This window comes from Cupressus sempervirens, chromosome 3 (assembly GCF_028749045.1).
Source record: "Cupressus sempervirens isolate cs-2001-9-10 chromosome 3, ASM2874904v1, whole genome shotgun sequence".
NCBI lineage: Eukaryota > Viridiplantae > Streptophyta > Pinopsida > Cupressales > Cupressaceae > Cupressus > Cupressus sempervirens.
Genome location: NC_143120.1, coordinates 34,811,824 through 34,883,912, shown reverse-complemented (window position 1 = coordinate 34,883,912; position 72,089 = coordinate 34,811,824). Strand labels below are relative to the sequence as shown.

General features: G+C 34.3%; 1 protein-coding gene across 2 annotated transcripts; it reads left to right on the top strand.

The window, feature by feature from the left end:
• Positions 1 to 30,954: 30,954 nt before the first annotated feature.
• PAP15 (purple acid phosphatase 15) lies at positions 30,955 to 44,624 on the top strand. 2 transcript variants are annotated; one of them, XM_089818197.1, is made up of 9 exons: positions 30,955 to 31,519; positions 31,817 to 32,008; positions 39,342 to 39,675; positions 39,895 to 40,112; positions 40,304 to 40,494; positions 41,062 to 41,346; positions 41,503 to 41,619; positions 43,800 to 43,937; positions 44,028 to 44,624. In XM_089818197.1, the coding sequence occupies exons 1-9, from the start codon at positions 31,264 to 31,266 to the stop codon at positions 44,031 to 44,033; spliced, it is 1,737 nt and encodes a 578-aa protein (XP_089674323.1). In that variant the 5' UTR covers positions 30,955 to 31,263; the 3' UTR covers positions 44,034 to 44,624. The 2 variants fall into 2 exon arrangements, with proteins under 2 accessions (XP_089674323.1, XP_089674324.1); XM_089818198.1 differs by lacking the exons at positions 43,800 to 43,937; positions 44,028 to 44,624 and having other exon boundaries at positions 41,503 to 41,778.
• Positions 44,625 to 72,089: the final 27,465 nt, after the last annotated feature.

Here is a 72,089-nt window from a genome sequence, read left to right as displayed (position 1 = left end):
GGTTATCATCAGATAAGAATAAAAGAGGGAGATGAGTGGAAAACAACTTTTAAAACCACTAAAGGGCTCTATGAATGGCTAGTCATGCCATTTGGCCTCTCCAATGCTCCAAGTAAATTCATGAGGCTCATGAATGAGGTGTTGAAAGCCTTCATGGGTAAGTTTGTGGTAGTCTACTTAGATGATATATTAATTTTCAGCATGACTAAAGAGGAACAATTAGAGCATATTAAGATTGTATTATCTAAGTTAAAAGAGGAACACCTAACCATCAATCTAGACAAGTGCGATTTCATGAAGCAGGAACTAGTCTATTTAGGCTTTGTTCTATGTAAAGGAAATCTTAAAATGGATGAGGATAAAGTTGTAGCAATATTGAGTTGGCCAACTCCCAAGAATGCCAATGAAGTGAGGATTTTCCATGGCCTAGCTCAATACTATATAAAGTTCATTAGGAACTTCAGCAGGATATGTGCTTACATGATGGATACTATCAAGGGTGGAATAAACACAAAATTTGTGTGGACACCAACAAAAGGCAAGGGATTTGAGACATTAAAGAAAGAGATAGCTACTAAGCCTATCCTAAGGTTACCTACTTTTAATGAATCTTTTGTTTTAGAATGTAATGCTAGTAATATAGTGGTGCGAGGAGTTTTAAATCAAAGTAATAGACTAGCAGCTTTCTTTAGTGAAAAGATAAATGCAACAAAGAAAAAATACTCTTCTTATGATTTAGAACTTTATGCACTTGCTCAATCCCTTAGAAAATGGAGGCATTATCTTTTGCCTAAGGAGTTTGTAGTGTTCACTGATAATCAAGCTTTGAGTTTCCTCAACTCCCAAGACAAATTGATTGTTAGACATGTCAAGTGGGTGGAGTATTTGTATTCTAATACTTTCACCAAAAAGCACAAGAAGGGTCAACTCAATAAAGTAGTAGATGTCTTAATTAGAAGGCTACTCATTGTTCAAAAAATCCAAGTAAGGAGCATAAGATTGGATAACTTCAAGGAACTCTACCAAACTGATGGAGTCTTTGCAACAACATACAAGGTGTTTTAAGAGCATCTAAATCACTTTCATAGTGAGTTTGTAGAATATACATTGCAGAATGGGATACTCTTCAAAGGAGGGTAGTTGTGTGTACAAAAAAGATCCATGAGGGAGAACCTCATTCAAGAAAAACATAATGGGAGTTTGAGTAGCCATTTTGGCTTAAATAAGACCTTGGAATTGGTTCCAAGATACTACTGTTGGCCTAAAATGCAAAGAGATGTCAGAGATTATGTTGAGCAATGCATCATATGTCAAAGAGAAAAGGGCACTTATATAAGTGTAGGACTTTATCTACCTCTTCCAATACCAAAGAGGCCATGGGAATGTGTAAGTATGGATTTTGTGGTTGGTCTACCTAGAACAAAGAGTGGTTTTGATAGCATCTATGTGGTAGTGGATAGATTTAGTAAAATGAATTATTTCATTCCATGTAAGGTCACCCATGATGCAAGTCATATTGTTTATTTATTTTTCAAGAAAATTTTGAGGATTCGTGGTTTGGAAAACAACATTATATCTAACAAGGATAGAAAATTTATGGGACACTTTTGGAGGTCCTTATGGCAAAGACTAGGTACCAATCTAGCATTTAGTTTAGCCTACCATCCTCAAATTGATGTTCAAACTGAGGTGGTTAATAGGAAACTTGGAAATCTTTTGAGATGCATAACCAAAGAATATGGTTTGACATGGGATTTAGTCCTTCACCAAGCAAAGTTTCTGTATAATGATAACATTAATAGAAAGAACTATAGGCAAGACTCCCTTTGAAATTTGTATATGGGATACATCCTAGGGGTGTATGCAAATTGAGAAACCTAGATAGTCAAGTACCTAGTAGTGGTTATGCTAAATATTTTAGTCAATCTATGAAGGAAGTGCATGATCAAGTAAAATAGTCCCTCATTGACAACACCAAGAATATTAAGGACAAAATTGATCTAAAGAAATGAGAGGTATAGTTGTGTGACTTGGTAACACTAGCTAGGGGATATAAGTCTTTTAAGAGGAACCTTTGAATGAGTAAGGTACTCCTTCTCAATGAAATAGGATAGGTATCTAGCCTAGGGAAGGGTCTCTATAATTGAAAGGCTAAGAGATAGTCAATCTTGCAAGAAAAGATGTCAACTAGATGTAAACATCAATATTGCAAAAAGTTGCTATGCAAAAAAATTTGCAATTTTGCAAAATTATTGATCAACTTTGCAAAAACCCTTCCAAGAATGGTGGAGGCCAATGGAAGCCCTAACTATGAGTGGAAAATACCTAAGAGGTATTATATAAGCTTATAAAATCCTAATTTTTCTAGAAGTGTGTGTCAATGTATGGACTGCATACTGGAGTATTGATTTTTGAATGTAAAAAGACAAATCTGTGAGCAATGAAAGCTTTTGAGTGTTAACTTGATTACTATATCACCTTGGCATTATATATAGGCTTGTTTAGGATAGTTTTGTTTTAGTATATTAGGTGTGTTTATGTTTTCTTTCATTGCTTTGTAAATCATTTTGTCCTAGCCAATTTATTTTCCTAAACCAAGTAGCTGGCATTGGGTGAGATGTAACTCACTATCCCCTTGTAGAAATATTATGGCCTCTTGGGGATAGTGACTATACTCTATGTACTCCTTACTTGCAAAAGGAATGTCCCTCAAAATCTATGAAGCATTTTTGAGCTCTTTCGCTAGGTGAGCCAGTGCATGCCCGGCTAGGGAACACTGACATTACAGAGCTCCAAGACATTAGGGTTGTGGAGATCGTTAGAAAAGTAAATATGGAGAGTGAAGGGGAGTGAGTGAAGGCTCCATGGGAAGAAATAAAGGATGCTAGCAATTTTTTAAGGTACCTAACCAATCCAAATAGTAGACTGGTTGTGTAAAGGTCTAGAAACCCTTAAAACCCTCAAATTTTGTAGAGGTGTTGTATAGCCTTTTTGAGGCTCAAAACCTTGAAAATCTGAGAGTACTCATGGAATAAATGTGTTTAGAGATCTTTCACCATCTCCATAACCTTGCAAGTGGTGTGTAATAATTGACCAAGGAAGACCTAGTTTAGGTAGAAACCTAGAGTGTTCTCCACCTAGTATGAGACATATGATATCATAAAATGTGTCAAAAGGTGTCATAGGTTAGCCTATGACCCCTTTCGACCCATATAAATGATTATAATATTTCTCTAGGGTTCGTAGGACCCATAGAGACATATGTTGTAATGAAATGTGTTGAAAGGGCTTACAGGTTTTCTTATGACCCCTTTCAACCCATATAAATGATTATAATATGTCCTCAAGGGTCCTGAGACTCCTAGAAATATATTTTGTAATGAAATGTGTCAAAAGGGGTCATAGGCTATCCTATGACCCCTTTTTACCCTTATAAATGATTATAATGTGACCCTAGGAGTCTAAGGACCCCAAGAGACATATTTTATCATGAAACATGTCAAAAGGGATCATAAGGTTATCCTATAACTCCTTTTGATTGATTTAAATGATTATAATATGTCCCTAGGATTCCTGGGACCCATAGAGACATATGTTGTCATGAAATATGTCAAAAAGGGTAATAGGTTATCATATGACCCCTTTTGACCCATATAAATGATTATACTATGTCTCTAGGGGTCTTAGGAACCCTAAAGACATTTGTTCTAATGAAACATGTTGAAAGTGATCATAGGTTATCCTATGACCCCTTTTGACCCATTTAAACGATTATAATATGTCCCTAGGGGTCCTGGGACCCCTAGAGACATATGTTGTAATGAAATGTGTTGAAAGGGGTCATAGGTTATCCTATTACCCCTTTTGACCCATATAAACGATTATAATATGTCCCTAGGTGTCCTAGGAACCCTAGAGACATATGTTGCAATGAAATGTGTAAAAAGGGGTCATAGGTTATACTATGGCCCCTTTTGAGCCATATAAATGATTATAATATGTCCCTAGGGGTCGTAGGACCCTGAAAGACATATGTTGTCATTAAATATGTTGAAAGGGGTCATAGGGTACACTATGACCCCTTTCAACTCATTCATATACATAATATATTTTCCTAGTGGTCCTAGGACCCTTAGGAACATATGTTATCATTTAATGAGTCAAAATAGGTTATAGGTTATCATATGGCCCCTTTCAACCCATTTAAACACATGATTTATGTCCCTAGGGGTCCTAGGACCCCTAAGAACATATATTGTCATATAATGTATTGAAAGAGATCATAAGGTACTCAATGACCCCTTTCAATGCTTTGAACACATGATATATTTTCTTAGGTTTTCTAGGACCCCTATGAACATATGGTATCATTTAATGGGTTAAAAGTCGTTATAGGGAACCCTATGACCCCTTTCAACCCATTCAAACACATGATGTATGTTCTTAGGGGACCTAGGACCCCTACAGACATACATGATGTTTACTAATGGGTAAAAAGGGGTCATAGTGGATGCCATGACACATTTTGGCCTATTACATGACAAAATACATTCTTAGGGTTTGTAGGACACCTAGGGACATACATGTTGTGTTCCAATGGGTTGAAGTGGGTTACGGATACCCTATGACTCCTTTTGACCCTTTACACAACAAAATATGTTCTTGTGGGTCCTAAGACCTCTAGGGAGAAGCATGTTGTGTTGAAATGGGTTAAAAGAGGTCATAGGATAACCTATGACCCATTTCAATCAAATACATGACAATTTATGTTCCTAGGGATCTTAGGGCCCCTAGGGACATATATGTTGTGTTTCAATGGATAGAAAGGGGTCATAGGTTATCCTATGAACACTAGGGACATACCTCTTATATTCCAATGGGTAAAAAGTGGTTGTAGGGTATTCTATGACCCCTTTTGACACATTACACGAGAACATATGTTGCTATGGGTCCTAGGACCCTTATCATCATGTGTGTTGTGCTCCAATGGGTTGAATTTCAATCCATTACATGATAACATATGTTTGTAGGGGTCCTAATACCCTAGGACCATACATGTTGTGTTCTAATGGGTGAAAAGGGGTCATTAGATACCCTATGACCCCTTTCGACCCATTACATGACAACATATGTTCTTAGGGGTCATAGGACCCCTAAGAATGTATGTTTTCATGTAATGGGTCAAAAAGGGTCATAAGATACTCTATGAACCCTTTCAACCCATTGGAACATGACATATATGTTTGTAAGGGTCCTAGGACCCCTAGGAACATATGTTATCATGTATTAGGTTGAAAGGGGTCATAGGATACTCTATAACCCCTTTCTACCCATTGAAACACAAGATGTATGTCCCTAGTGAGACCTCTAGGAACATACATCATCATATAGTTTATTAACTTAGGTTACTAATATATATAATATATAATAATAATATATATGATATATAATTAGGGTATCCCATGACCCATTTGGACTCATTGGAACACATTTATGTCCCTAGGGGGACCCCCTAGGAACATACATCATCATATAGTTATTAACTTAGGTTAGTAATATATATAATATATAATAATAATATATATGATATATAATTATATAATAGTATATAATAAGTAATAACTATATATAAAATAATTATATAATAAATAGTATTTTTTATGAATAATAAGTAATAACTATAGACGAAATAATTATATAATAAGTTATTATTATTATTTAATACTATATAATAAATTTTAGTAATTATATATAATAATTGGTCCCCTCCAATTATGTTATAACTATATTATACTAGGACTTGATATAACTTAAAAATTGTTCCCCACTCCCTTTACATTTGAATTTGGCACCATGATTTGGGAACATAAATCAGAAACCCATTCTCAAATTGGATATCCATTCCCAAATTAGATACCTATTCTTAAATTAGATACTTGTTCTCAAATCGAATACCCATTCTCAAATTGAATATCCAATCAAGCAAGGTATTACATTTTTGGTTTGGTACCAAGATGGGTGGTAAAAAAGTCAAAGCACATTTTGAAATGTTTTAAAGCATTTTAAAACTACATATTTTTTACATCACCACTTTTTGGCACACCATGATCCTGCACATACCCTTGTTCATTATAAATATTGACAATAAAGAAATCTTTAAGCCAAAAGATATTTTAACTACTAACTACTTTAAATTAACAAATACATGTGGGTCTATAGTTGTAGGTTCATGTAGAGATACATGTAGAAAGAAAGAAACCAAAAGAAGAGCCCTACCATTCATGCCATTCAAAACAACAAGAGGTTTTGGCAAACAAATCAAGGATTATACAGAGCCTCCTCTTGGAAAACTTAGGAGGAAATTAATCACTCAACTAAGTTCACATCAAGGGGTTTGTGCATCTTTAGGATCAATTAACAACTTGCCTTAGATAGTTATCCAATTAACTCTCTTAACACCAATTCACAAACTAACATGCGACAGGAACTTCTTCAACCTCTTGTAGCAACATTAGATTTTTCTTGCATCGACTTAATGTAAACTGACCAGACTCTTCCCCCTTTTAATTGAAATACATAGACAATTCAGTCATCCTTTGAATTTGACACTGAGGACCCACACTGATCACATATGACCATTAAGCAATATTGATTTGATTCCTAACTTATATCACTTTACTACATGATTGATTCAAAAATCAAGCACAAGCCAATTGTCGATCATGACATTTTTTTATCATTAACAAATTTGTAACTTTATGGTTCAAACTGATTCTTCTCACTATCACATATCAATTATGTGATTTACACAAACCAGTGAATACATGAAGATATTCACCATTTTCAAGAGGTTCCTTCTAGGTGGGCACAAACATAAAGTAATGAAACAATAAAAATGAAAGGAAATAAAAAATTATTTACACAAGTCACTATGATCCTAGAAAATGGATTGTAGTGAGTCTAAAAGACTCCCATCTACTGTCGTGACCCTCAAAACAATAGGTATTTACATTCAACGACTCAAAAAATTGGATTTCACATGATAAATTACAAACCATAAAACCTTAATTTTGGATTTGAAAGAAGAAAAGTATTTTGTTAGCCTACTAATATACCATTGGCATAATCCCAGAATTCAATGTTTTGATTTAGAAAAGGAAATAAGGAAAAAAATCATAAATTCAAATCACAGACCCATGAAATTAGAAACAAAATTGAAATCTTTCTACTCTCTCTGATGTATCTAATCCTCTCCATTACACAAAAATTTGGCTTTTCAATAATTTCCCTTCTCTCTTATTAGGAAGATGAAACATTAGCCCAAAAGCAAGAAAAGAAAACTATTTTTGAATCATGAGGAATAAGGCATCAAAATTTGTTGCCAACTTTTCCAACTATTAAAAGTTTCCTATAGTTATAAATTGGCTAGTTGGCTTAATTATTCTAACACACACAAACACTCTTAAAGAAATCTAACTTAAATTGAAATGAAAATTCACCCTGTCCTAAGTGGCTATACTTGGATAGTTTATCAATTCACTACTCCATTTGTGCCACCACATCGTAGGAATTTATTACAAACATTAAAATTTAATACAAACTTAAAACATGACATTAAATTTCTTCATAGTTTCTACACTTCTTGTAGCATCTTTAACCATGTTAGTTCCTATAGCATAATATGTTTGGTCTACTCCTGCAACATACTCCCCTATAGAATGAATCTCAAGTCCACTTGAGCTGAGATGTTGTAGTGATGAACCATGCTTGTTGATTTGTTTCTCATCCATCCAAATAGCTTATGTTGCTAGTATGTTCTTCCATTTGACTAAATACTGAGTGTATTGTCTCCTTCGAGTCTTCTTTATCTTTGTATCAAGTATCTTCTCTAGTTGAAGTGGTGTTCGTTTGGGCACTTGCTGCAAATATGTTATTACTGAATCTTCATGTGTTGGTTGTGTTTATGAACCTTTGTATGGAGTGAGATCACAAACATTAAATATGGGTAAAATGCCAACTTATAGAGGTAACTAAATCTTGTATGCATTGTGTCCATACTTTTCTAAGATTTGACAAGAACCAACCTTCTTAGGTAATAATTTAGTATGCTTTGTTTGAGGTAGTCTCTCTTTCTTCAGATATGCCCACACTAAGTCACCAACCTTGAACTATACTTCTCTTGTTTTTTGATAAACAAATTCTTTTAATATTTCTAATTTGAATTATGTAGCTGCAACTTGACTTGATCTTGGACCTCTTTAATAGCTTCAACAAATTCTTCACCCTATGAACTACTAGGAAAAGTATTTGGAAGTTCTCTACGCTCAAGAATTCCTCTTGGATGTGTACCATACACAATCTAAAATGGAGATTTTCTTGTACTTCTATTCACTATGTCATTGTATGAGAATTCAGCTTGAGCAAGTATAGAATCCTATTTTTCTTCATGTTGTTTTGTAAGGCATCTTAACAAATTTCCCAAAGATCTATTGACAATTTCTGTTTGACCATCAATTTGTGGATGATATGCAAATAAAAAAGATAAGTTTGTGCCAAGTTATTTCCAAAGGGTCCTCCAAAAATGACCTATAAATCTACCATCTCTATCTGATACAATATTCAATGGTAATCCATGAATTTGAACTATCTCTTGAAAGAATAGATTTGTTATGTATGAAGCATTTTTAGTAGATTTGCATGGTAAGAAATGTGCCATTTTACTAAATCTATCTCAAACAAAAAAAAATTTCATACCCCTTTTGAGTTCTTAGTAATCCCATAACAAAATCCAACTGATACTTTCCCATGGTCTTGAAGGAATAGGTAGGGGCTGATATAATCCTATATTGGTACTTTTCCTTTGCTTTTCTAACAAATGGTGCACTCTTTCACAATTTTTCTCACATCTTTCTATAATTTTGACCAAAAGTAGTGTCTACAAACTAGCTCCAAGGTCTTATCTAGTCCAAAATCATCAAGTAATGCTCCACTATCTTTCTCTTGTATAATTTTATCTCTCATTGAGTATTTTTATATGCAAACTTGTTCTCCTTTGAATATTAACCCTTCTTGAATCAGAAAATCTACATACTCATGATTGTACCTATCGTCTAGATTAGTACATGCTTGATAAATCTTTTTGAAATCAACATCATTACCATACATATCTTTCAAATTTGAAACTCCTATAGTTTTTTTAAAATCATTTCTACCCCTCTTCCTAATTTCTCAATTATCTAGGGTGACAATCATGATCATGTTCATTTGACCCATTCATTTATTGCCATGCAAGCTAATAGGGATACAAAAACTTGGGTTTTCCTTTTTTATCCCAAAGTCTTATTAACCACTTATAGTTGTACATTATATCCTTGAGAAAATTCTAGTTGTGATGATGTGATTTCATCCTTGTTCATGTGATCGCACATTGTTGAAGCTTAACTATTAAAAGGGTCATGATGGTGTGACACAGTTATCTCAAACAGTCAGCGCAACTTCATAGGTTAGAAGGCTAGCACCCAATTTTAAGTTGCAACCATGCAAGGTTAATCACAATAATCAAGTCTATATGTTTTCACATCCTCACAAGGAGTCAAGCTTAACCATGAGTCAAGGTGGAGATGCTACAAAATAGTCTTGTTTGCATCTTCTCATGTAGCCAAGGGTGACTCAAGGTTAGAGTAGTAAGGTTGCGAAAAGATTTTTAATGTACATTCACAAGGTTAAAAGCTAAGATTAGAGTTAGGGTTGTCCACATGCGATGAACTGACACGTGTCATGGTGGGCTAGGTGCATATGCTCTCTTCATTGCATCATCACAAGGGCTGAGAATATCTCATCAGATGAGGATAGATCGATTCAATCAATGCTCTCAATAGAAAGGATTCAAACTTCAAGTCGCAATGTTGCAAAGTTAGAGTTAGCAGTCATCAAATAATGAGTGCAACATCACATGTTTCAAATAATCTTCATGGCTAGAGATTGCAAAGGAGAAATGCAGTTAAAGATATAATTTTTCACAACATCACAAGTAATGAAGATGTTGAGTCCTAGACTATTGCGAGGGTGTGAGAAGATAATTTCCTATTAGGTGCAAGGTCGCAATAGTTAGAGAGTCAAGGTGAAAGCAGGCTATGAAGCAATGATAACCATGAAATAAGAAAATAGGTCGCAAAGCTGCAAATCACATAAATGAGCACAAGTCAACATAAAAATTAAATCAGGGGAACCAGATGAACACTCCTACCAAGATTCAAGAGGGCATGGCCAGTCAGAAGGAAAATGATGCTGTAGAAACCCTGCAGGCCATGGACATGGATGGCCACTAGCCTATTCACCTGGCTTTTCTTTTTTGTCTCTGGCCTTTGCTCTTTGGCTTCGAGCCTTCTTTTGTCTCTGGCCTTTTGTGACAGTCTTTTGTTTGTTTAGTTTGTTTCATTTAGCTCTTTTTGCTGTAAAACTTTGGGTTTTAGGATCCCTATAAAACCTGTTTTACCTACTCAAAAACATAAAAATTGAATTTTGGCAAAGTGATAGAATGCTTCAATGATATTGGGCCACATGGAAAGTTTGACAATTTAATTGATGACATATCAGATCTGGCACATTGAAAAGACTATCAGAAGAAGTTATTTAATGGAAAACTAATTCCTTGATTGTCTGCAACTACTTTTTGATGATCTCCATGCTTGTTAATACAAACTACATTCCATCATCACTTTGAGTTAGCTATTTTATTTAACTATGTAATTCTGACCATTGTTTCTATCTCTTTGAGGTCAGAATCAGTATGAAAGGTATGATTTTCTACATATGGGCATTCACTCAATCAAATCTTCCTTGGATCAACAGTGATTGTTCTGGGGGAATTTAATGATAGTAGTTGAACTTTTTCTTAAGCCATAAGTTTCTCAGTTATGTTGGACCTATAAAAGCAAGTTTTGTAATCCCTCCAAGGGTCGATCTTTTCTCTAATTCTATAGTAGTTGTCTTCTATACTCTACTACTATAGTCCCTCTTTTTCTATAAATGAATATGATTCTTAGTTGTATCTCCTTCTCTCATTAATATATCATGCAACACCTTCTTTCCTTATATGATGTATTGCTTTTATTCTTCGGTTATATGATGTGTCCATTTATCTCTACATGATATAGAGTGAAGTTATTTCCTTATATCATTTTATTGGTTTTTGATTTGTGCATGATTGTTGAGTCAAACTAAGATATAATTTGCATATTTGAGGATCATATTGATAAGTTGCGCTTCCCTAGGTAGGGATAAGATTAAACAATAGTATTTGGTGTATCACTCCCTCTAGATTAGAATAGGTGATTTTTTTATGCATTCCTTCTCCCTTTTCCTTTCAAGAAATAGTTAGGTGCACCTTGATAGTAAGGAAGTTGGCCTTCTTAGGAGACTCAATCTCTAATTGCAAAGTCCCACACTTTCGAGATTGTTTCCATGTTATAGGAGGTTGCCTTTAGGTAAAAACTTTATGCGAGGGTGCAAACTTTCATGTCAATAGTTTCCAACTGAATTTGTGATGTAGTCAAAGTTCATCTACTTAAAGCATCAACAACTTTATTTGCAACTCCCTTTTTATGTTTTATAGAAAAAGTAAATGCTTGTAATATTTTCACCCATTTCATATGTCTATGATTGAGTTTCTCTTGACTGTTTATGAAACTAAGGGTCTGGTTGTTTGTGTATATAATGAATTCTTTGGGCAGCAAATAGTGTCTCCATTTCTTAAGGGATTGGACAAGAGCATACATTTCCAAATCATAGGAAGAATATTTATGTTTAGCTTCATTAAGTTTCTCACTAAAGAAGGCTATAGGTTTTCCCTCTTGACTAAACACACCTCCTATTGCTAGGTTGCTTGTATCACATTCTATTTGAAAGACTTTACTAAGATTAGGAAATGTGAACACTAGTTGTTGAGCTACTTTCTTCTTAAGAAGTTCAAAGGCTTCACTGGCTTCTACTATCCAAAAAAATTTACATTTCTATCCTCCTTTTATAGTATTCAAAATATGTGCACAAATCAAGCTGAAATTCCTAATAAACTATTTGTAGAAAGTGGCTAAACGATGAAAACTTCTAACTATTGCAATAGTCTTAGTAATTGGCCATTAAAGAATTGCACTTACCTTATCTTGATCCATCTTGAGTGTTCCTTTTGAGATTACAAATCCAAGGTATGTCAACTCTTCTTGCATGAAACTGCATTTCTCCAAATTAATCATCAACTTTTCTTCTTGTAGCTGCCTTAACACCAAGTCTAGATATTTCAAGTGTTCCTCTTTTGTGTTGCTGAAACTAAAATGTCATCTAGATATACTGTCACAAACTTTCCTACAAAATCTTTGAGAACTTCATTCATAAGTCTCATAAATGTACTAGGAGCATTAGACAATCCAAATGGCATTACCTTCCATTCATATAATCCCTCATTTGTTTTGAATTTTGTTTTGCATTCATCTCGTGGCCTAATTTTTATTTGATGGTACCCACTTTTTAAATCAATTTTTGAAAAGTACCTTGCTTTACCCAAACAATCAAGTAAATATTATATCCTAGGCATTGGAAATATTTATCTTATGGTGATTTTGTTCAGTGCTCTTGAATTTATGCAAAGCCTCCATGTTCCCTCTTTCTTAGGTGCTAGGACTATAGGTACTACATTGGCTTAGACTCTTTCCAATTAAACTAGCTTCAAGTAATTCTTCAATTTGCCTTGCCATTTCTTCATTCTATTGTGGTGTTAGCTTGTATGCATCCTTGTTGGGTCATGCTAAACCTGGTATTAGATCAATGCAATGATTGATTTCTCACATAGATGGGAGACTTCTTGGCATTCCATCAGCTATGATTTCCTTGTACTTTTCCATAATTGGTCTAACTTCTTCCACTATCTTTTGTGTCTTCTTTTCTACCACTTCCACTTTCAAGTTTGAATTTTCCATTTCTAATTTTTCTTCCTCAATCTGATTTTCAGCATCCTTCTATAATTTTTCTTTGAGTACTGGAATCAATGTTAAGAGTGGACATTTCTTTCCTTTAACTTCCTTTAGGAATTCTTTCTTATCCATTACCATGACCTTAGCTTCTATAGCTTTTGCCTCTTGTTGGCTTGGTTCGGTTAGAGGTATTACTTCAATCATCTTTCTATTCTTTGTAATGGTGTATGTGTTATTTACTCCATCATGTTGTGCCTTGAGATTGCATTTCCATGGCTTGCCAAAGAGTAAGTGACATGCATGATCCGTATTACCAATGTCAAACCACAATCTGCCTTTGTATGCTCCAATCTAAAATTCCACCCAAGCTTGTTCTTCCACTATAGTTTGATGTCCTTTATTCAGCCAAGATACTTTGTAAGGATATGGATGAGGTGTTCTTGGTAATTTTAATTCTCCACCATTTCAAGAGCTACAAAAAATTTTGTGGAACCAAAGTCTACCAATATCTTGCAAACTTTTCCTCCAGATATACAAGTAGTTATAAAAATAGATTTCTTTTGTGGTGGTTCTACTTTTATAGACATCATCAACAATGCTATTCTCATCATAAGGGCTTCTCCTCTCTTTGGATAACCATAAGTGTCTAAATCATTTTGTGAATCAACTTCTTGTGTGAGGTGTATTCTCCTTTCTCCATGAGTACTAGAGCTTGCCTTTGATGGACATTTATGTGCCATGTGACCTTCTTAGTCACAATTATAACATCTTATTATTCCATTCATTCTTCTTGGTGATCTTCCTCTGAAATTTGGTCTTCTACCTCTGAAACTCCCTCTAAAATTATCAAACCTGGTTGCTTCATTATATGTCTATGGTTGTGGCTGAAAATTTGGGCTTCTTCCTCTAAATGTGCCTCTTCCTTTGAATGACTATCTCCCTCTACTTCTATTTTTATTCTCTTATCTTCTCTTAATTTTCTCCTTCACTTTCAAAGCTAGTTGATAACACTTAACTACTATGTTAGGACTCAACAATTGCAACTCCTCTTGTATGTTCATTCTTAAACCATTTAGGTATCTTGCTACCTTGACACTCTTAGGTTCTACCAATTTTGATCTTAAACTCAACTTTTGGAATTTCTTTGTATAAGTGTAGATATCCATATCTCTTTGTCTAAGATTTTGCCTCTTCTAGTGTACCTATACTTCATAATATTTAGGGAGATAAGTCTCTTTCACCATAGACACCATCTTCTTCCATGAACAAATCTTCTTCTTTTCTTTCTTTACTCTTTCTTCTTGTAGAAAATTCCACAATGTAAGGGTTGATCCCTTCATCCTAGACTTAGCCATCTTGACTTTTTGTGATTCTAAAATCTTCTCACATTCAAAGTAATTTTCTAAAGCTTCAATCCATTCCAAAACTACTTCAATATCCATCTTTCCTGTAAGTATGGGTAACTCAGTGGATTTTCATCCCAAAGTTTTAAAAGATTTAATGGATGGCTTCTTTGTTTTAGATAACTCATCCTCATCATCATTTGAGATTTCTTCTTCCCCTTCTTCTTCTTTTCTTTCTTTCTTCTCAGCCACATTTTTCATGTCTTCCAACTTATTTGTTGATTTTGCCAATATCCCCTTCACTTCTCTATTCTTTTTCTGATAAAGCTCTTCTTGTTCCTCAACCTTCTTAGCTAATTTTTCATTGGTCTCCATCTTGCTTGACCCTATTGAGGACTCTTGATCAAGAATATACATGTAACTTTGCACAATTTGAAGACTCTTGCTTTGATACCTAGAATAATGAAGAGCCTTGTCTGGGAAAACTTAGGAGGAAATTAATAACTCAACTAAGTTTGCATAAAGGGGTTCATGCACCTTCAGGATCAATTAGCAACTTGCCTTAGATTGTTATCCAATTGAATCTCTTAATATCGATTCATAAACTAACATGGGATAGAAACTTCTTCAACCTCTTATACCAACATTAAATTTTTCCTGCACCAAAATAATGTAAACCGACTAGACTCTTCCCCCTTGCAATCAAAATATATAGACAGTTTAGTCACCCTTTGAATTTGAAACTAAGGACCCACACCGATCACATATGACCATAAAAAAATATTGATTTGATTCCCAACTTATATCACTTTACGACATGAGTGATTTAAACTTGAGCACAAGCCGACTATTGATCATTGACATTTTTGATAATTAACAAATCTGCAACTTTATGGTTAAAATTAATTCTTCTCACTATCACATATCAATTATGTGATTTACACATATCATTAAATATATGAAGACATTCACCGTTTTCAATTGGTTCCTTTTGCATAGGCACAGATAGAAAGGAATGAAACAATAAAAATGAAAGCAAATAAAAACATATTTATGCAACTCACTGCAATCCCAGAAAATAGATTGTAGTGAGTCTAAAAGATTCCCATCTGCTGTCACGACCCTCAAAATTGCAGGTATTTACATTCAATGACTCAAAAAATCAGATTTCACATGATAAATTACAAACCAAAAAACTTTAATTTGGGATTCAAAACTAGACAAGTGTTTTGTTAGCCTACCAATATACCATTGGCATAATCTTAGAATTATTTGTTGTATTTTTTGGGTGGATTGTGTTACAATTTCTTTGCATCAACATTTTAGATCACACTCTATGATCCATCATTAGGATGAGAAAGCTAAAGGAATAATTTGGTAAGATTGTAGACCTAGTGTGGATAAAAGGGGAAAGGAAGGGGGGGTGGGTGCACAATAGTTAAGAAGTGTTTGAGGTTTAGCAATAAGGTAAATAAGGGAAAGGAGAACAAGTAGAGGGAGAATATATATTAAAATGACATACATACATACATACATACATACATACATACATACATACATACATACATACATACATACATACATACATACATACATACATACATACATATATATATATATATATATATATATATATATATATATATATATATATATATATATATATATATATATATATATATATATATAATGTGGGTAATCTTAGAATTCAGTGTTTCAATTTAGAAAAGGAAATAAGGAAAAAACATACATTCAAATCACAGACCCACGAAATGAGAAACAAAACTGAAATCTTTCTATTCTCCTTTTGTTGTATATGATCCTCTCAATTACATTAAAAAATTCCTTTTCAATACTTTTCCATCTTTCTTATTGGGAAGATGAAATGTTAGGTCAAAAGTAAGAAAAGAAAATTGTTTTTGAATCATGAGGAATCAGGCATCAAATCTGCCGCCAACTTTTCCAACTCTTAAAAGTTTCCTATAGCTATTGATTGCTTAGTTGGCTTAATTATTCTAACACACACAAACACTCTTAAAGAATATTGACTTAAACTGAAATGAAAACTCACTTTGTTTAAAGTGGCTATACTTGGAGAGTTTATCGAATCACTACTCCATTTATGCCACCATGTCCTAGGACTTTATTACAAACATTAAAATTTAAAACACACTTAAACTAAGACATTAACTTTCTTCATAGTGCACTTCCTATAGCATCTTTAACCATGTTAGTTCTTGTAACATAATCTGCCTAGTTTGCTCTTGCAACAAAGGAAGCTATCAATAGAAATTGTGTATGTAAAGGAAGGAATGTGTTTCTAAGTCCCTAAATTTTAAAGGGACATTTGTAAACAATCTAAATAAACTAACAAATAATGAAAGATGTCTGCTAAAGAATAAACTAGAGTAAGCCTTTTAATCATGTAATATGTATAGGACTAAAAGTCCTGGACTAGACTAAAGGTTATCTACTCCCTTCTTTCCTAGTAGTGCTTGTTTGAACAAAGACTCGTCTAATTTTATTTTTTTGATATAATCAAACTACCTTAGGCCTTTTACCAATTTAAAAAAAAACCATAACCAGTGTATAATCTAAAGCCTACAAATATATTTCTAACTGTAAATAGTAAATCTAACTCTAATTTTGCATAAAACAAAAAGAAATCCATCTGTAACTCTAATGTTAATTCTATCCAAAAACCTATATTTCTAATGTTGTTAGTAAATAGTAATTGAGCTTCTAGCACCTTCCAAAATCTACTCCCATCTTTGATGAAAAACTAGAATCACTTGATAAATGAATCCTTAAACCTAACCCTAAAACTTATACTAGACAAAATTAAATGTTAATCTATATACAATCTCAACAAATTAATCTAATCCTATATTATATTATTAACTTTAAATATCATAATCCTAATGCTAATCTAATCTAATTTGAAAGATAACCCTAAATATAACTAAGCCTTATCTTAAAATCAAAACCTAATCTAAATATAATTAAACCATGATCATATTTCAATCCTAGGTAAAAATGTAACCTTGATGAAAATCTAATCTTGATTAAATACCGACATTCATACAATTAACTAATTGTAGCCCTAATTGAACTATAGTCTTAACCCTATCTAATTGAACTATAGTCTTTAACACTATGTAACTGATCTATGTTGCATTCACACATAATATTCCACATCAAACATATCACTCTTATCGACTTATCATTACATGCAAAAAATAACATGCAACTACTACTAGTAATTACCTATTTAGTTTGTCATATTAGACATAAGTACTATTATAATAAGTTTTAGTTTTTGATAGTTAAATAGTTATTTAAAATTTATATGAATCAATTATGAAAAAAAGTTTTTAAAATATTTTTTAAAAGTTTATTTTCTTATTCTATAGTCTCTTTGCTTGCTGTTTAAGTTTTTAAATTATAAAAAGTAGTTTTTAGTCAGTAGGCTATTTGTAGGAACTTTGTCCCCAAAAAATGATTTTTTACTAGAAAAATTGTAAGTTGGCTGGAAAAGTTGTCATTTTGGTTGAAAAATTGTAAATTCTTCCCATTAATAATTGATCAGTCATTTTTATCTAACTCCATCTTTAACTCTTGTTTTGATATTTATTAGTTGTTATCTCCACATTACCTCATGTTGTGATATTTATTTATTTAACTTTTGATTTTTAAAATTGATTTAAATTTATAATTTAAAATTATTATTTATATTTGTTTATTTTTTCTTTAAATATTATTTTTTAGTTTCTATAATTTATTTAATAAATATAATATACATTTGGTAGAGAAGTTACTATTTTTTCATATTATTCTTTTGTATTTCTCTTATTAATTTTTCATCATAGATTTTTTTATGGATTTTTTAAAAAATGATTAATTTTTTCATATTTGATAAATTGAATTTAAATAAATAATATTTATTTATTTATTTAAAAGATTTTAGTAAATATTATGTTATTTAAATTGAAAATTATTAATAATCTAATTTGTTTGCATAAGCTTATATTTAAATCTCCACTTTTAACTATTATTTTTCTTTTTCTATTTATTTAAAAAATAATTACGATTTCCACATTAGCTCATGTTGTGATATATATTTATTTAACTTTTGATTTCTAAAATTGATTTAGATTTTAGTTTTTAAATTTTAAATTTTTTTTTTTTAATATTAGTTTATTTTATATAAGTTATTTAATCAATAGAATATTTGTTAGAGATGATTTTTTAATGGAATTTTTTAAAATACTTTTTTTAATATTTGATAAATTAAATTTAAATAAATAATATTTATTAATCTATTTAAAAGATTTTAGTAAATATTATGTTATTTAAGTTAAAATGATTAATAATCTAATTTTTTCACATAAGGTTATATTTAACAATAATAATTTTATGATCAACACCTATCGGCTTATCATTGCAAGCACAAAAGCATGCAATTGCTAGTTATTTATTATGAGTGCTTAAGACATTTGACAAGTTTTATACCAATTTTTAACACACAAGAGCATGAATATATTCTTAGAATTTCTAATAAATTTTAAGAATTCAAAATTTTTATAGGTAATGGATACAAGCTAGATTAAATATTATTTGTTTGGATTAATTATTACTATTAGTTGCATGCTTTTGTGCATGCAACAATTAGCCAATAGGATGTTGATTTTTAACATAGCACCAATTTTTTAAGATACATTTGCAAGTTTTTTTGAGCAATGATCATTGTTTGTGGATCTTTGTTATATAATATTGTCAAAAAATTGTTCATCTACAAAGAACTTTGATTCGAACAAGATAGATATATAAATAAATGTGCCATTAATATAGTAGGTGTGCTCAGTTTATTATCAATTATCGTCCCGAAAGACAATATTACCATATGTGAACCATAATAATTTTGATATGATTTATGCTTTCAAAATCAGTACAAGGTTGTGACTTATTGGCTTGTTGAGTGAAAGATGGCATGCATGCAAAAATCTAATGTAAGGTTAGTAATCAAAGGGTTGTATAGTGGGAAAGAAAATAACAAACTTGAAAGAAAAGATTTTTATGACCAAAGAGAAATATAATGTTTCTATTTGATCTTTCTCTAAAATATTTATGACTCTTTATCCACCAATATCATTAATACATGAGATGTCTTAACATAATGATAAAGCACTCCAACAACAAATAGGAGATCATAAATTGAAATCCTACATAATCCGTTTCAAAATAAATAATAAATATCATTTCTTATCTTGTAAGAAATCATGAGAATGATTGTGGCAAAAAAAGGAGGTATAATAGAATGTTAATGAATTTGAAAATGAGATTCTAAGAAGCCACATGGATTGGAATACAAAATACCACTTGCATAAGAATACCATGAGTGTCTGGCTCATAAGAATAAATATTTCGCTCTTCAAACTATATATAACACATAATTGTAGACAAACAAAAGTATTGAAAGAACCACTTCCACAATAATGTTTCAATTCAAAAGAATTCAAAAATATCTCTAATCTAATAGAGAACAATTTTACAAAATATAAGTAAAACTACAATGTCTTATATTCTACTATTTACAAGTCTCACACTATTATTTAAATATTTGATGTGATTTTTAAATGACAACTTTTACTTATGTGAATTTTCATTTCTTTTTCAAATAAATCTTTAAAACTTTTGTGCCTTTCAAAATTTATTATTTTAAATTTGATTCTTTAAAAAAATATTATCTAGTAATATTGATCAAAAAATATAAATTAAAAATATTGTATTGTAATATACATATATATATATATATATATATATATATATACTAGAACCTTATCATAGGAAGATTGTCAATAATTAACTTGGTACAAAGTATTGATTATCTTCTTTAAATCTTGCAGATTATATATATATATATATATATATATATATATATATATATATATATATATATATATATATATATATATATATATATATATATATATATATATATATATATATATATATATATCCAAATGTAAACTATTTTTCTTGAAAATATTTACTATTAATACTAATGACAAAAATAAGAATTATTTTGGACATATTATATATAAACTTTATAAGATTTAATTATCATAAATTAACTTAAAAAATCAAAGAAAATTAAAACTACTAGTTGCATGCTTTTGTGCTTACAACGATAAGCAATAAGTGTTAGATAATAAAATTATTATTTTTAGATATAATTTTATGTGAACAAATTAGATTATTAGTAATTTTTAATTTAAATATCATAATATTTATTAGAATATTTTAAATAGATTAATAAATATTATTTATTTAAATTTAATTTAACAAATATGAAAAAAATTATTAAAAAACTCTATCAAAAAATCTATTATGAAAAATTAATATGAGAAATACAATAAAGAAAAGAAAAAATAACATCTCTAGCAAATATTCTATTGATTAAATAAATTATAGAAACTAAAAAATAATATTTAAAGAAAAAACTAACCTAATATTAAAATAAAATAAAAATAATTTAAAAACTAAAACCTAAATCAATTTTAAAAATCAAATGTTAAATAAATAGATATCACAACATGATCTTATGTGGAGATCACAAGTATATTTTTTTAAAAAATAAATAGGAAAAGAAAAATAATAATTAAAAGTGGAGATTTAAAATATAATCTTATGTAACAAATTAGATTATTAATAATTTTTAATTTAAATAACACAATATTTACTAAAATCTTTTAAATAGATTGATAAATATTATTTATTTAAATTCAATTTATCATATATGAAAAAAATAATCATTTAAAAAATCTATTATTAAAAATTAATAAGAGAAATACAAAAAAACATTATGAAAAAATAGCAATGTCTCTAACAAATATATATTCTATTGACTAAATAAATTATAGAAACTTGAAAAAAAAAATTAAACAAAAAACTAAACTAATAAAAATTATAATAATTTAAAAATTATAATCTAACAAGAAAAGCTCAAGCATTGGTTGCTCAATTAACACCATTTCGAAGCCACCAAGGATCTGGAAATACCATGAACTATGGCCGCATGTAAGATAGTCAACTGAGTGTCATGCCAAGACCTTCTCTGTTCTTGACTGTAAGCAATTTATGACTATGCATTTGTGAAGCTTAACATCAATATATTTTTTATAAACTTTTTATTTGTTTCTATACATGAATTCATCTAATATGAGAAATAATTATTTGTTAATTAGGGGTGTTGCTACTTGCTAAGTATTTAAGAAAATACTAAGTCATGAGGTTCGATATGCTCCAATCGAATAATCTATTTAAGAATTAATAAATTATTTGTTGATATTAATTTTAATTCAAGAACGATTTAAACAAAATTTTATGAACTATATAATATGAAGTGATCTATTTAAGAATATATAAATCATTCATTTCATTTTCTTAATTTCTAAGAGTAAAGTTTTAGGACAAAATATTTTGAAAAAGGGAAGTGCAAACTTTTTCTGGCGAACTGCGAGTTCCTTCTGCGTTCAGTATTATCTTTTCCCAGCTGCCTTGGCATCGTTAGTCCACTAGGTGGACACCTAGCGTCATCTGTGCATCCCATCGATTCGGGTGATCCCCCTCCCATAGATGGAATTAAAGACTGTAATATGACGGAGGCAAAGAGTAATGGCCAGAGCACCAAGTCTGTACCAAGTAAGTTTTCCTCGATTGCTGATAAAACTAACCAGAATGGCATTCCCTCCCCCAATGCTCGTAGCAGTGATCAACCTAGGTCTTTCTCTGAGGTGGTGGCTCGATCTCTGGGCATCAACGTGAGGGCTAGGTTTGATTGTGCGAGTGTTCATAATGTTGGGACATCCAAAGCAGGTAAGATCCCCGCTGCTCCGTTGAATCCTTTTACTGTTGCTCCCAATCAGGAAATGTTAGAGGAAATTGTGAAAGAGAAAGACATGCTTAGAGACACTGCAATTTTTTTCTCTGCTGTTGATTTAGAAAAATGTCCTCCAAGAAAGTTTATGGATGATTGGTTTCATAATTACTGGAATATTAAATTAGGGTTGCATATTTCCTTCTATAGGCAATTGCAAAAAGGTTTATATGTTATTTTCTTCATTAATCATGATGCCCAGCAAGAGGTTGTTAAGAAGCAATACTAGAATGTCGGGTCGACATCTTTTAGGGCCATTGTCTGGTCACCTAAGGCAGCCCATGAAGAAGTTCTCGCTCTCTTAGTGCCTAGGTGGGTGCTGGTTAAAAATGTTCCTCCCTTTCTGTGGTATTTTTTGCCACACTTGCTTGCTCCTATTGGGAAAATCATCCATATGGATGAAATTGTGAGGCTCGTCCCACATATGGACGCCAGAATTCTTATTTCCCTATCTCCTAGTAAGGACATCCCTGCTGATATTTCTATTAAAATTCATAGCGAAGTTTATTGTTGCCCTGTCAAAGTGTTAAGGGGATTGAATGCTTGTTTTCTCTGCCGTAAGGAAGGGCATCTACGCAGAGATTGTCCTATAATTAATAGGAAGCCCAATCCTTCCAATGCTTCCCCCAAGGTTGCTAGCAATCTCCCTATTGCTAATAGTAAGATGCAGACCAATGCTTCTGAAATCTCTACTCCTTTGGCCTCCTCTTCAAAGCCTCTCCTCGAAAACCCCCCCAAAGTTGTGAACCATTCCATTTCAAAACCCCTCTCAGCTATTATTATGCAACCTTCTGATAATGTTGGTCTTCAATCCTTCCTGGTTATTGATGCTGCTATAGATCTTAATAGTGATGATGGTTTCATGGTCGTCCCCCACAAAAAGAAGAGGAAGACAGGTATTAATCACTCTGTGCCTAAACCTTTCCACCCTGATAGTAGTAAGAACCAAATTTGTGTGGCCTCTGACCCGGTGTTGACTGTTTCACATAGATTAACCAAGGAAGGAGATGGCAGGAATAATCCCCCTGCTGCTGATTAGGTTCGGAAACTCCCCACAAAATTTTTTCAGGAGATTGGTGAGGAGTTTGATTTTGAGATCATTCCAGCCACCCCTGTTCCTTCCTGCTCTCAACTTGGTCCTTCCATGAATATGGATTCCTTTGTGGAGGCTGAGGAGGATTTGAGTTATGGCGTTTCTTCTGCTAGGAGGAGAGGTAGACCACCTGGCTCTAAAAATAAACCGCTAGTTGCTAAATAGGGGGAGACCTCCAACAACTTCTTAGCCTTAACTGAACATGAGTTTTTGGCAGATTCTTCCCTTAACATTGTTTTCCAATGAATTGCCTTTCTTGGAATGTTAGGGGTTTAGAGTCCCTCGATAGGAAAATTGTTATTAAGCATTTTTTGAATTCTCTGCATTCTCTAGATTTTTTTATGATGCAGGAAATTAAGGTTGTGGGATTCACTTTGGATTCCAATCTTAACTATATTTTGAAAGATGCTATTAAACTTTACACTAATCATGTGAGAGGTAGAGGTGGAATTGCCCTGCTTATTAACAATAAATGGGAGAAGTGCATTACCAATAGTGGTTGTTCTCCCTGTCATAGGGTTGTTTGGGTTACTTTGCATCATGATAACAATACCTTCGGAGTCTGTGCTATTTATACCTCTAATGACCCTAAAGAAAGGATTGAGCTCTGGAAATGGATTATTGATCTTCCTGACATCCCTTGGTTGTTTGGTGGTGAATTCAACATGGTTGAGTCCCATATGGACAAGTTGGGAGGTAATCCTTTTCATTGGAAGGACAATGAACGATCATTCTGGAATAAGCTATTAAGCTCTAAATGTCTTTTTGATCCTATTGCTGGAAGCAAGGATATTAATCCTGGTTTGTGGCACACTTGGTGCAATTTTCAATAGGGCAATGCTAGGATATACTCCAGGCTTGACCGATTTTATGCTAACAAGCTTTTCTTTTCTTTTCCTCCTGATAGTGTTGGCAATATTGTTCATGTCATTGATACTACTTTATCTGACCATCATCCTATTCTGACTAAGGTCAACTTCATTAGTAGTCCTATTCAGCATAAGCCTAAAAGCAATAAGGTCATTCTTAATTCCAGCCTCCTTTTGGATGAGGATGTCCTTGCTGTTGTTCAAATTATTAGAGGTTTAAATAATATCAATCTCCAGCACTTATCCCATACTGATAGATGGAATACTAACCTCTCAACATGGAGGACCTTTCTACAAACTATTGGGCAGAAAAAAGCTAAGGACTATAGGTTTTTCGAAAAGCAACTTTCTATTGATTTGCAAGTTGCTGAGGAGAGCATCCAATGTGACTCCTCTAGCATGGCGCTTTTGTCCAGGGTTATGGCTGCCAAGGAGGCTCTTAGAAAACATCAACAATTTAAAATTTGAGGAGCCAGGCTTAGGTCTAGATCCCATTGGCTCCAATATGGGAATAGAGGCTCGAAATTCTTTTTTAACCTGCTTAAGAATAAGCACATCAAAGAGTCTGTTGATAGACTTTCTATTGATAACCAGGACATTTCGGACATTGAGACTATTACTTAGGCCTTTGCTAACTACTATGAGACTCTCTTTGCTTTAGAGGACTCTCCTGAGGCGGAGCTGACCAGAACCAAATGTAAGAATCTTATCCCTAAGATATTAGGTCCGGATGATATTGCTGGTCTTGCTAAGAATATTTCTGTGGAGGAGATTGCAGGTGCTATAAAGGCTCTCAATAATGAGAAAGCCCTAGGCCCTGCTGGCTTCTCGGTTGAATTCTATAAGGCCAACATTGGTTGGATATGCAATGACCTCTTTGACCTTTATTCTGAGGTCTTTACCAATGGTACCTTGGGGCAGGATATTAACAGAGGGATTATTAAGCTTCTCCCCAAAGAGGGGGATAAGACTTTTATTAGGAATTGGAGGCCTATTACCCTTTTGAATGTCTCATACAAAATTCTGGCTAAAGTTATGGCTCTTAGATTGGTCAGTCTCCTTCCTAAATTTGTTAACTCTACCCAAAATGGGTTCATTAAGGGTAGATATATCCTTGAGAATCTCATAACTAGCTGGGAGGCTATGGACTGGTCTAGATATTCTCATCAGAACTCTGCCATGCTTCTCTTGGATTTTGAGAAGGCTTATGACAGGGTTGAATGGAAGTTTATTCTTATGATGTTGGAAGCTTTTGGTTTTCCTCCTTTCTTTAGAAATATTGTGGCTATGCATCTTAAAGACGCCTCTGCTCAGGTTGAGGTCAATGGTATGCTCTCTGCTCCCTTCTCTCTTGGGAGATCCATCAGGCAAGGGTTCCCTCTGGCTCCCGCTCTCTTTTTTATTGCTTCAGAGGCTATGTATTATATCCTTAGAGATAACTCCATATCTCAGGAAGTTAGAGGCATTTATTTTCCCAATAATGAGGAGCTCATCAATTGTCAATTTGCGGATGATACCATTTTATTCTTAGAGCTCTCAGAGATTAACTTTAAGAACATGCAAGAGAAGCTCAATCTATTTTTTTTTATATCTGGTGCTAAGATATCCCAAACCAAATCTATTTGTTTGGGATGGGATGAGCGGCCCCCGGATTGGTTTCTTCATTATAATTTTCAATGGGGAGGACCTAACAGGATTACTAGGTATCTTGGTATACCTTTCTCTATTGAGCCTGACTTGAAAGACATGTGGTCGTGGGTCAAAGAGAAGATTGTCAATAAGTTGAATAAATGGCATAACAGGGCACTTTCCTTGGCTGGCAGAATTCAGGTGTGCCAAAAATTTTTGTCTTCGTACACCATATACTATTCTTCTGCTTAGTGTTTTAATAATTATCAGATTGTTGAAATTTAGAAGGCCATTAGACAATTTCTTTGGTCTGATGGCAAGGGAAATGGTAAGATTCACTCTGTCAAGTGGCCTTGGTGCCATACTGACAAAACCCTTGGGGGACTTGGGCTTAAGGATTTAAAAACTCAAGGTATAGCCTTGTCTGCCAAATGGATTTTTCAGGCCATGGAGGGTGATGCTCCTTGGAAAGTGCTAGTTAGAAGTAATATTGAGAGGGGTGTTCCGAGGAAAGCTAAATCTTGGACTGGCCTCCCCTTTTGTGATCTCATTCTTGGTAACTTTAGTGTTTTGGTTCAAGGCTCTGCGGTCTTTAAATCTATTTGGAAGGCCTAGGACCATGTTAGAACATTTATCACTAACAAGGAGTTTCACTTTAATGTTCAAATCCATGGCGAAAGATCCATTTGGTGGAATCTTCACCTAAATGGTAAACCTTTGGCCCTTACCCAAGGGTGCTCTGCCAGATTATGGGCCAAGAACGACATAAATTTTTTTATGGACTTATTTGATTGTGATAGAATTATGACATGGGAGGAGCTGAAGGTTAAATTTGACATCCCTGACTCTCATACAAGAACCTATAACATGATTGTGCAATCTATTATTGGTATTCCTACTGTTTGTCATGCTGATTCTCACAGGTACCTTAAGTGTAAATGGCCTGATGGTATCATTACTACTCTTCTTAAGGCCAAGAATATTTATAAAATCATTAAGAATAATACTGATATTTTAGATCATATCAATGTTGTTTGGTATTCCTCTTTTGATGCTGATGTTTTAAAGAAGTATTTTGATATCTTATGGAAGAACCTTGTGGAACCCAAGATTAGATGCTTTAAATGGTTACTTTTGTTAGATAAGCTACCTATGAAAAAAGATTTTGCGAATTATGATACTTGTAATTTATGTAAAGTCCCTGAAACTAGAAGACACATATTTCTTGACTGTACTTTTTCCAAGGAGATATGGAACATGTTTGACATTGTTTATCCTATTAATGTCAATGTTTTTGATATTATTTCTGGTTATATTAATGGTCTTCCTAAAGACACCAATCTTTTTTGGAATATTTTGTCGTCTAACATTCTTTGGCAGCTCTGGAAGTGCAAGAACAAGGAAAGGTATCAAGGTAAGCATAGGGATCTTACTGAGTTTTTTTTCGAAAACTCACTTATTTTAAAATATCCTTGCAGGTGCAGGCTACTATGGTGATTGAGCAGGCTAAGATGCGAAGGTTCCTCCATGATGGGCATGCTACCTTTTACTACTATGAGCTCAAACATGGATACCAGTGGTGAAGAACGTTGGATGACTTTCGTATCTTTGAGCTTGTGTGTAACCAGCTGAACAAAGAAGTCAGAGAAAAGGGGAATGCCAGGAAAGAGGAGCTTGCTATGCTGATGCAGATACAAGAGCACAAAAGTATTGTTTGGATGGAAGGTCCATTAGGCTGGACGACCTGGGTCGACATTCACCATGATGTTCTCAGTTAGATAGTTCGGTCCTATCTTTCTTTTTTGCTGTACAACTGTTTCGGCTCCTTCGTTGTCAGGCTTGGCCTCTTTGTATGCTCTCGTGATGTAACTCTGGTGACCTTTGGTCTTTTTTTATTGTCTTATATCTAATAGAAAAAAAGTTTTAGATCTTGAATCTCAAATATATTGTTTCTTTGATGCTAAACTAATTTTAGCATGACTATATAATAATCAAATCTAAAAACTTGTGTCAATTAAAAACATTCTAATGATACTATTTAAAAATGTGTTATATGTCTAAAATCTTTCATTATAGATTACATAGGTCCTACACTTAAGATATTTATAGAAGAAATAGTTTGTCACTATTTATATCATTTATTTATACAATTCCAATGTTTGAATCATTATCATCTTAATAGTTTACAAAATTTCATATTCAAGAAATTATATATGATAACTTGTAGGGCTTCATGGAATTAATTTTACATAAAAGATTTTTTGATGAGGTTTTTACACACTAATAATTTTTCCATATTTGATTATTTGAATTTAACAAATAATATATATTTAACTATTTAAAAGATTTTACTAAATGTAATGTTATTTAAATTGATTTTTTTAATAATCTAATTTCTTCAAAAATATTATATTATAAATCTCTATTTTAAGTTATTATTTTATTTTTTGATTTATTTAAAAATAAGTACTTCTGATCTTAATTTATTTAACTTTTAATTTTAAAAATTCATTAAATATTGTTAATTACAAAACAATCCTATCACTATTTGTTGCATGTACTTAAATGCACAACTACTAGTCTAAATCAATTTTAAAAATCAAAAGTTAAATAAATGGATATCACAATGTGAGCTAATGTGGAGATCACAAGTAATTATTTTTAAATAAATAAAAATGAAAAATAATAGTTAAAAATGAAGATAACAACTCATAAATATCAAAACAAGAGTTAAAAGTGGAGTGAGATAAAAACTGGCTGGCAAATAATTAACGAGAAGGATTTACAATTTTTCAGTCAAACTAACAACTTTTCCAATCAACTGACAAAATTTTTGTCAAAAAATCAATTTTTGGGAACAAAGTTCCCACAAATAGCCTATCAGTTAAAAAATATTATTATATTTTTTAAAAATGAAAATTTGAAATAAAATAATTTTATATTAAATTTGTGTATAAAATTCATAAACTATACATTGAAGTAATATTTTTTTTATTACAATAACATTTAATCATAAACTCTAATTTATGGAAAATAAGAAATAAAATAAGATTTAAAAAAAAATGTAAATGTAAACTTTGGTTTATTTGGAAATGTAGAAATGAGGACAAATTTCAAGATGTTGGCAGATCCCTTACTTTGTATCATTTGAAACTCATCTATTTTAAGATTGTCTCACATATTTGCTACATTATGAAGCTCGAGATGGACAAGCTAAAAAGATTCCTCCATGATGGGCTCACTACAATGTTCATTTATGAGATGAAGCATGAGCTTGAATTGGCCAACATTCTTGATAACCATACTTCTTTTGGAAAAGCTCTTAAGGAGCTCAAGGAAATACATGAGGACAGAGGCCCCTTTTCTGATAGATTTGACTTCTTTGCTCAACTTCTTGAGCGAAAGAAAGTCGTGTGGATGGAAGGAGAGCTAGGATGGACAGCTTGGTTCGATGATGATGATGATGTTTTGGAATAGCTTATCTGTCTCCTCTTTTTGTAATCTTGTTAGAACTGCTACTTAATGTGTTAATTGGCTGATTGTTGGACTTTGAACTTGGTGGTTGAGGCTCGCATCGCCACCCCCCCCCCCCCCCGCTCTTTTGATACTGTACCTTTTTTGTTCTCTCGATTATTTAATTTTTTAAAAAAAATGTAAATGTAAAGTAGTTGGAGATTAAAAAAAATTATGGTGAGGCCTAACAATTTTCAAAATATTGTAAAATCTGGGAGCAAAGCTCTCACATATAAGCTTATGAGCTTAAATATTATTTATTTAAATTTAATTAATCAAATATGAAAAAAAATCTCTAAAAAATCATCAAAAAAATCTATTATTAAAAATTAATAAAAAAATATTCTTATAGAAACTAAAAAATAATATTAAAAAAAAAAACTAAACTAACATAAAATATAAATTAAAATAATATAAAGAATAAAATCTAAATCAATTTAAAAATTAAAAGTTCAATAAATAGAGATCACAACATGAGCTAATGTGGAGATCAAAAGTAATTATTTTTTAAATAAATAAGAAGAGAAAGAAAATAGTTAAAAGTGGAGATTTAAAATATAACAAATTAGATTATTTATAATTTATAATTTAAATAACAACCTTTTAAATAGTTTAAGAAATATTATTTATTTAAATTTAATTTATCGAATATGAAAAAATAATCATTAAAAAAAAATGATCAAAAAATCTATTATGAAAAATTAATAAGAAAAATTTAAAAAAATAGAAACATCTCTAACAAATATTCAATTGAGTAAATAAATTATAAAAACTAAAAAATGATCTTTAAAGAAAAAAACTAAACTAATATAAAAGATAAATTAAAATTAATTAAAAACTAAAATCTAAATCAATTTTAAAAATTAAAAGTTAAATCAATAGTGATCACAACATGAGTTAATTGAAAATCACAAGTAATTATTTTTTTAAATAAATAGGAAAAGAAAAACAATAGTCAAAAGTGGAGATAACACCTAATAAATATCAAAACAAGCTTTAAAAGTCGAGATTAAATAAAATTGGCCTATAAATAATTACAAGAATGATTAACTAACAACTTTTCCAACCAACTTTTCAAATCAAAATTCAATTTTTCCACAAATAGTTTATCGACTAAATTATATGTTAAGTTCAAATAGACTCAAACCCATTTTAAGAAATCAATTTTACTAATATTCTTTATATTTGTTTTTTTAACTTTATAAATATTTTAACTCAACATGTCCCTCCTTATATAACATCTCAAATCTTACATTCTACCTTATCAACCCTAAAAAGACTAATACCAACTAATAACAAATTACATGTTAAAATTCTTCCTTGAAAATGGAGATGCTTATCTCAAACATTGACTCTAATTTTTCTATTATTATTATTATTAAATGGCCGCCACAAATGGAGATGCTTATCTCAAACATTGATTATAATTGTTCTTATTATTTTTATCTTTATTAAGCGGCAGCCACATGCAACGACTTGCCTTGCCCGTGAACAGGAGACGACAAAAACAATAGTAAATTATTCCCTTGGATTGAAGGTCATAGTAGAGTAAAAGTCTGTCCAGTAAAGATTTGATTTAACGTTTGAACAAAATGTTCAAATTAGATGAGAAAAAATTGAAGCAATGTGCCAAGAGCGAGACTGAAAAGAAAAGCAAACCCAGGCTTTTTGCATGCCCTTTTTAAAGAATTCCCGGGCCACATTGAAGGTTGAGGGACTCCTGTACTGCATCTGAAGCAAGGTGTCCTTATCTGCTGGAGAATATTCCTAACGGAAAAGTAGAATACCTTCCACGGTACTCTATACGCAGCATATTCCAAACCATATTCCACCCCCCTTCTCACCTTATAAGCCACTGTTCACTCAATGACTGTCACTCCCCCTCTGTTTTTCTGTTAACATTACTAAATTCATGGCTGCCAATGTATTATTACTAGCACTACTCTTCCTCTTCCAATGTCTTGAAGCGACGCCCATTCAGACGACGCTGGACGGGCCTTTCAAGCCCGTCACTGTTTCCTTTCGTGAGGGTCACAGAGGAGCACAAGCTTCGAAGGATTTGCCGTCGGATGATCCCCGCGTGAGGAGGCGTGTGACGGGAATTTTCCCTGAGCAGATTTCTGTATCTCTGTCAACTCATGATTCCGCCTGGGTATCCTGGATCACAGGTAATTGTGTGAAGGCTTTTTCTTTCTAGTGTATGATGAAAGTATGTTGAATTACTTTGGAATCATTTGAAAGTTTGTTTTTAGGTTACTCTAAAATCACTTGAAAGGTTTTTCCCTTTTCTAAGCCCCTGTAAATATTATTTGTATTCATATTAAAATTTGGCTTTAAAGGCGTTAGATTCTGTGGCATTAGGAAAGGGAGGTTTAAGTTATGATTTTGCATCGAAGGTGTTATTGTTAGTAAATAAGAGGATCCTTTTGCTGTTAAATTTGATGGCATTTTGAAAAATTGGGCAGGAGAGTTCCAAATTGGTGATGATGTGAAGCCCCTGAATGCTTCCAGCGTGGACAGTGTGGTGAAATATGGCGATTCAGAGGACGATTTGGGTAATGAAGTATCTGGGTATTCATTGGTATACAACCAACTTTATCCCTTCGCTGGTTTGCAGAACTATACCTCTGGTATAATCCATCATGTTCGCCTTACAGGTAATTATACGTCATATGCATTCTGGGTCACCTGTTAAAAAACAGGAGTTATCATTGGCTTCTAAAGTTTATCATTCTTGAAATTTTCTCCAATGCTGTTATTCTTAGGACTCCGTTGTACACTGTAGTCTGACTTCTATCACGCCTCATGGAGATCCCCATTGAATTTTTAACTACGGTGTTTACTACCGTACTAGCTGAACATCTTCTAAACATTCCCACTTCAGCATCTTTAAGATTATCTTTTTCATTGACACCCTGTACTCGTTGGTACACCGGGGATATATATTTTGAATCTGTTTTTGTCATTTTGCAAAGGGTCTCTGTTTTTCAGTATAGAGGGCCATATATTTTGAATCTATTTTCGTCATTTTTATTAGGCCCTCCCAAAGATCTCCATGGATCTTGGTACACCGGGGATATATATTTTGAATCTGTGTTTGTCATTTTGCAAAGGGTCTCTGTTTTTTAGTATAGAGGGCCAAATATCTTGAATCTATTTTCGTCATTTTTACTAGGCCCTCCCAGAGATCTCCATGGATCTTACATGTAGCTTACCCGATGCTTTTAATACTCTCTCAGTGGGAGCATCTTTTACATTAGGGACCTTACATTAGTACCCATATACATACCAGTACGGAAATGACCATAAAGGCATTTTTTTTAAGACTTGCTCAATCTAAACGCTTGTCCTATGGAGTGCACATCCTTCGCTTGTTTTAGGCCACCTCCAAGAAGCGCATACATTGTACATTAAAAATCTGCCTGTTTGATTGCACACTGTTTGACCTTCTTATGACTGTTCGAGAGCGAGTGCTTCTAAAATTAATTCAAACCTGTAAGACTGCGTTTTTACAATAGCACATTTTGAAAAAGAGGGGTAAAAATTTATTCAATCAAAGATCAAGAACAAAACAAAGGCCTAAGGCCCAAAGGAGCTCTACAAACTCATGTCCTCCAGAAGCATCTGATCAATAATCTCACAGTACTTAACGGGTAACTCATCTCTACCATTAATATTCCACTCACCCACATTCTCTGAGGCCCACTTAGCCAGACAATCAGCCACTCTGTTCCACTCACGAGGAATATGACGGAAGGAAACAGAGTCCACCGACTTACAAAGACAAAGAATTTGTCCGGCTAAAGAAGCAAGTTGCCAACTAACATTATCCAACTTCTGGTTATTCAACATATCCACCACAATCTGTGAGTCAGACTCACATATGAAACTCCGCCACCCTAAAGCGCATCCTCGCTCAATAGCAACCTTAATGGCAAGGGCCTCCATCAGGTTATTAGAATGCATACCCTTGTAAACAAAGAGGAGAAACACTGCATCTCCAGCATCGCTTCTACCAATAGCCCCAATACCGGCATGCCTAGGATTCCCCCGAGAAGACCCATCCATATTGATCTTCAAGAACCCAGTCGGGGGAGAGGACCACCTCCCATCTCGACACACCCGCTGCTTCCTATGTCTCAGTCTGTTGCTGGGACTGCCTCCCCACCTACTGTCTTTCAAGTTCAAGTTATTCACAATAACTTGGTCCCGAGGATCAATATTAATAGACATATCACACTTTGCATATAACGTCTCCTGAATCCTATTAAGAATCACCTTCCACAATTGAGAGTTGCTAGATTTGGCATCACAAAAAATTCTGCAATTCCTTTCCAGCCAAAGATTCCAAAGAATGAATACTGGACCAACCCACCAAGCCACCTGTAAGAAAGAAGTCTTCACAGGAGGTCTGCCCAAGCTCTCCCAGAATTCGATAAGAGAATTAGCATGAACGCAACCATGACCCCAAGCCTCCCACCATCTATGCCATATCTCTCTTGAGAAGGGGCAGAGGAAAAACAAGTGTGAGACACACTCCTCATTATACCTGCAAAGAAAGCAAATCGAGGGGCCCTGAAAGCCTCGTTTGCAAAGGTTCTCCCAAGTAAGACATTTCTTTTGAGCCAACACCCATAAGAAAAAGTTACACTTGGGCCACGAAAAGTTGCTCCAAACTTTCTTCCACCAATGCACTTCAGCCTGCCCATGAAGATTCCTGTCAAGAATAGCATAGCCTTGAGCCACTGTAAATTTGCCTTTAGGACTTGGACTCCAAGCCAATTTGTCCCTCCCCTTTAGAGAGCTACACAACCTACCCTCCAGAACCCAAGAGAGGAGAGCCCGGTCCTCAACAAATCCACCCATTGGCCACTCTCGAGGATCCTTCCAGCAAGTTATCTCTACCTGACCTAGGCGCTTAACCGTCTTAAACTGCTCCACCTTAATCCACCTAACATTGGAAAAGCTTTGGGAGAGGGGAATAAGCTGGGGAAAACTAGAAAGAATAGGAGGATGGCCATCCCAAGAGTCTTGCCAAAACAGAGTATCTGAGCCTCTATTACAAATCCAGAAGAGCCCCTCCTTAACAATTTGTGCTCCCCTCTTGAGAGTATTCCAAATACAGGAGCCTTTACCTACCAAGGGAAGCCGTGGCACCTCAAAGCAATCTGCACCAGGAAGGTACTTATGAGTGATAATCTTGGCCCACTCTTGATCTTGACTGATACACCAACGCCAGTATAATTTGGCAGCCAACACAGTGACAACAAGATCCATCGAACGAAGCCCGAGGCCACCTGCATGCTTTGGCCTACACACAGTCTCCTACTTGACTAAACTCCATTTCGAGGAAAGAAGATTGCCAGACCAAAGGAATTGCTGAGATAAAGCATCAAACTCTCTCACAAAACTAGGAGGGATCAGGACCCCACACCTATAAATGGGCAGAGACTGCATCACAGTCTTAAGCAGAACCAATCTCCCAGCAGAAGAAAGCCATCTATAAGTCCAATGACTAACCTTACTTCTGAATTTATCCAAAATCCCCTGCCAATACTCTTTCCGCTGAGCAGCCAAGGACAGAGGGACCCCAAGATACATCAGGGGGAGCGATCCAATTTGGAACCTAAGAATTCCAGCAATCCTGTTCTGAATAAGCCTTGGAGTGTTAAAGAAAAAGATAGAAGACTTATCATCATTAATTTTTTGACTTGAGGCTTTCAAACAAATATCCAGGGCTTTCCTGATGTTAACTGCCTCGCTGATACTAGCCCTACCCAGAAGTCCAGTGTCATCCACAAATTGAAGATGAGAATACGAAGGAAGGTTATTGCTCCAACTCCACCCATGGATAAACCCCTGCTGAACCTGAGCTGATAAAAATCTGCCAAGCCCCTCAGCCATGATAATGAATAAATAGGGAGATAAAGGATCGCCTTGCCTAAGTCCTCGAGAGGCACCAAACAGCTCTGAAGATTCTCCATTAATGAGAATAGAGAAGGAGGAAGAGGACAGGCAGCTAAGAACCCATTCAACCCATTCCACTGCAAACCCAAAGTTCAAAAGGATTTTTTGTAAGAACTCCCAACTCACCCGATCATAAGCCTTGGCCATGTCGAGTTTTATAAACATAGCTTTCTCCTTAGAATTGGCCATAGAATGGACAGCCTCCGTTGCTATCACAACTCCATCCAAGATTTGTCTTCCATCCACAAAGCCACCTTGTTCTGTAGAGATTAAAGGACCAAGGAATGGTTTGAGCCTCTCAGCAATCAGCTTGGTGATGATCTTATAGACCACATTGCACAAAGCTATGGGCCTGAACTGATCCAATCTATCAACACCTTCCTTCTTAGGTATAAGGGCCAAGAAGGTCGAGTTCAAAGATTTCAACATCTGTTTATTCCTGTGTGATTCTTGGACCACATCTAGAAGATCATACTTTATTGCCTCCCAGAATTCTTGGAAAAATTCAATTGGAAACCCATCTGGACCAGGGGCCTTACCCTTCTTCATATCGAATACAATTTTCTCCAGTTCCGGAAGAAGGATAGGAGCTAGTAGGGCTTCATTCATGTCAGCAGAAACAAGATGAGGAATGCAAGCCAAAATGTCACGCTCCTCATGCCCACTTGTAGGCTCCCCCCTAGAAAAGATATCAGAGAAGTACTTGACTACTTCCCTAGAGATAGCTTCACGAGAATAAATCTGAGTTCCATCTGATGATACAAGAGAGGGAAGAGAATTCCCTTGCCGTCATGCCTTAACTGAGTTGTGGAAGAAGGCAGTGTTCCTATCCCCCTCCTGAAGCCAATCAATTCGAGATTTCTGCTTCCAGAAAATTTCCTCCCAAAGCTCCCATTCTTCTAGCTCTTTAAGGGCTAGAGTTTCAGCTTCACTCATCTCAGAGCTCAGCCCATGGTCTCGAATCTGTCGGGTAATGCTATCGAGTTTGATTTGAGCCGCAGTCTTTTGAACCTGTAGATAGCCGAAACACTGTTTATTCCATCTCTTAAGCCTGTACTTCACATGTTGGAGCCTCTTGCTGAAAGTATACATTGCTGTGCCATGATCTGGCTTCCCCTCATACCACTAGTCAACCATTAGATCAGGTAAAGATGAGTCGCGTAACCACATCAACTGGAATTTGAAAGAGGGATTCTTGGTAATCCTGTATGAAATGATGGAAAGTTTAACAGGCTAGTGATCCGATCCCCTCCAATCAAGAATTTCAGAACTGGTAACCCACCTGTTGTCCATCCAATAGCAAGAGACCAGAAATCTATCAAGCCTCTCTGAGATCGCCTCACCACCATATCTCCGATTATTCCATGTAAAGACTCCATTATTAGGCTTCACATCAATGAGGAATAATAAGCCAATCATATCTCTGAGCAGATTAGAAGAATGGTCCAGCTTTGCTAGCCCACCTCTTTTCTCCTCCAGGCTAATAACAGCATTGAAGTCCCCCGCCAGAATCCATGGAAGAAGAGGTTCCAAAGACCGAATGAATCTAATATGGGCCCATAATTGGACTTTACCTGCAAAGTCTGTAGGAGCATAAATATTGGATAAGAAGCACCTTTCACCATTCTCAAAACTAGTAGCTATCAAAGAGATGGATGACCGACTGGAGAACCACCATAAAGGGGAGACTTTCCTAGGATCCCAGAAGCAAGCCACCCCTCTAGCACTTTTCAGGGCCCCCACCCCCTGCCAGGAGCCGCGGGACCAAATATACGCAACACACTTAGCCAAACCATCCAAAGAAAGCTTAGTTTCCTGAATAAAAACCATATCAGGAGACTAGGATTCAATTAATCTACGAACAACCTTTTGTTTGGGGATGCTATTCAACCCCCTTACATTCCATGATAGCACAATCATTTATGAGGCTGAGAGAAATGAGAATCAATAGGGCGTGCCGACCCAGATTCCATCAAATTTTCCCCCATTAGCTTCACTTTCTCCTGATCAGTCTTCCTACCACTTTTTATTGGTTTATCTAAAGACCCCTTTTTGAAAGCCTTTTGTTGAATGCCTAAAGTGAGAGAAGCCTTATTACTCTTAATAGAATCAGATGCCCCTTTAGGCCTGTGGGATTCATTGGGAACCCCTGCCGGTCCCTGTGAACCCTGTGCTCCGCTAAGATCCCCCATATTCTGAACAAGAGGAGGCCCATCATTATCCCACTGCTTGCCCTGTAGGTCCCCTGCATCAAGAAGCTGACCCTCTCACTGCATATCTCCTTCATGAGTCTCCAGCTGAATGATGGCTTCCGGGGAGAGCTCAACTGGGAAACTTGCCTCTTGGTCCATGTTTTCAAGAGCATCAAACCTATTAAAGGTGTCTTCTATCCTCCTTTCTGTCTAGGCTCTTTTCTTTCCTTTTCCCTTATTGCGAGGTTTAACCTAAGTAAATCCCTCACTATCAACAAGTCCAGTAGAAGCTTTAGCCTTTCCTTTGTCCTCCCTATGGGGGGTCTGAGCATCCGCGGAGGGGTTCTTATATCTGGGACACTGGCGTAGTAGGTGACCATACTCATGGCAGATTCTGCATCTGAATGGGAGGGTCTCATAATCCAACTGCTGGATCCAGGAAACAAAGCCCATACAAATCTCCATAGAGTCTGGCAATGGGTTATTCAAATCAACTTCAACACAAATACGAGCAAAAGAGATTACCTTACGATCTTGCGTCTGTGTAGAAGATCCCACAGGTGTTCCAAGAAGCATTGAAATTGAGTGAAGAATATCCTCCCTCCAGAATTCCAAAGGAAGTCTTGGCAGGCGGACCCAGACCGGAACCCGAGAGGGAATCTCCTCAGCAGAATTAAAGCCCGTGTGCCAAGGCTTAATGAATAGCCCCACCTGGTTAAAGAAATAAGGGCCGCCTTCAAAAACCTTATTCCTGTCCGACATGCAGGAGAATATAACCATAAAGTAGTTATTAGCTGCTAACAGAATCTCTATATCTCCTTCTGGATTCCACACCCGACGGGCCCAAGAATCCAACACCGGCAATGGAAGGCGAAGGCTCAAAAATTTACATATAAGAGCATGTTTATTCCAATACTCAACATCTTCCGAAACCTGTTCAGGTTGAACTACCAAAATAGGACGAACCTCGGCTTTCTGAAGACACCCATTAATTTTTTGAAGTCGGAGTTTTCCATTTGAAGAGGACTCTCCTTCCTTTGACTGGAAGTTATCCTTCGTACCCTTGCTACTGTCATGCATCCCCAAAAACAACTCCCCCATCACCAAGTCTTCTCCTGGAGGCCTGGAAGGGGTGGCCCCTGGATCCCCCATTAAACCCGAGCTTGGGCTTGGTAATTCAGCAAGGCGCAAGAAAAGGGGGCACAAGCCCCTCCAACCCCCAACACCACGGCCACGTACACCCCATGCAGCAGGAGAGAGAGAAACCCTGGCCGCAGGCCCTATCCCGTGGCCAAAGAGACGACAAAACCCCACACCCCAGCAAGATCGCACACCGAACCGCCCACGAGCACGCAGCACGAGCACTCAGCTCACCCAGAGCCTAATAGGACGCGAGGAGTAGAGCAGGCTAGGGCATGCAGGCCCTAGCAGCGAAAAGTAATTCTCCCATCGCCGTCCGCGATCTTGTCTGCTACCCGTCCATCTTTACAAGGTCCTCTCCCAGAATCTTACATTAGCACATTTGATATACTAATGGTAATCTAATAATAGATTACAGATAAACATCACCTCTACATTGCAACCCATTTGTACCACCATCTTTGGGTGACCTATAAGACATTTATATATGCCATTGAATTATGTGTATTTCATCTGTGTATACGTATGAATTCACGCACGTGGGCTTCTGGTTAATAAAGCCTTCTACATTGTGCACTGTTGCTTGTATACTGTTGTTTAGTGGTTTGCAGTCATGAGTTTATTTTTGTATAGTGTTTTGGTACTGCTACACAATCACGGCGTTAATCTGGTGTATAGTGGACTTCTCCAGGGCTGAAGAGCAGTACAAAGTACTATTACAAATGCGGAGATCTCTCTCAAAATGCCATGAGCAAGGTTCTGAGCTTTAAGACCATGCCAGCCCCAGGACCCAGGAGGTTTCCTGATCGAATCGCCATTGTGGGTGACCTCGGCCTGACATACAATACTACATCAACCATTGATCACCTCAGCAGAAATAAGCCGGATTTAATTTTGCTTGTTGGGGATGTCACCTATGCAAATCTGTATCTGACCAATGGCACTGGTTCTGATTGTTACTCTTGTTCTTTTCCAGACAGTCCCATACATGAGACCTACCAACCTCGCTGGGATTACTGGGGAAGGTCGGTATACTCTGATTTCCTCACCATTTTTTCTTTCTTTATGATTAGTGAAATTGCGATGGATTTTTAAACTTTTCTCAATCCAAGAGAAAGGGTGGTCTTATAAGATGCGAAATACTATGTCTTTGATCAGTTCCATGTGCCCGTCTTACTCAATGACTGTTCAATATTCCTTGTTTTTAATGCTCTGTTCTGGTTCTGAATTTGGGATTTCAACAGGTTTATGGAGCCCCTGATTTCTCAAGTTCCTATTATGGTGGTGGAGGGTAATCATGAAATTGAAGAACAGGTGGAGCATAAAATGTTTACAGCTTATCAGTCCAGATTTGCATTTCCAAGTGAAGAGAGCGGATCTAGAAGCCCTTTCTATTATTCATTTGATGCTGGAGGCATCCATTTTGTCATGATTGGAGGATACATAGATTACAATAAGACAGGTAGGATAATTGTTTAAAATTAAAAGCTTTGTTTAGTTATTACATCATAAAAGAGGATAATGTCCTTTTGTGTAAAGGATGAACCGATTTGATATGCTGTGGTGATCATAAGCATATTATGCTTAATATCAAGGGTTTAGTGATACTCTATTATGTTTTATTAATTTAAGTGATTTATTTTTGGTTTACAGGGGAACAATACAGATGGTTGGAACATGATTTAGCTAATGTTGATAGGAGTGTAACTCCCTGGCTTGTTGCTACTTGGCATCCACCTTGGTACAGCAGTTACAAAGCTCATTATCGTGAAGCTGATTGCATGCGACAGGAAATGGAAGAGCTTCTTTACAAGTATGGAGTTGATGCCGTTTTCAATGGCCACGTAAGTGTTTTCTTTGACAAAAATGTCCTTAGACATCTTTATCATTAAACCCAATATTATTATTGAGCTAGTGGGCTGCTGTAGGCTATTTGATCTCGTGAGACTCGTTTGATCCTTATGAATGGAATGAAAACCAAAATGTTTTCAGAATTGATCTAAGGACCAACCTCCTTAAAATCATGTACTTACCATCAAGTAACTTGTCTTGTATATGAGTGTTGTTGCTTGATCAGATTCTCCTTTCTTGCACTTACTCAAAGGCAAATTGAATGCACACCTGTAAGTATTAAGATTGGATGATGGAAAAATGAACTAAGAATTACTAGAGACGGATCACCCTCTTACCAGAGGACTTTGCTATGAGCTACTTGTGCCTTATGTCACACATCTTTAGTTATCTCCTAGCCAAGACTGGCTTTGACACAATGTTATAAAAGCTGGAAAATTAAGGAATCATACCAAGGATCTGTCTTCAAACAGAAGTATAACTTTGGTTCGTTTCACTTTCATTTTGTATTATGTATGCATTACTTGTGCTGATTATGAAGTTCTTTATGTTGCTTGCAGGTTCATGCTTATGAGAGATCAAACCGAGTTTTCAACTATACATTGGATCCATGTGCACCTGTGTACATAACTGTTGGAGATGGTGGTAACAGGGAAAAAATAGCCATAAGTCATGCTGATGATCCAGGAAATTGCCCTGAACCTTCTTCCACACCAGACACCTTTATGGGAGGCCTGTGTGTCTATAATTTTACATCTGGTCCAGCAGCGGGGAACTTTTGTTGGGATAGGCAGCCCGACTTTAGCGCATACAGAGAGAGCAGTTTTGGGCATGGAATTCTTGAGGTACATATCCTTATAATTTGCAAGGATTTTTGTCTCATTGATATGAAAAATTAAATCAACTCAAATGTTGCCAAAGTTTAATATGTTTTATAAAGATTGACCACCATTGAATTTATAATTTTACCCTGAAATATATTGTATTGTTTTTATATCCAGGTGAAAAATGAAACTCATGCACTGTGGACTTGGCATCGAAATCAAGATGCTTACAACAGCAAGGGGGATCAGATATATATTGTGAGGCAGCCGGGTTTTTGTTCAAACCAACCCAAGGTGATGACAAACATTGCCATGTTGTGAGATTGGAATGTCCTGAACGATTTCCTATGTGTATCTTTGAAAGTGCAAAAAGGGTGATGTGAAACGCAACATGCTTGATTGCTTGACTACTTTGCGTGGATCTCTGTTAAGGAATCAATTTTGCCCTTTTAACTTTGGGTTTGTACATGAAGCGAGCCTTTTTGAATGTACTGTATTCTTGTTGGTCTTCCAACGAGGTACATCTCAATTGCCATGTGGCAATTTTCTGACTGTTTGCAGTCAAAATATACAAGTACACGGTGCAAGGCACCATTCTTCCTAGCAATTGCAAGGAATTTCTTATTAAATGGGAATCTATTGAATCTATTGAGATTGAAAACTGCTGCTTTCTATAACGATACATCTGAGGCAATTTAGTGATTTATAAATTCTTAGTGAAAAATTGTAAATGAATCGAAGTATACAAAGAAACCAGTGACCTGACAGGAAGTTGAACAAAAGCACTCATGGACAGAAAAAGAGATTTCTTCCATTAGCCTAAACATTAAATAGTCTATGGGGCTGAGTCAGCCTTCCAGTCTTTGACTTAAGCAGCTCGGTTCTTTTACTATACATGATGATGATGAGCTCCTCCAATTCTCAACAGTGGCCTTGCTGAAAAGGCTATACCATGAACCAGCTCTCAAGACATTAACATAATTGTTCTGATGTTGCTGTAATCATCACGTTCCAAAATGAAGTGTCTTTCAGATTGACCGTGTGGGAAGTGTAAAGAGAGCACATGCTTTCTTCCCAAGTTTCTTTCGGTTGTTTCCACTGCTCAGTTTCACATGAGAATTGATGTTTGGGAGTTTTTAATTGAGCAATAAGAATTTTGGGTATCCATGGGATAGAAGCTTTTATTTATGTATTTGAAAAATGAGGTATTGAACTCCTGTCATATATTTTTTCCTCTCAAGCCTTTGAACTGAGTATGCATGCTAAATGTATCTCTAACAAAAGCCTTATCTTGTTGTCTTCTAGAGGACATACATTCAAATATATGTTCCATTTACTTATCAATCTATTGTTTTGTCTGGTCCAAATCTTCTCTTTTTCTTGAACAGTCACTGGTGCATCATAGCAATTGCATCAATGGGGGTTACCCCGACTCCTCTCTGCAAAATCGTAATTAATTGAGGTTTTAATCTTTAACTTATTTTTTTCAATTAATTTTCACTTTGATATAGAAATGCTGCTAGACTACAACAAATTATGAATAAGCTGATATGAATTCAAGGAAGGTGTAATTTAATTTTGTTTTCTTCAAATTAGACTAGTGCTTTCCATTTGATGGAAATTATAAACAAAACCATTACTAATTCGTCTAACAATATTTGCTGTAGTAGTGAGAATATACTGTCCAGTGAAATACTATAGCTAGAAGCCAATATGGAGGAAGAGTGCATTAGTTGGACATGCTATTAGTTGGATCGTCAGTCCATACTTGGAGCCACAGGAACTAACAGAGTTTGTGTATTTGGGAGACTAGCATGCATTTATGTGATTGGAAAAGAGAATTTTTAGTCACAACATTTAAATGTTAAGATAATTGAGCTGATCTGTCCTTTAATCACTTAGTGATTTAAACAAAGTCCATGTTTAATGACATGACAGATTAGTTATTTCCAAGCAAATTGTTCTGAAAGCTACCGTGCACAAGGCTCAAAAAGTGGGTTACTGGGTATCTGTTAATCACATCTGTAAAATAATCAGTCAATCTTCTTGAAATTTATTGCTACATTTACTCGCATCTTTTTGGTTTTGCATAGGCCTTTTTTCTACCCCTTGTTTCTTCAAGAAAAGAAAATACAGAAGGATGATGGTAGGCAGGGTGGTGGCAAGAGCTGCAGTTGTAGTCCTGTTACCTACTCCTGTTAATTGAAAAATTATTTTAAAAATTCATTCAGAACATATTTTGAAAGCAAAGACATTTGAGCTTATCTGTGCCTAAAGACATTTGAGCTTATCTGTGCCTAAAATCATTTAAGTTGTCCGAAGAAAGTGCGTTTATGTTTAACGACATGAAATGTATTCACTATGTACAAGACTTTACCCTAGGGTATCTGTTAATTGCATCTGTAAGAAAATTAGTCAATGTTCTTTATATTGGTTAACTCCATGTACTCAGTCACCTTGCTGGTTTCGTATAGGCCTTTCAATCCACTCCTCCATTCATCAAGACAAGTAAACACTGGAGGATAGAAGAGGACACAATGGTGGCAAGGGCTGCAGTTGTAGTTTTGATGCTTACTCTTGTTCTAGGGCTGCTTGGTACTCGTCTTGCACAGGTACAAATTATATAATTCAGATTGGATTATTTTCTAGTGGAATAAAATAGTTGTTTTTGTTTGATAATGATGGAAACGATATGGGTGCAGAGATGATTTATTTATGATAGAAGATGGATCAACTTATGGTGATTCAAGCAGAGATGTAAGGAAGAACAGTTGGGGGAAGAGTGGCCCCAAGGAACAAGACCATTGATTTAATAGTATCAAGTGGGTTGAAGTAAGTTCTAGAGAAACATAGAGGAGAGATTCTGTTGCTATTATCTTCTTAGACGCACTCCTGGTTTCAGTCAAGGTTTGGTGCTTCCAAGGAGTCAAATCTTGCTGGGCTCTTTATATGCTAGAATTCTACAGGCTTTGTGTGTTGCCATTAAGTTTGACAGCACTGTTTCTGAGCTTTAAATTGGACCTATGGGTTTCCATCTGAAGCTTGTCTTCAATTTTGCTATTTAAAGCTGCCGTTTTCAGCTAGAACTGGTTGTGCATACACACAAGGCTTTGTGCCTATGTTTTATTGAAAATCAGCTTCTACCCAAGGTTCGCACTTTGCTGTAAAAAGTGTCTTCTGACCTTGAGTTCAACATTATAACACTTCTAAGATCCATATATAAAAGGAAAGTGGTAACAATTGTTACTTTTATGTAATGGGTCCAAGAATATAAGCATTGTTGTCGGTTACATTTATGATATTGGAGGTCTAGTATCTACCTGTATTCAAAGGATTAGGCTATTTGCTTAGTAGAAATTTGATGAGCAAATAGATTTTGCAAATATGCATGAAAACTGATCTCTGACACTAATGATAACTGGTACGCATTATGGAACTAAAGATGTCTTTATTTTTCTCTTTCTCTTTTTCTTTTTTCTTTTTCAATAGGTGTGTGGGAGGGGGATAAGGTGCAAGTCTTCAAATTCCATTGTTTATTAATTTAATTATTGAAACTAATCATGAGATTCCATATTAGTTACATAAATCTATCTAGAAATTTGAACATATACTAATGTTTGCAAAAGTTACATTAATTTGATTTTTTTTAAAATTGAAAAATATAATTTTTTTGAAAATTGTATTGGCTCGCGATAAAAAAAGGTACAAATATTTTCTAACAACTCTATTAATGAATGCATTAATTACAATTTTATCTTTTCCACATATGTGACAAGTGGATTAACTTTTAAAAAAAACAATTATTTTTATCTTCCACTTGTCTAATCAATATTAATTATCCCCATCTATTTTCCTTACCAAGTTCAAATATAGAGTTAAACGTTTTATATTTCTTATTTTAAATATATTTATTATTAGTTTTACATTGATGTTTATTTTGTAATTTGTAAAATGTTATTCTATTTTTGACAATGAAAAAATTCAATTTTCTCCAACAAAAATATAAATATTTTATAACAACTCTATCATGTATTAATGAATGCATTAATTGCAACTTTATATTTTCCACATTTGTGACAAGTGGATTAATTTTTTAAAAACAATCATTTTTATCTTCCACCTCACAAATGAATGTGTAATCAATATTAATTATCACTATCTATTTTCCTTACCAACTTCAAATATAGATATTTTAATCAAATATAGAGTTAAATGTTTTATATTTCTGATTTTAAATACATTTATTATTTAAGATAGTTTATGAAGAAGAAGTCATATGAATTTATAGAGTTAAATGTTTTATATTTCTTATTTTAAATATATTTATTATAAGTTTTACGTTGATGTTTATTTTTATAATATGTAAAATGTTATTTCTTTAAGTTTACACTATATTTTACTATCTATCTTACCAAATTCAAATATAGAGTTATATATATATATATATATATATATATATATATATATCTTATTAGTTTACATTGATGTTTATTTTTGACAATTGTAAAATGTTTTTTTTATAAACGTTTACATTATGTTTTACTAGCTACTATTTTACAATTTTGCTCTATTTTTTATACCATTAATACTACCCCTCAAACTTACTACATATTTTGGTACTTTGATTTAAGTAATCAACAAATTTTATTTTATTTTATTTTATTAGCTGAAAAAGTTTATCATGAACAGGTTCTTGCTAAAAAATGTAATTAATTTAATTTCCCCTTCATGCAATACTACTTTAGTCAACCACAAAAACATGAAGGCAGGAACTTTGGCGCATGTGCCCCTTGTTTTATAATAACAATTTTTGTTAGGTGCAATAGTCATACACTTAGGTAGGGGTGCCATGAGGGGGGCTTGGGCTATATTTTGAAAAAAATAGAGGTCTCATGATATTTTCCTATTTTTTAGTCCTCTTAACTTGAGCGGGTGAAAATGAGGTGGGGCTCGAATTAGCCACACCAGATTAGAAAATTTTTGTGCTACATGTCAACAAATAAAATAAAATTTGAAAACAAAGGAAAGTTTTTATTTTTTTATTTGATATTTCAAATTTAAAATCCTCCAAACTTTCTTAAATTTAAGAACTCATTCAAAATTTTAAGTTGTAATACATTTTATGATCCATGACATTCTACATTAAACATTCCTAAAAAATCTTAGTGACCGCTCTTATCATTAATTCAGGACACAAACCACTCATTGCATGGGTCAATGAGTTTAACTAATCACCTAAATTTAATAAGCGTTGAGTGTTTCATTAATGCCGACAAGCATTCTACAATGGCAGAATGGGTGGAGTGGGATGGTGTGAGTGTGTTAATGTTAACTTTTATTCTTCTAGATTAAATTTGACAACCATCTACACATCAAAAGTTTAAATCTTATTATACATAGAATATACTTTTAAAAATAATTTAATAAATAGAATATAAAATATCCGTTTAAAATAATAATTGGAGATATAAATCATCCATTTTTTTAGAAATTAAAATAAAAAGCTTAATTTAGTAAAAAATTAAATAAATGGGGATAAAAGAAATATAAATAATTTTAGATGTAGTAAATTAAATTATTATTATTTTGTAGTGGATATCTATTGACATTTCTTTGGATAGATTTATTCAAAAAAATCTATCTAAAGAAATGCCGATAGATATCCACTACAAAATAATTAATTTGATTTACTACATCTAAAATTATTTATATTTCCTTTATCTCCATTTATTTAGTTTTTACTAATTTAAATTTTTTATTTTAATTTATTAAAAATCGATGATTTATATCTACAAATATTATTTTAAATAGATATTTTATGTTCTATTTATTAAATTATTTTAAAAGTATATTCTATATATAATAAGATTTAAACTTTTGATGTGTACATGGTTGTCAAATTCAATCTAGAAGAATAAAAGTTAACATTAACACACTCACTCCATCCCACTACCTCATTCTGCCATTTTAGAATGCTTATTGGCATTAACTAGCATACTTAAAAATTTAATTCAATTTTTTTGTAAAATAAGTCAAGAAGTATCTAGTTTCAAAAGAATTAATATAAATTTAGTAAATATTGTATTTAAATGAACACAAAAATTTCATGAATAAACTATTGTATTTGTTTTTATATATATTATGCCTTGATATTAATAAAATAAGTTTTATGAGACTTGAAAATTCAGCAAATCAAATTTAGACAATGATTTATTTCACCATGTACAATTTTTTTTTTTTTTTAAAAAATATTCCATAAAAATCATAGCACTAAAAAAATGCATATTCTATTGAAAAAATCAAATTAAAAAAAATCATAGCAATAAAAATGGTTCGAGACTTGATCTGTCTCATTGAAAAAAATGATTCAAGACTCTTGATCTACCTCATTTTTACTTTCATTTCCTCTTGTAATTTTCACAATTTTAATTATATTTAGCCTACTTCTATTTTGATTTTTTGACATGTAAATGAACGTCAATTTTTTTTTTTTTTCAAAAATGGAAAATGCTTACATTGAAGATTGCTACCACTGTAGAAAGCCTCTCGACTTAATTATATTATTATGCCAAATTTGGAACTTTAATTAAAACTTTTAAATTTAATTCTTCTATTTAATCAATTTCTCAATTAATTAAATATAATTAAAACAATATATATATATATTTTTTGTTAAATTAAATCATTCTATAATATCTTAATTTGATTTAATTATAACTAAAAATCATAATAGACCCACAATTCTAAATAAGCAAACTCATTTTAAAGACAAAGTACTAAAAATAAAGCTCAAGGGTCAAAATCTTGAATTAACATCACTTGACAAATTCAAAATGGTAAATGACTGAGATACTTATCCTATTTTCTAAGATGATTGGCTTAGGGTTAGGATTTAGAGTCGAGAACCATCTCTCCTCTTTACCATTTGCGATAGTGTAATAGGACATGCTCATCCTAACAATTCAGGGAAGTCAATCCCTGGTACTTTCAATCTACATAAAAGCCAAACATGTACATATACATATATCTAACCTAAATAGGCAATAGCGGGGAGTGGTGCATCATGTAGATCTCGACTAGCAGGTGACTATGACTCCCTCCCTCAACCACATAAAAAATGTCAAACATAAAGTAAAACATACATATACACCATACACATGCAAGTATGGGGTAAATATCCATTTTAAAAATGCATATAAATCATCCATCTAACTATCATTGTAGTGCCTACCCCTAGATCGCATTTCTGTTATCATCGTCAAATTCTTTTAGGCTGATTTTATGCTTTGATTAGTTTTAGAGATACTAAATTTGCAACATTATGATATTATTTCATGTCTTAGATTACAAATATATTTGTTATAATTGTGTAGTTGATCTCATTTCACGTGTTGTTAATGATGTCTTGATTATTGCTAATTAGTAAATGTGGTTTCTTTCATAACAATGTTAACATGATGTCTTTAATGATTATTATGTTGTATTGATAGAGATGCATTATTATACCTGAGCATTTGATGTTAGATTGTGATTTTTATGATACTTACCCCATACTTGCATGTGTATGGTGCACGTGTTTGTTTTATCTTTCTGTTTGACATGTTTGATGTGGTTAAGGGAGGGAGTCATAGTCACCTGCTAGTCGGGATTTACACGATGAACCACTCCCTGCCATTGCCTGTTTAGTTTATATATATTATATACATGTACATGCTTGTCTTTTATGCAGGATTCAGGTACTGAGCATCGACTTCCTTGAATTGCCAGGATGAGCATGCCCAATTAAATATACTCAAATGGTGAGAATGGGAAGATAATGATCAGGTCCAATCCTAGCCATAGCCTATAATACTTGTCCTACAAGGAGGACTCGTAACAGACTGTCTACCCTTTTCAAAACCTATGAGTCTTTTGTGCGTATGTTGTTTTGTGAGTCTTTGATGAATTTTCTGTTAATAAAGTCTAATTAAAGGATTAAATTAATGATTTAATTTAATGAAAAATTAGTATGACATTTTGAATATTTAATTATATTTAATTAATTGAGAAATTAATTAAATAAAAAGAATGGAATTCGAAGATAAAAGTTTTAACAATAAATTTAGAACGTGATAATATTAATTTAATTTAATAATAATATATTTAGAGTTCATTTTTAAAATAAGTGCTAAATATTATTGTTATTTAAGTTAATAAATATTTATCAAATTAAATGTTCAAAAAGAAATTAAGAAGTGAAAAGATATTAATTTATGAAAATGTTTTAAGTTTGCATGTTGCGTGTATGAGATTAAAATATAAAAAATTAATTAAAAGATAAAATATGTGAACTTAATGAAGATATTTTAAAGTGCGCATGAGATTTAAAAAGTTAATAAATTAAATAAAGCGAAGTCAAGTGGAAAGTTAAATAAAGTAATTTAATAATTCACTTAACGTGCATGAAAGGAATAATAAAATAATATCTTAATTAAAAGCAAATTAATTGTGTGTTAAAGAATTAATTAAATAAAATAATTATAATTTTAGAAGTGGTGGTGACAGAAACCCTTAAAGGTAATTAGATTATATATTAGAGGGTTTTCGGGTCATTATTGCACACATAGGTTTCAAGGAACACACTTTTGGAAGGGGAAAAAAGAAATCTTTGGAAGCTTTGAAGGGTTTGGATTAGCAAGGGTTTCACCAGATTGTTAGCATCAAATCAAGGTAGGGTTTGTGAACCATTGTAGAAATACTTTTGGATCTTTGTCTTCTTCGTGCTTGTTGAAAATTGTTTCTCAAATTTTGTTGTATGATTCTTGCCACCCTTTGTTCTGGATCTTTTGTTGTTCGATTCCATCTATGAATCCAGATTGAAACAACCAGTTAGAAAACCTCATTCTACATTTAAAAGAAATTAGTATTAAATCGAGATTTGGGTTTGCATAAAAATGGAAGTGAGAAATTTAAATTTAAAAAGGGTTTGGTTTTGGAAATAAAAATCCTAGATTGAAAATCCAGTTGGTTCAACTTAATTTTCCTATTAGACAAAAATTTCAATCATATAAAAAAAAAATTAATAATAATAAAAAAAAAAAAAAAAAAAAAAAAAAAAAAAAAAAAATATATATATATATATATATATATATATATATATATATATATGTTGTTTAAGGTCTTATTTATTTAAAAATTATGTCAAATTTAAAATTATTTTAAATTTTTTTTATTATTATACATTGTTGAATAGTTGTTTTAAAAAAAAAAAAACATAATAAATAAGTTTCTTTTAAAAAAAAATTAAATTGAATTGGGAAGTGGGGGCCACGACCTCCCCCAACCCCCCCTAGCGTACAATCCGCCGGTAGTCTTGCTGACGCAGGCCCTACGTTAGTAGGTCTGCCGCACGGCAATAGAGCCTTTATTAGGCTTGTGCTTGCTTTATAAGCAATGTGCTTTTTGCATTTTAAAAACATTAAAAAATATTTTAATTGTTTTAAGTTTTTATTAAGTTTTAAATCAAATTAAATTTATATTGTTAATTATTGATAATTTTATATTATTAATTATTAAAATTTATTATTGAATTAATAATTATATAAATGATTAATAATTGAAATATGGTTTAATAAAATTAATAATTGACTTAATTAAATTTGATTTAATTAAGAATTATTAATAACAAGAGTTATTTTATGAATATGTAAACTTATCTATTGTTTTAATGATCATGATTCGATTAAAATTAGTAAACTGTTACTTGTATAACTTAAAGAAATAAATGGGTATACTCAAACTATTCTTTTAGGAAAAATGATCATAACTTTATATATTTGAGTCAAATAATCGAATGGGTTATTGGGTGAAAAAAAAACTGAGAATCTTATAACTTGAAACAAACGTTGAACTGAAACTATAACTTTACATTTAACTCAACTATATATTTTTGAAACAAACCAAACTATGAAACTGTGATGTTGCTTGTGCTATCTATGCTTTTGGATTTTGGAGTCGATTAGGTGTTGACTAGTCTAGGATGTACACTAGAGGTTTTGTGGAATTTCTTTGATACTATTTTGTGGTTGGATGCCATGATGTGTTTTGTGATTCAAATTGAGATTATGTTTATGAGGTTTACTTTGTGGAGCATTTATGTGTACTTGGATGGGAGAACCATCTTATTATCAAGTTCCCTGTTAAGGAACTAAGTTTGATTATTATGGGTGTTGTGGTATGAGACAAAACTGTGTTTTTTATGTTCTTAGGAGAGATTGTCTAGGTACATGTCTTTGGGAGTGGCTTGTAGTAGGGGTCCGGGACCCAAAGTGGTTGGTGCCAAGGTAACCTAATGCAAGTTATGTAATAAAGTGATAATCTAGTAATTAAAACTTTTGGGGGGAAAACACACTAAAAAAAGATAAGTTAGAGATATTTGACCTACCTATGCCTTGAGTGCTTGTATAGACTAAGGATGGGAATGGGATGATTGCCTCATCTTTTTGAGAGAGCTTTTGGTTTCAGCATGTGTCACGTTGAGGGTTCGGGGTTCAGAGTAACCAGTCTAGGGTAACTCAACGCTTGAGGGTCCGGGGTCCATTGAGAGACCAGTCCAGGGTAACTCAAGCATCCATGTGATGACACTCCCTAGTATGTAGCCCGAGTCTCCTTTGTAGAGTTTGTGTACCTCTGGTGGTGTACTTATTGTTAGATGTGTTTATTGTGGTTATTACTTTCATTGATGATGATTGGTGATTCATGGATGATGTACTCTTGATATGTGATTTTTGACTTGAGGTGATTATCTTTCATTGACTTTATTTTATGATCTTGGTATTTGGTTTATACTTGGTTAATGTATGATGGTTGGTTATGTGGTGTTGGTATTTGATTGAGTGTTCTTACTTTTGGATTATTTTATCTTCTTGAGTAGCATGTATTACCTTTGAGGTAGTTTTGGCTATTAGGGATTTCTTGCCTAGGAATGTTTTATGTTTGATTTTTCGTATGAGGATCATTCATTATCTTCCCTGCATGGTGGGAGTGGAAGCCTGACTAGGTAACCACGTGGTCGGGAGGTAGTGTCTTCTTACCATTTGGGTCCCTCACATTGCTAGTTGTTGGATGTTCATTGTAGAAGATGTACCTTTATCATTCTTATTTCTTATCTCAGAGACTTCTTTTCAGATGATGTATATATGTCATCATGTATTCTAATGTATTGTATCTATTCTCATATACCCTATGACATGTGCAGTGGATGTTATCAATTGGATGTACTTTTATTGTATTGTTTATACTTATGCATTTGCTTATGCGATTATGTATCTGTTATTTCTTTATGATTATGAGACATTGTACTGTTGGATTATCTTATTGGAAAGAATGCTTCTGAGAGGGGCGGGGGTGAATCAGAAGAACTAGCTTTTTGATCTGTTTCAAATCCTTAATAACATATTTTTGAAATGAACATGCATGCATATAAATATTAAGCAATCATAAAAAAAAAATATGCATCACCATATAACACTTAAGATTTGGTAACCCAGAAACCCTCAAGAAATGACAAGGTAAAAACTGGGGTGGGGATGATACCCACAAAATCACTACAGTAATAGTGTTTAACCACTTCTGATGGTTTGCCCTGTTAAAGGCCTGCCCTGTCAAAGGCTTTACATTGTATCAATAGTGACCGGGTTAAAAGATTTACAAACACTTTACATGAAGTGTCACCCTATCAAAGGATTTAGTCACCTATTTAAAGGATCTATAAAATAGTTGCTAAGCTAACCTATCATCATAGGATTTCCTTTCTAATACAATGGTTAAAGAGTATTAGGTATGATAAACCTGATGGCTTACAATTCTTCGATTGCTAAATACAGGCACTTGATCTGCTCTCTTTGATCTTGATCCTCTATGATCTGATTCTCTTCTCTCTAATATTAGACTTCCTTATACACTTTTTCCATGCTCTCTATACTCAATCTGATTTCATCTTCCTTATAAAGGCACTCGAAGATTTAGGGTTAGGTATGGATCTACGATCCATATTTAATCTTCGATTTTTGCTTATTCCTTGCACATCTCTTATTGGTTGCATGCCTTCTCCATTTTTCTTAGTGGCTGCATGAAGATTGCATAGGAAATATAAATGATTTGATCTTATCACTTAAATCTTTCAAGATTTGTCTTATGTCGGCTATGAAAATGGTTTACATATGAATCAATAAAGTTACAAACTCATATGTACATTCTGTGTTGCTCGACACTTACTACTTCCTGATGCTCGGCACCTACTGTAACTCGACTTCTGTATATGCTCCTGTCTTGCTCAGCATCCTTTAAGACTCGACGCCTGAATAATGCTTGGTACTTAGATCATGCTTGGCACCTGTACTTACTCGGCACCTAATCTTCACTCGGCACCTGAAGATTGCTCGACACCTGAAGATCACTCGACACCTGATGAATTTCTTGACTTGGCACATGCTGTGGCTCGACATACATAGTGTAATCGGCTTCAATGTGAAAGGTGGTTAAGTGTGTTGGCACTCAAATGTCAAAACCATTTTTAGACTAACAATCTCCCCCTTTGACATGAGTGTCAAAAACACTTAAGCAATATTTATCTGATGTTATGAGTACACTTTCTGATCTACTTGGTATGTATATAGAGGTTTATCAAAAATGTGTAACTTACAATATATATACCTCAAAGTTATTATAGCTTCTTATAACTCCCCCTGAGTTGATCATGCCAATGTCTTGTGCCGTGTTGTCTGATGTTCTCTTTGATATATTTGATATATCTTTATAATATTATCTCCCCCTTAGAGTATTATCTCCCCCTTTTTGATACTTATGTCAAAGGGTCTTAAATAGTAATGCCATGTTTGGCCAAAAATGTCTTGTTTACCTCAAGGAGTATTTGGAGAGCTGCATCCCAATTATTTAAAGCAATATCTAATGACTTTTGTTGGATTGCAAGCTCTGCTACGAGATCAACTAGTCCTTCATGTGTAGAAATGTTAGGATCCTTCTTCAGGACTATTTCTGCATACATTTGCTCCTTGTTCAATACTTCTAAGTGAGGAGTAATGGAGGCTTGAATTTGCATCAACTTTTCTTTGATAGTGGCCTCTTCTGCTGATAATGCAGCTAATTTCCTCTGAGTGTGTAATGTATGAGCAAGTTGCTTTTCACTCAGTGTAGGATCTGAGGGTAGTTGCATGCTGGACAGTTTTAATTTACTCTCAAGGTTCAAAAATTTCTGATTTATTTCGTGTGTGAACCTGGAAAAATCACACAATTTGTTGTAAAGGGAAAATATGTTCCCTAATACACTTTTTACATTTTCCAATTTCTTGGCTAGGTCAACCTGTCCCAAAATTATGTTGTTAGCTATTTTCTCGTTGACTTTGCCTAAAAACTTCTTTTTTGACCATTCCATTAGTTTTACATTAGTATCATGGTCTTCATTATTTACTTGGTCAACTATATCAGATAATTGCTCAAGTATTGGCCTGTTTGCATCTGGAGGTTGCAGACTAAAAGCATCCATGAATATTTCTTTTATTTCATTCATTGCCTGCTTGTATTTGTAGTCTTTTCTCATTGCCTCTTGTCTCCTCCTCTTATCCAATGCACTCTGTATTTCATTCATCTTTTCCTTATTGAGAGTGCTTGAATCATAATAGGGTATTTTGATTTCTTCATCAAGCTCAGGAATACCATAATGGATGGTCCTAGCTACCCTTGTAGAACTTGAACTTGGAGTACTGACATGTAAAGTTATCTTTTCAGTACTTTTCTCATGACTGGGTTTGGTGGGAGTTTCTATTTTTGGTAATTCAACCAAATTTTGTATTGCAGACCCCTCTTTATTTTGGGTTTCTTCCTTCTCCTCTTCTTCTTGTTTGTCTTCTTCTTCTTGTGTTACTGCTGCTAGAGATGTACTCACTGTCTTAACTATTGTCCCTGTGATTACCTTTGTTATTGCACTCGGCTCCTGATGAGTTTGAGTGACTAATCTTGGTGGTGACAGAGGCGGTGGAAATGTAAGCCTAGTAGTTTGAATGATTTGAGGTGGTTGTTGTGATGGAACCTTGACCTCTTTGAGTTTATCTATTGACTTTTAAAGATTATCCACACTGACCAATATGGGATTTGTACACAATTGTGCTTGTAGATTTGTTTGGTCAAGGATCTTAGTAAGATCCGCTGCAGTTAATGGATTGATGTTTTGACATGTAGTATCAACAACATCCTTAATCTTTATGATTTTTGCAGGTGTGATAGGTGAGTGAGGCGAGCTAGGAGGTGAAAGATGTATGCCTTGCACACTTTGTTGTTCATTAGTTCCTTTGTCTTCATCTTTTCTTTGCTCCTCTCTTTCTTTCTTATTTTCCTCTTCTTCAACCTTTTTCTCTTCTTCTATTTTCTCTTCTCTCCTCTTCCTTCTTTCTTCAGGTTTGGCAACCACTTCTTCTTTGTATATTTCTTCAAGAACATCTTCAAATGTTTTGTACAAGTTTTTCCATACTCTTGTTGTTCTCTGCACAACTTCTTCAATTTTATTTTGTAGGATGGAGAATGCCCTATATTTAGGTGTAAACCTTTTGTTATGCCTTTTGACTGCTTGAGTTACCTATTCTTTTGTCAAATCAGGCAGTAGGTTTGCTAGGGTTGATTCCCTCATCTCTTTCTCCATCATTAGGCAGAAATACCATTTGTCTTCTATAATTTTAGACAATTCTTTTGGAAATTTTCCATCTAGTTCAAGAGGTGTATACTTGAACTGTGCCATAAATGCATAGACTGATTCTTCTATGCTATTTTGTTCCTCTTTACTGAACTTATTGAAATCAATCTTTTTCATTTCATTTATGTCTCCATTCCTAATCTTCTTACATAATATATCAATTGAAGATTTAGGAGGACTTACCTCTTTAGTCTGATCTTCTTCATTAGTATCAGGTTGGGCCACATATCTTTTCCTTTTCTTTGGCTCTTCTTGTGCCTGTTGTAGCTCTGGTTGTTGGCTTCTTTGGCATTTGCACGACAACTTTCTTTGGTGGGGGCTAAGAAGCAGAAGAGGTCTATGTTTTCCTTTTAATGACTCTGCCTCTGATGGGTGCTTCCTTGGTTTTTGTTTCCTCGGCACTCTCATCTTTTTCTTCTCCTTGTCTTTGAGGTAGTTCAAGTGGCTCTTGTTCTGGCTCACCTTCTTCTTCTCCTTCACTAATCTCTTCTTCTTCACCTGCTGCACTTGATTCTTCAACACCAAATTTCTTCTTTATTTGTTTTACCAACTTGTCCTTTTTCTTTATTGCTGAGGCTGTCCTGAGTTCTATAACAACTCTTGATTTTACAGTGTCATATGTCCCAAATGCCTTGGCAGATTTGTCCATTTCCTCTACAAGTAAAGTTGTGATGGTTGTATAAGCTTGGTCAACATCAAGCTCATATCCTAATGGTCTAAGCCATCTTGTCCTTGGAAGGACTACTTGAATGTAGGTGTAATCAATATCAACAAGAAAACATATGTCATTTATATGCTTTTCTACGAGTGAGACATGTATCCTCATTTTGTTCTTCATTGCATTTTTGAAATCTTCAAAATAGATAGACATTTGATCGTCAAAGCTGTCTCCCATTTGTGCAATGAAATCATTAATTTGATCAACAATGGTTTTATTTTGACTCCAGTTGACTTTGCCAAATGAAGGGAATTCCTTCATTACATAGAAGAACATAGAAAACAACACTGAACCAAATTTGCACTGTGCTCCCTTGGATTTTCTAATATCTCCAAGATTTTCATTAATCTGTTGCAACAAGAGCTCTGCAAGATAATAAGTGTGATCTTTCTTAACATGTTTATGTGCCACGTCTACTGCTATGCAGGGTACACTATTTAACTTGTTGGATTGGTAAAACTTATGTGATATGATACTTACAAAAAAATCTAAAAGGGGATCAGTTATGGTGTCTATAGTCATGCCTCTATTGTTGCATTTTACTCCTGTGTTCGTCTCAATTGTTTCCTTCTTTTTGCTTCTCAAAGTTTTTGGCCGATCTAGGGTTGGAAAGCCAATAACCCTATGAACCATCTTCTTGGTAATCTTGACTTTCCCTTGTTCTAACCAGAATTATCCATCATGGATTCTGCTGAGTATAATGTGTATCTGCTCATTTTTGAATACGATTGGGAAAACTAGGGCTTTAGTTAAACCCTTCTTTTCTATGACAGAAAACTCATCTTTCATAATACCATTGTCACAGAGTTTATCATAGGCATTCAAGATTTCCAAATCTCCTATGGCCCCTATTTTACAATTATAGCATTTTTCGCACATCCTGAACCATGACAACTTTTTCAGGGATAGTGGATAGGGCGGGATCATTTTTGTATGTAACCTCTGGTATTGGTCTAAACTCAAGTTGCTTTACTTCATTGCTGACAAGTTGAATTTCATGACTCATTTTCTCTTGGGTTGTTTTTGAGCTTGTCGCCATTTATCTCTGAACTAGGGTTTTAACAATTTAAAGCAAAACTTTTCAAACTGTAAAACTCAGCACTTGAAGGAAATACCTGGATAGATACTTTGATCGCTTGGGTAGATGCTGAATTGCTGCAAATCACTAGTTGAAAGATTGAACATTGCTCAGACGTGCTCAAAATAATCGCACTTCATTTGAATGGCTCAAGAATGAATCAAATTTTACTTTTAAATGACATAAGAAACTTTTGCATTTAATGCATTTTGGTACCTACACCTATCACTCGACTTCCAAATGTTTTTCAACTCAGCATCCACTCGACAACTATGCTTACTCGGCATCTACTAACTTGCTAATTAACTTGACATCCAAAGTAGTTTTACTCGGCATTCAAAGATGACTGAACATCATTGTTTGAATTTTAGTCTTAGCATCTTATATTATGCTTAATTCTTCTTTTCAGTGCTTCTTTGTCTTGGGACTGATGTATGATATATCTTTGTATATCAGTCCCATATATCTCCCTTATGCTTAGTTTGATGAAGTGTCATCACTTGACCCATTAGGTGAAGTGATCCCTTTGCTTGATGTACTGCACTCATCTTTCTTCTTCCAAGTCTTATTCATTTTTCCTCTTATGACATCAATCTTTTCTTTTCCTTTGTCGGTTTCAGTATTTTGTGCTTTGGACCTTGTAGGACAATTCTTGTTGGCATGACCAATCTTCAAACAACCGAAACATGTAGTTTGTCTCAACCATCTTTTATAGTTTCCCTTGAAATGTGTTCTTATGCAATTTTGGGGTGTATGTCCATATTCCTGACAATAGTGACAACTATACCTGGTGTTATAATCCCAATAGTAATGGCTTTCTATCCCTTTTGCTAGTTGATTTGATGTCCACATGGGCTTTGATTTGCATTCAAATGCCCTATGTCCATATTTCTTGCAATTATGACAATGTCCATCAAATCTTTGTGTTCTTGGGATTTTGGATCTACAGTCTTTTGTCATATGTCCTTGCATTTTGCACTTGTGATAGTAACTCTTGCTTTTATGTGTGTTTGGCTGATTGATTCTTCTACTCCTGCAAATATTAGCAATATTTCCCTTTTTATTATAGTAATGACAAGTGGGTTTAGAATCCTTACCTTTGTCATTTTTTTTCTCAACACTCTTTGATGATTCTTCAACTTCAGTACTGTTGTATCCAAGTCCTGATGTATCATGGGTTGATCTTGGGAATTTCAGCAACTGTTCAAAGTACTTTATGGATTTGCTTGACTTGTTGAAATTTTCTTCTATCTCTTTTTCTCTATTCAGTTCATTTTGTAATTGTTCATTCTGCATCCTCAGAGTAGAGATCTCAATATCTTTCATATTAAGTTCATGATGAAGGTTCATCATTTCAACAAGTGTATCCATCTGCATGTTTGAAATCCTTGTTAATTCAGTATTATTTTCTTCCAGTTTGTTTGCAAGATTTCTTTTGTCATCTTCCATCATGAATCTATCCTCAACTGCTCTTTTCTTTTGTTCAGTGATTTCACATAACATTATGGCCTGTGATTCATGTTCCATCTTGAGAGATCTTATCTCATTTTCTTGAGCTTTATTTTTCTCCATTAGTTCTGCTATTGCTACATCAAATTCTTTAGTGTCTCCATTGGAAAACACTTGTGTGGTATCAATTTCCTTGTAGTGTATGTCATTTTCAGCTGTGGCTATCTCCTTTCTTCTTTTTAAAGATTTTCTTAATTCCACTCTTGCTTCCTCTACCTTTTGTAGAGCGAGATGCACATCTATCACCTGGTTTTCAATGATCTTTCCAAGTTTGAAAACTTCGATCCTTAGATCTTTTCCTCCAAGCTGTTAGGCTTCTCTTTGAGAGAAATTGTGCTCTGATACCAATTGTTGGATTATCTTATTGGAAAGAATGCTTTTGAGAGGCGGGGGGGAGGTGAATCAGAAGAACTAGCTTTTTTATCTGTTTCAAATCCTTAATAACATATTTTTAAAATGAACATGCATGCATATAAATATTAAGCAATCATAAGAAACAAATATGCATCACCATATAACACTTAAGATTTGGTAACCCAGAAACCCTCAAGAAATAACAAGGTAAAAACTGGGGTGGGGATGATACCCACAAAATCACTGCAGTAATAATGTTTAACCACTTCTAATGGTCTGCCCTATTAAAGGCCTACCCTATCAAAGGCTTTACAATGTATCAATAGTGACCTGGTTAAAGGATTTACAAACACTTTACATGAAGTGTCACCCTGTCAAAGGATTTAGTCACCTATTTAAAGGATCTATAAAATAGCTGCTAAGCTAATCTATCATCATAGGATTTCCTTTCTAATACAATGGTTAAAGAGTATTAGGTACGATAAACCTGATGGCTTACAATCCTTTGATTGCTGAATACAGGCACTTGATCTGCTCTCTCTGATCTTGATCCTCTGTGATCTGATTCTCTTCTCTCTGATATTAGACTTCCTTATACACTTTTTCCATGCTCTCTATACTCAATCTGATTTCAACTTCCTTATAAAGACACTCGAAGACTTAGGGTTAGGTATGGATCTATGATCCATATTTAATCTCTGATTTTTGCTTATTCCTTGCACATCTCTTATTGGTTGCATGCCTTCTCTCCATTTTTCTTATTGGTTGCATGAAGATTGCATAGGAAATATAAATGATTTGATCTTATCACTTAAATCTTTCGATATTTGTCTTATGTCGGCTATGAAAACGGTTTACATATGAATCAATGAAGTTACAAACTCATATGTACATTCTGTGTTACTCGGCACTTACTACTTCCTAATGCTTGGCACCTATTATAACTCGACTTCTGTATATGCTCCTGTCTTGCTCAACATCCTCTAAGACTCGGCACTTGAATAATGCTCGGTACTTAGATCATGCTCGACACCTGTACTTACTTAGCACTTGATCTTCACTCGGCACCTAAAGACTACTTGGCACATAAAGATCACTTGGCACCTGATGAATTTCTTGACTCGGCACATGCTGTGGCTCGACATACACAGTGTACTTGGCTTCAATGTGAAAGGTGGTTAAGTGTGTTGGCACTGAAATGTCAAAACCATTTTTAGACTAACATGTACTTGAGACTTAAACTATTTAATTTAAAATTATTAAATATGACTCAACGTAAAGGAACCCTTGAGGAATTGAAATTGTATCTATAATCGCTAATGTGTATTTGATGTGTATGTTCATGTTGCTTCATCATTAATGTTATCTTGATGTTGTTTAAACTTTAAAAAAAATATAGTTCAGTAGACATTGTAACATGTTAGGTTTATTTCTCTTGGGTTCCCGAGCGGGGCGTTACATTTGGTATCAGAGCTCCTGAGTTTCAACATTGGGAACTCTGGGCATTATGTACGCCATCACTTGAGCAATTAGTAAACTTGCAACTTATTTAAAATAAGAAATTATATTGACATCAAACTTGAAACCAAATTGTTGAACAACAAACTTTGAAACAATACAAATTCTGAACATGGAACTAGAAAACTTATAAAACTTTTTGGATTATTGCTTTATGTCGGTAAGTTATGACCCTATGGTTATGATGGATTCTTAGATGTTGTTGTTGTGTTTGGGTGTTGTAGGAGAGATGACTTCTGGTTCTAGATCCATTGCTAGGGGTCATAGCTCAGGATGTGGTAGAAGTCATGGGAGAGTTAGTCATCGTATCCCTTCCTTAGTCCATTCAGGAGACCCTATTCAGGAAGAGGCTAGAGAGGATGATAGTGTTAAGCATCATGTTGAGACAGAAGGACCGATCACTAGGGACTTGGTCAAGGAGATCCTAGCATGCCTACCGTTATAGGATAGAGCTCATCATTCAGAGCATGGAGATAGAGATAGGTCCATGAGTCCTAGAGGGAGGAACCTAGAGAGCATAAGGCAGTCTAGCCAGTTCATCCAAATGAAGGACCTATTACGGGTCAAGATCAAACCTTTTAATGGAGAAGGTACTGGATATGATGCTAAGAATTGGTTGATTGCACTAGATAGATGTTTTTCCATGCAAGACTTTGACTCCAATGCCAAAGCAAGATATGCCATCACCCACTTAGAGCACTTCACAACGATTTGGTGGAATATTGAGGAGAAGAAACTTGGAATAAATATGCAGACTGTCACATGGGAATTGTTCCTTAAACACTTTCGTGAACGATTTCTATCAGAGCAGTAGAAACTAAAGAGGGCAGATGAGTTTCATGACTTGAGACAGGGTACCAAGACTGTGGTGGAGTATGAGCGTAAGTTCTTTGAGCTTATGTTTTATGAAAGAGTTAGTGATAGTTCACCATTGATGGTCAAACATTTCATTAGAGGACTTAATGCTAACATCATTGGGGGTGTTAAGGTTTTCCAACCTAAAACCCTTAAGGATGCAATATTGCAAGCTACTTTGGTTGAGATGAGTGTGACTTCGGGTCAAGGTGGCCTACCAGGTGTTCAGGCTAGAGGGTCACTTTATTCAGGAGCATCTAGGGACAACCAGTCTCAAGGAGCTAGAAGTTCTAAAAATTCTCCTAACTTCTCTAAGGGTAATCAGGAGAAGCCGGGAAGAAAGTTCTTCCATGGTAATAGTGGTGGTTCACAATCAGGGAACTATCACAATTGGAAGCGTAGTATGTGCAATAGGTTGGATCGAGTTCCTTAGGCTCTCAGTCAAGATGCTAGTGTTGGTAGTTTTTATCAATCATGTGCACCTAGAGCTCAGGGAGGCTTTTGTGGAGATTGCTACTTTTGTGGACAATATGGTCATAGAGTGACCAATTGCCCTGATCGTGGACCTTAGTTTTGAGTTGATTCATGTCTCTTAGTAATGGGCTTCAAGGAGTAAGCCTAATTCTAGGGGGAGTGGATGTAGTGCCTACCCCTAGATCACATTTTTGTTATCATTGTCAAATTCTTTTAGGCTGATTTTATGCTTTGATTAGTTTTAGAGATACTAGATTTGCAACATTTTGATATTACTTCATGTCTTAGATTACAAATATATTTTTTATAATTGCGTAGTTGATCTCATTTCACGTGTTGTTAATGATGTCTTGATTATTCCTAATTAGTAAATTATGTGGTTTCTTTCATAACAATGTTAAGATGATGTCTTTAATGATTATTAGTTGTATTGATAGAGATGCATTATTATACCTGAGCATTTGATGTTAGATTGTGGTTTTTATGATACTTACCCCATACTTGCATGTGTATGGTGCGCGTGTTTGTTTTATCTTTCTGGTTGACATGTTTGATGTGGTTAAGGGAGGGAGTCGTAGTCACCTGCTAGTCGGGATCTACACAATGAACCACTCTCTGCCATTGCCTGTTTAGTTTATATATATTATATACATGTATATGCTCGTCTTTTATGCAGGATGCAGGTACCGGGCATTGACTTCCCTAAATTTCTGGGATGAGCATGCCCAATTAAATATACTCAAATGGTGAGAATGGGAAGATAATGATCAGGTCCAATCCTAGCCATAGCCTATAATACTTGTCCTGCAAGGAGGACTTGTAACAGACTATCTACCCTTTTCAAAACCTGTGAGTCTTTTGTGTGTATGTTGTTTTGTGAGTCTTTGATGAATTTTCTATTAATTAAGTCTAATGAAAGGATTAAATTAATGATTTAATTTAATGGAACTTAGTATGATATTTTGAATATTTAATTACATTTAATTAATTGAGAAATTAATTAAATAAAAAGAATGGAATTCGAAGATAAAAGTTTTAAGAATAAATTTGGAACGTGATAATATTAATTTAATTTAATAATAATATATTTAGAGTTCATTTTTAAAATAAGTGCTAAATATTATTGTTATTTAAGTTAATAAATATTTATCAAATTAAACGTTCAAAAATAAATTAAGAAGTGAAAAGATATTAATTTATGAAAATGTTTTAAGTTCGCATGTTGCGTGTATGAGATTAAAATATAGAAAATTAATTAAAAGATAAAATATGTGAACTTAATGAAGATATTTTAAAGTGCGCATGAGATTTAAAAAGTTAATAAATTAAATAAAGAGAAGTCAAGTGGAAAGTTAAATAAAGTAATTTAATAATTCACTTAATGTGCATGAAAGGAATAATAAAATAATATCTTAATTAAAAGAAAATTAATTGTGTGTTAAAGAATTAATTAAATAAAATAATTATAATTTTAGAAGTGGTGGTGACCTAAACCCTAAAAGGTAATTAGATTCTATATTAGAGGGTTTTTAGGTCATTATTGCAAACACAAGTTTCAAGGAACACACTTTTGGAAGGAGAAAAAAGAAATCTTTGGAAGCTTTGAAGGGTTTAAATTAGCAAGGGTTTCACCAGATTGTTAGCATCAGATCAAGGTAGGGTTTGTGAACCATTATAGAAATATGTTTGGATCTCTATCTTCTTCGTGGTTGTTGAAAATTGTTTCTCAAATTTTGTTGTATGATTCTTACCACCCTTTGTTCTGGATCTTTTGCTATTCGATTCCATCTGTGAATCTGGATTGAAACAATTAGTTAGAAAACCTCGTTCTACATTTAAAAGAAATTAGTATTAAATCGAGATTTGGGTTTGCATTAAAATGGAAGTGAGAAATTTAAATTTAAAAAGGGTTTGGTTTTGGAAATAAAAATCCTAGATTGAAAATCCGATTGGTTCAACTTAATTTTCCTATTAGACAAAAATTTCAATCATATATATATATATATATTGTTTAAGGTCTTGTTTATTTAAAAATTATGTAAAATTTAAAATTATTAAAAAAAAAAAAATTATTATTATACATTGTTGAATAGTTGTTTTTAAAAAAAAACATAATAAATAAGTTTCTTTTTAAAAAAAATTGAATTGAATTGGGAAGTGGGGGCCATGACCTCCCCCAACCCCCCTTGGCGTACAATCCATCGACAGTCCTGCTGACATAGGTACTGCACAGGCGAGCTGTCGTAGGCCCTGCATTAGCAGGCTTGCTGCACAACAACATAGCCTTTATTAGGCTTGCGCTTGCTTTATAAGCAATGCGCTTTTTGCATTTTAAAAACATTTAAAAATATTTTAATTGTTTCAAGTTTTTATTAAGTTTTAAATCAAATTAAATTTATATTGTTAATTATTAATAATTTTATATTATTAATTATTAAAATTTATTATTGAATTAATAATTATATAAATGATTAATAATTGAAATATGGTTTAATAAAATTAATAATTGACTTAATTAAATTTGATTTAATTAAGAATTATTAATAACGAGAGTTATTTTATGAATATGTAAATTGTAAGGAAACTCGGGTGCAGAAACAACTTCCTACACTAATCTCATAAGGAAAGTATGATGCAAATCCTATTAAAATCTTCTACACTTATAGATTCAATATCATGTAAACAACAATATTGCAGCCAACCATGCATACAGGAAATAGACAGAGAAAGGAACACATAACACAAGGATTTTCCGGTGGGGAAAAACCTTTTGGTAAAACAACCCCACCCCTTCAGAACCTGCACAATGTATTATCTTCAACACACGGTTACAATACACTTGCAATGCAAGTTCAACATACCAACAATACACCTTTTTTCGCATCACATCTCTTCACAACCCTAAAAATGCTTATGACATGCACTTCACTTTAGGGCTACTCCCAAAAGGTAAACTGTATTAGGGTTTTACCATTCTCTGAGAAAATAGGAACCCCAAAATTTTTTTTGGGGTGATGCCTTGAACCCCACTATTAAGGTAGAGTGTACAGTACTCAAATATCATAGTTGCCACATGTCTTCACCTGTCATTGAATCTTCCTATCATAGCTCTTACGTGTCATAGGAATCCGTCATAACCATTTTAGTCATGATCTCCTTACACACAATTCAAGATGTTGACACATCAACATTATTTGCAAGAAATACATTTTACAAAAAAAAGAATAAGAATAGGAATTATACAAGGTTGAGACACCTTATTCCTAACATTCTCCCACTTGTTGAACACCTTGTAAGAGCAACAGGAACATAACAAGAACTAACCGCTATAGGTCGAAAGGCCCATAGACTCCAAACACCATCTGAACTTCTCAGTGCCCACTGGTTTCGTTAATGCATCTGCAACATTCTTTACAGTATCTACCTTTTCCAAATTTACCTTTCCATCTTCCATCATATCTCTCACAAAGTGATACTGCACATCAATGTACTTCGTTCTAGCATGGAAAGTTGGATTCTTTGCAAGGCAAATAGCACTCTGACTGTCACACCAAATAGTAATCTATTTTGCATCAACACCAACATCAGAACACAATCTCTTAAGCCAAATGGCTTCCTTACAAGCATGAGTAGCAGCCATGTACTCAGCTTCTATAGTGGACAAAGCAACCACAGGTTGTCGCTTGCTCATCCAACTGAAGGCACCACCAAACATAGTGAACACATAAGCATTGGTGGATCTCTTGCGGTCAATATCACCTGCCCAATCTGAATCCACAAACCCATGAATACAAATTGAATGCAAAGACCCAGAAGAGTTACCATGATAACATATGGAGTAATCTGATGTACCCCTCAAATATCTAAATACCCCCTTAACTGCATCCCAATGTATTTGGCAAGGATTAGCCATAAATCGACTCAGGACTCCCACTGCTTGGGCAATGTCTAGTCTAGTACAAACCATAGCATACATAGGACTACCAACTACACTAGCATAAGGTACTCTACTCATGTCCTCCAACTCACTAGGAGATTTTGGACAATCATCTATAGATAACTTTGTTCCCACAGGAATAGGAACACATAGTGGTCTACAATCTGCCATCCTGAACCTGTCCAACACAGACTTCACATACTTACTCTGACTCAACCAAAGTTTTCTGTTAGACCTGTCTCTACTGATTTCCATACCCAAGATGTACCTAGCTGCCCCAAGATCTTTCCTCTCAAACTGTGCTGACAACTGAGATTTAAAATCAGAAATCATACCCTTACCCTTCCCAAACAACAACATATCATCAACATATAATGCAAAAATAAGAAGGTGATCATTTTCAATTATGAAATAAACACAATGATCTGATTTCGATCTTACAAATCCAATTGACAACACAAAAGCATCAAAATTAAGGTACCACATCCTAGGAGATTGCTTCAAACCATATAGAGATTTTTTTAATTTGCAAACTAAGGATTCTTTACCTTTAACGATGTAGTGCTCAGGCTATGACATATAAATCTCTTCCTCCAAATCACCATGAAGGAAAGTTGTCTTCACATCCATCTGTTTTATCTCTAAATCATATGATGTAGCGAGAGATAACATAAATCTAATGGATGTCAACTTTGCAACAGGAGAGAATATTTCACCATAATCTACTCCCTCTACCTGTGAATACCCCTTTGCAACCAATCTAGCTTTGTACCTTTCAACACTGCCATCTACACAGAATTTCTTCTTGAACACCCATTTACAACCAACAGATTTTCTCCCTTTAGGTAAAGGTACAAGGTCCCATGTTTTTTTTTTTCTCTAATGAAGCCATCTCATCATCCATAGCCTCAATCTAGGAACTTGCATCTTCCATGCCCAAATCCTCTTTCATAGATCTAGGCTCATCAGTGTTAGTAATCAAAGCAAAAGCACAACTGGAATCTAACATAGAATAACCAAACCTTTCTGGTTGCTTTCTTTCTCTTGTGGGTCTCCTCAAGGGCTGAGGTTGAGGTTGTTCTTCCTCTTCTTCTGAACTATCAGAGCTGCAAGAGCTCTCCTCATCATTAGACCCAACATGATCTCTCTTTTCAGTCTTCTCAGGGGTAGGAGCCAACGGAACAACATCTTTTTCCTTTTCTTTTTCATCTGGTTGTAGCACAATAGGAGAAGATGTTAGCTCTCTAAAAATAACATTTCTACTATACAACACCTTACTAGTCATAGGATCCCAAAGCTTGTATCCTTTCACACCAGCATTGTACCCGATGAAAAAACATTTAACAACTTTGTTTTCCAACTTAGATCTTTTCTCCATTGGAACATGTGCATAAGCTTCACAACCAAAAACATGAAGATTTCTAATTGAAGGCTTCTTACTAGACCACACCTCCATGGGTGTCTTACCAACAAGGGCTGATGTAGGAGATCTGTTAACCAGATAACAAGTAGTGGCCACAGCTTCAGCCCAAAACCTTTGTTCTAAACTAGCTCCACTAAGCATACTCCTAGTCTTCTCCATCAGTGTCCTGTTCATTCTCTTTGCAACTCCATTTTTTTGTGGGGTATACGGAGTTGTCTTATGCCTCTTGATTCCTTGTTCTTTACAGAACTGTTCAAACTCTGCTGAGCAAAACTCACCACCATTGTTAGTTCTCACACACTTAATCTTCTTACTAGTTTGATTCTCTACAAGGGATTTAAATTCCTTGAATCGACTAAAGACTTGTGTCTTACTTTTAAGGAAATAAATCCATGTCCTTCTACTGTAATCATCTATGAAAGATACAAAAAATAAAGACTTGGAGATTGAAGGAACTTTTACAGGACCAAATACATCAAAATGAATAAGATCCAAAAATTAGAAGATTTGTGAGAACTAGAGTAAAATTGAACACGATTTTGTTTACCATATACACAATGTTCACAAAAGTAAAACTCGAGATTGCAATCATTTAACCCCTCAAAGAGATTTTTATTTTTTAGGGTTTTGAGACCCTTCTCACTAATGTGACCAAATCTCAAATGCCACAACATTGTCTTTTATGCAGGAAGCTTTCCTTCCAAAGTGTTTGCAACCTTAGGTACACTTGTTGCACTACTGTCAGAACCACTAACCACAGTCTTCTTTACTGCTTGTTCAGATGGTGGGGATGAAGTGATAGCTACTCTCTTCTTTGAAACAGAAGAACTATTACACTGAGAAATGTGTGCATCAAGCTGAAAAAAAGTACCTCTCCTAGTACCCTTAGCAAGCACCATAGCTCCTCTCATCATCTTACATCCATCTTTAGAAAAAATAACTTGCACACTTACATCATTCAACATACTTACAGATAATAGGTTTCGTGCCAAACCTAGAATGTGCATAACTCCATTGATTCCCTTTACTCGTCCATCAAGAAATTTGATAGTGACTCTTTCGCGTCCAACTATCTTTAGGTGAGAATCATCACCCAAGTACACCTTTCCACCATCGAACTCTTCATATCTTGAGAACCAATTTCGATGAGAGGTCATGTGAAAAGATGCACCTGAGTCAACCAACCACACATCATCAGATGCATGGGCTGCCAAAGCTATGATGAATGCATCACCATCTTCTTGAGATTTTTCAAAACCAGAATATGAGGCTTTCTTCTTCTTCTTAGGCTCTTTACAGTCTTTACGGAAGTGCCCAGTCTTATCATAGTTCCAACATTTTTCCTTGGACTTATTGGAAGTCTTTGACTTCCCATGGGATTTGGATCTACCCTTATTTTCATACTTATTGTCATTTTTCTTTCCTCTTTCTGTGGATCTCCCATGAACAGCAAGGGCTTCTTTTTTCGAAATGGAAGCCTTTCTCCGCATCTCCTCTGATAGCAACGAAGACACCACATCATCCATTTTGAAAGTGACTAATGTGCTTCCGAGAGCCATCACAAGATGGTCCCATGAATCTGGTAAAGAACACAAAAGTGTGTAGCAACGATCCTCCTCCTCTAACTTGACACCAGCTGATGTCAACTGTGCAACCAACAGATTAAATGCATTTAAATGATCCGTTAAGGATCCACCTTCCTCCATTCGCAGAGAATACAACTTCTTCCTCAAGAACAACTTGTTCACAAATGATTTGGCCTAATACACGGCCCCAAGTCTCTCCCACAAACTATATGTGGTTTTCTCATCTAGAACATTCAGAAGGACTACATCGGTTAAACAGAGTCTTATGAGACCCTTAGCTTTACGATCTTTGATGTCCCAATCTGCTTGAGCTATAGTTGGTGGTCTTGTAGCTCTTTTAGTCGCTTCCCATAGGTCATGATCTTCCAACATGTCTTCCATCTTGAGTTTCCACAACTCGAAATTAGTGCCATTAAATTTCTCCACCTCCATTCTTCCTTATGATGAACTCACCATCTCAATCTACAAATAAGATTTAGGATGCTCTGCACAAGACTCCCACTCAACTTGAGATTAGCTCAAAAAACCCTACCCAACAACTAGGATCAAAAGTTGATCAAGCTCTGATACCACTTGTAAGGAAACTCAGGTACGAAAACAACTTCCTACACTAATCTCATAAGGAAAGTATGATGCAAATCCTATTAAAATCTTCTACACTTACATATTCAATATCATGTAAACAACAATATTGCAGCCAACCATGCATACAAGAAATAGACAAAGAAAGGAACACATAACACAAGGATTTGCCGGTGGGGAAAAACCTTTCTGTAAAACAACCCCACCCCTTCAGAATCTGCACAATGTATTATCTTCAACACACAGTTACAATATACTTGCAATGCAAGTTCAACATCAACAACATAAGACTCCAGTAGCTACTCGCAGTACCAACAATACATGTTTTTTCGCATCGCATCTCTTCACAACCCTAAAAATGCTTATAACATGCACTTCACTTTAGGGCTACTCCCAAAAGGTAAACTGCATTAGGGTTTTACCATTCTTCGAGAAAATAGGAACCCCAAAATTTTTTTTAGGGTGATGCCTCGAACCCCACTATTGGGGTAGAGTGTACAGTACTCAAATATCATAGTTGCCACATATCTTTACCTGTCGTTGAATCTTCCTAACATAGCTCTTACGTGTCATAGGAATCCGTCATAACCGTTTTAGTCATGATCTCCTTACACACAATTCAAGATGTTGACACATCAACATTATTTGCAAGAAATACATTTTACAAAACAAAGAATAAGAATAGGAATTATACAAGGTTGAGACACCTTATTCCTAACATAAACTTATCTATTGTTGTTAATGATCATGATTCGATTAAAATTAGTAAAGTGTTACTTTTATAACTTAAAGAAATAAATGGGTATACTCAGACTATTCTTTTAGGAAAAATGATCATAACTTTATATATTTGAGTCGAATAATCAAATGGGTTATTGGGTGAAAAAAAAAAAAGAATCTTATAACTTGAAACAAATGTTGAACTGAAACTATAACTTTACATTTAACTCAACTATATGTTTTTGAAACAAACCAAACTATGAAACTGTGATGTTGCTTGTACTATCTATGCTTTTGGATTTTGGAGTCGATTAGGTGTTGACCAGTCTAGGACGTATAGCAGAGGTTTTATGGAATTTCTTTGATACTATTTTGTGGTTGGATGTCATGATGTGTTTTATGATTCAAATTGAGATTATGTTTATGAGGTTTACTTTGTGGAGCATTTATGTGTACTTGGATAGGAGAACCATCTTATTATCAGGTTGCCTGTTAAGGAACTGAGTTTGATTATTATGGGTGTTGTGGTATGGGAAACAACTGTGTTTTTTATGTTCTTAAGAGAGGTTGTCTAGGTACATGTCTTTGGGAGTGGCTTGCAGTAGGGGTCTGGGACCCAAAGTGGTCAATGCCAGGGTAACCTAATGCAAGTTATGTAATAAAGTGATAATCTAGTAATTAAAACTTTTGGGGGACAAACACACTAAAAAAAGATAAGTTAGAGATACACTAATACATTAGGGGTCAATTTGCGACAATAGGCAAATGTAATGTGTTTTTGGCTTTTTTCTTTTCAATTATAGCTCAATGATGTTGCAATTGCGATGCTAACGAGATATAAGAGAGAAAAAAAAAAAAAAAACATTGCTCATTTGTTATACAACATGAACCCGTTCTGCTACCAGATGCAATGTCGACCGATGGATGGATGATTTAGGGAAAATTTGAGGTGAGGCCATTTTCGAATTGAGCGTGCTTTGGTTTTGTTGGTGAAGGGGAGCAATGGAGCCGCTAAAGAAGTATACAGAGTGGAAAGCCTCCTAGGTCAACCCCTCGTAGGTTTTGCTCAGTTTTGCTCCGTATGTCTTGTATTATTTTGTGAGTATCCACACTTTCGTTGTTTCATCTTTTGGCTTCTTTAAATGCCCTAGCAATTGACTTAGATTTGTATTGATTCTTTTCAAACACTTATCTTAGGTCAGACATCTCTACTCAATTTGTACCTCAATGTAGACTTGAAATTCTCTTGCAGCATTAGTGTTTAGTA

What these genes read in the sequence shown, in the direction of transcription:
- PAP15 (XM_089818197.1), top strand. Translation starts at nt 31,264, where the DNA reads ATGGCTGCCAATGTATTATTACTAGCACTACTCTTCCTCTTCCAATGT. An exon ending in CCATCATGTTCGCCTTACAG is followed by an intron (nt 32,009 to 39,341) that starts GTAATTATACGT and finishes GGACTTCTCCAG; the next exon opens with GGCTGAAGAGCAGTACAAAG. An exon ending in CGCTGGGATTACTGGGGAAG is followed by an intron (nt 39,676 to 39,894) that starts GTCGGTATACTC and finishes GGATTTCAACAG; the next exon opens with GTTTATGGAGCCCCTGATTT.